The 70,929-nt window shown below is 33.9% G+C and overlaps 8 protein-coding genes across 9 annotated transcripts in view; 4 read left to right on the top strand and 4 right to left on the bottom strand.

Moving 5' to 3' along the window:
- Positions 1-531, top strand: part of LOC110726491 (pentatricopeptide repeat-containing protein At1g08070, chloroplastic-like) — a 2,155-nt gene extending 1,624 nt beyond the window's left edge. Inside the window, exon 1 of the mRNA XM_021905969.1 lies at positions 1-531. This exon is cut by the window's left edge and continues 1,624 nt beyond it. Within this exon, the coding sequence (XP_021761661.1) occupies positions 1-467 (467 nt within the window). The 3' untranslated portion in view covers positions 468-531.
- A 921-nt stretch (positions 532-1,452) lies between these two features.
- Positions 1,453-19,831, top strand: LOC110726490 (ABC transporter A family member 7-like). Of its 2 annotated transcripts, XM_021905967.1 has the most exons (19): positions 1,453-1,539; positions 11,949-12,123; positions 12,580-12,877; positions 13,182-13,249; positions 13,339-13,471; positions 13,582-13,701; positions 14,020-14,138; positions 14,530-14,694; positions 15,050-15,212; positions 15,301-15,426; positions 15,525-15,608; positions 16,660-17,021; positions 17,153-17,353; positions 17,504-17,613; positions 17,752-17,836; positions 17,967-18,095; positions 18,312-18,417; positions 18,974-19,062; positions 19,292-19,831. In XM_021905967.1, the coding sequence occupies exons 2-19, from the start codon at positions 12,046-12,048 to the stop codon at positions 19,589-19,591; spliced, it is 2,736 nt and encodes a 911-aa protein (XP_021761659.1). In that variant the 5' UTR covers positions 1,453-1,539; positions 11,949-12,045; the 3' UTR covers positions 19,592-19,831. The 2 variants fall into 2 exon arrangements, with proteins under 2 accessions (XP_021761659.1, XP_021761660.1); XM_021905968.1 differs by lacking the exons at positions 1,453-1,539; positions 11,949-12,123 and having other exon boundaries at positions 12,629-12,705.
- Positions 2,076-11,497, bottom strand: LOC110726573 (ABC transporter A family member 9-like). The gene is made up of 19 exons (XM_021906054.1): positions 11,255-11,497; positions 10,250-10,478; positions 9,897-10,072; positions 9,511-9,696; positions 8,398-8,692; positions 8,117-8,349; positions 7,639-8,005; positions 7,026-7,213; positions 6,741-6,932; positions 6,461-6,620; positions 6,136-6,353; positions 5,177-5,294; positions 4,999-5,075; positions 4,758-4,847; positions 3,493-3,636; positions 3,063-3,344; positions 2,881-2,961; positions 2,556-2,732; positions 2,076-2,443 (listed from the first exon to the last, which is right to left on the bottom strand). The coding sequence occupies exons 1-19, from the start codon at positions 11,495-11,497 to the stop codon at positions 2,204-2,206; spliced, it is 3,696 nt and encodes a 1,231-aa protein (XP_021761746.1). The 3' UTR covers positions 2,076-2,203.
- Positions 19,832-19,906: 75 nt separating the features above from the next.
- On the bottom strand, positions 19,907-24,199 carry LOC110726572 (ABC transporter A family member 2-like; the record flags this gene model as incomplete). The annotated part of the gene is made up of 13 exons (XM_021906053.1): positions 19,907-20,630; positions 20,889-20,969; positions 21,072-21,353; positions 21,478-21,621; positions 21,713-21,802; positions 21,888-21,964; positions 22,061-22,178; positions 22,382-22,608; positions 22,710-22,869; positions 23,208-23,390; positions 23,478-23,573; positions 23,677-23,862; positions 23,984-24,199. Coding segments are annotated over 13 exons (2,121 nt in total), but the record flags the coding sequence as incomplete, so codon positions are not given.
- On the bottom strand, positions 24,200-25,649 carry LOC110726570 (ABC transporter A family member 9-like). Its single transcript, XM_021906052.1, has 2 exons — positions 25,209-25,649; positions 24,200-24,487 (listed from the first exon to the last, which is right to left on the bottom strand). Exons 1-2 carry the CDS (start codon positions 25,647-25,649, stop codon positions 24,200-24,202), a joined length of 729 nt encoding a protein of 242 aa, XP_021761744.1.
- A 2,963-nt stretch (positions 25,650-28,612) lies between these two features.
- Positions 28,613-34,414, top strand: LOC110726489 (ABC transporter A family member 7-like). Its single transcript, XM_021905966.1, has 17 exons — positions 28,613-28,901; positions 29,257-29,327; positions 29,439-29,559; positions 29,747-29,863; positions 30,017-30,105; positions 30,340-30,498; positions 30,841-31,003; positions 31,094-31,219; positions 31,330-31,410; positions 31,553-31,884; positions 32,108-32,308; positions 32,497-32,606; positions 32,696-32,780; positions 32,978-33,106; positions 33,245-33,350; positions 33,458-33,546; positions 33,846-34,414. Exons 2-17 carry the CDS (start codon positions 29,271-29,273, stop codon positions 34,155-34,157), a joined length of 2,277 nt encoding a protein of 758 aa, XP_021761658.1. The 5' UTR covers positions 28,613-28,901; positions 29,257-29,270; the 3' UTR covers positions 34,158-34,414.
- A 3,319-nt stretch (positions 34,415-37,733) lies between these two features.
- On the bottom strand, positions 37,734-39,548 carry LOC110726242 (transcription factor PRE4-like). The gene is made up of 2 exons (XM_021905701.1): positions 38,891-39,548; positions 37,734-37,992 (listed from the first exon to the last, which is right to left on the bottom strand). The coding sequence occupies exons 1-2, from the start codon at positions 39,017-39,019 to the stop codon at positions 37,843-37,845; spliced, it is 279 nt and encodes a 92-aa protein (XP_021761393.1). The 5' UTR covers positions 39,020-39,548; the 3' UTR covers positions 37,734-37,842.
- A 26,463-nt stretch (positions 39,549-66,011) lies between these two features.
- LOC110726488 (tubulin alpha-2 chain-like) lies at positions 66,012-69,384 on the top strand. Its single transcript, XM_021905964.1, has 4 exons — positions 66,012-66,211; positions 66,615-66,849; positions 67,971-68,341; positions 68,425-69,384. The coding sequence occupies exons 1-4, from the start codon at positions 66,119-66,121 to the stop codon at positions 69,079-69,081; spliced, it is 1,356 nt and encodes a 451-aa protein (XP_021761656.1). The 5' UTR covers positions 66,012-66,118; the 3' UTR covers positions 69,082-69,384.
- Positions 69,385-70,929: the final 1,545 nt, after the last annotated feature.

Below are 70,929 nucleotides of genomic sequence, written 5' to 3'. Positions count from 1 at the left end.
ATGATATTGTCCCTGAAGTGGAGCATTATGCATGCATTGTTGACCTATTTTGTAGATGTGGAAGACTTAACGAGGCTTATGAATTCATATGTCAGATGAAAAAGCCAAATGTTGTAATTTGGGGCACGTTACTAAGTGCTTGCAGAACTCATTCATATACTGATCTTGCGGAGATAGCATTGACAAAGTTGGTAGAGTTGGAACCTGAGAATTCAGGCAATTATATCCTTCTTTCAAACATATATGCCTATACAGGAAGATGGCAAGACAATCTAAGAATAAGAAACTTGCTGAGAGAGAAAAAAGTACAGAAAATTGCAGCATATAGTTGGATCGAACTAGAGGATGGGATGCATAGATTTCTAGTTGCTGACTCATTGCACCCTAGATGTAGCGAGATCTATGATGTGGTTGTTGGATTGGCTATGGTTTCATCGGATGAGACGGAGAATTATTTTGGATATTAGCTTATATCAATTTTGGAAATTGGAGCACCCATCAGCAAAGCTTGATTGGAGATTGTACAGCTTTGATATTGTAAGTTTTGATTACACTTTTGTTAAGCAGCCTTTATAATGAAATAAAGTACTTGTAGCCTTTTATTTTCTGAAGTATTGTTGTTTCTTATGGTTTCTATTTTTTGCCGTGGTGGTGAGGGTGGGACATGGTAGGCTCCTAGGTGTTTCTCCACTTTGATTAATTAGTTCAGTTGGTGGAACCTTGGCTTAAGTTTTCTAAAGTTTAACAGTACCTATATGCCTATACGGCATTGGTATATTACCACTGCTCCAATCAAATATATGTATAAAGTTTTGTAGCTGTAACATTTTATTACTGGAACAGTTCTGGGTTCCGAGAAGCATGAGTGCAATTGTGTACAATTTGCAAGTAATTAAATAGGATGGACAAATAATCAGCGATAGACTTCAAGATATCTTTGTTTGTTCCACATAATTTGCACGATTTTTACAACATAGTCAAGGAGAACAACGGTTAAGTATTGACTTGTAATGTATGAGATATTGTGCACACATACCTTGAAAATTAACTTGCTTTCTATGTCTCTACCCCTTTCTATTAAGTAATGTATCACGGCACTTATAATTCTTTCTCTTTCCATTTGTCTCTTCTTATGAAGCGGTAAAACATCAGATAAGTGAATCAGCAATCAGATGTTTTGCATTAATTTATTTTCTATTAATCTCCTTCTACCCAGGTTGCTTTTAAAGTTACTTTACAAAAAAATATGGTTGCTTTTGAAGTTATATATAGTAGATCCAATTTTTTTGAGCCCAAAGTCTCTTGTTAGGAAAAAGTAGAATTCAAATTTCTGGGAAGAGATGATACCAAGTAATTTAGACAGGGGATATGAGATGAGGTTTTCTGTCAGCCTCCATTCATTTAAACTTGATTGTGGCATTTTTATGTGACTTCCTTGCTACAGGTTTTGACATATTGAATTAGTTCCTGAAGAAAGCTGTCTAAGCAAAATTTTGGAGATGATATAAGAGATTATGGTCTACTCTTTACTCTGATGAGGTCAGTTTCATTTAGCTTGAAAACTTGTTCTTCTGCTGCATGTTAATTTGCAAGTTTACTTGAATGAATGGTGCCGTGATCTGTTTTGAGTTTTTGTTTAGTTGTACTTTTCACCCAAATTAAGTAGAGATCTTATTTCATCATATATGTTGTTGGTTTAGTTACCCATTGCATATTAACCTGAAACATTGATTGAACTATCGAGGTGAGTGATAAACAAATCTCTTATCTAGAAGGTCAAAATTTGAGGGAGGATAATTTAGTAATTCTAAGGCGATGAATATCCCTTAATTTGTCATAGATTGGTGGCTTTAGGTATATAAGTATATTTTCCTGATCTAAGGTTCTTACCATGGAATCAACTAAATGTTGTACCATTATGTGAAGACCATCCTGTAACAAATCACCTATTATAGTTCCTTTTTGAAGAATGGGGTTTTATCTTTTATGTGAATATGGTGGGCTTGGGAGGAGTACCGAATAAATGGGAAAATCAAAGTCCTCTCCATTAAAAATCAAGTATTTACAAGGAAAAAAAGATACTATCTTCTAACCCTCTTATCTATTTTCTGTTTTCAAACATATGACAAAATTGCATACAAATGTTCTTGTTTGATAAGATTGAGTTAATTTTCAAAGCTAAATAGGAAATCTGACTACATAACTAGGTAAAAGATACATCAGAAACTTGGCTAGGATGAATGACAATTCCTTGAAGTTCTGTAGCTGTTGACTTGGGGATATTTAAATTTAGGCCAGAAGGTATAGGCTTCTCGGGTGAGTGGCCCAATATTTCAGGAGCACCTGAATCATCTTCTCCCCAGTACACTTCCACCATAGCTCCCTGTGGATTCTCAGCAGACTCTGTTCCTGGGATTCCAACAAACCTTGCTCCCATGGGTATCTGCATGTACATTATTAGTTGAAATAGGGAACAGTTCATTAGTAAAGACTGCCTGGTGTTTCTCCCTGAAAGTATAGTATTCTAAAGGTTTATGTTAGCAGAATTGGCTTACCTGTATCGAGGCACCAGATGTCAGACTCAGAGTTACGAATCTTTCCTCTGATGCAGCACTTTCCATCTCTTCCTGTTTAGCAATATTAAGAAAAACTTCTTCTAGAGTTGCAAGTCCAAGCTGGATATCTGTTATACCAAATTCACTTTGTCTATCTTGGACCTCACCAAAAGCTTTCTGATTTAATCAAAATCAGATTAGAATTAGAATAGGCATATGAATTCATTGTCCGTACTTTAGAATTCTTCTTGCTAAACATGTATGTAGGGTAGATGTCAGCATTTTATGTTCTATGATTGACTATTCGGGCTTGCTGAGTGTTTACCTTTAATAGTGGCTCTTTTTCATGGGGAATTACGTAGGTAGTATATAATTTATTCTCCTCCATGGGCTCAACATCCAATTGCTGCCATGGTAGCATCACATAATATGTTAGAGTGCAAAGTGCAAAACTATGGGTGGGTTAAGAACATTTTGGATCTGAAAAGCTACTCTTGTCCAACTTACCCTTTTAAACAACTGCTTCAACTCCTCTCGACTTCTGTTACCTGTTTCGCCTACATTTTTGTCAAAGTTCATATTAGCAACAAAGCCTGTCCCAAATCGCATTTTTAATCGAATTGGTGTTCCTATACAACGTAGTCTTCCTTTTGCCATGATCCCTATACGATCACTTAGAACATCTGCTTCTTCCATTGAGTGAGTTGTTAGAACAATGGCTCGCCCTCTTTTTGAACTTTCTATGATGTCCCAGACATGTCTTCTAGTTAGTGGATCCATACCAGTAGTCTAAAAACTCAAATATTAGCCCACTATACTGACTGGTAGTTACTTGTTCTTGTGAAATTTGAACAAGCAGGAAATATAGGCTAGGCCAGAGAAAAAAAAAAAAAAAAAAAAAAAAAAAAAAAAAAAAAAAAAAAAATCACTCCTGTACCGGTTCATCAAGAATCACCAACTTTGGGTCACCAATAAGGGCTGCTGCAACACTGAGACGTCTTCTCATCCCTCCACTATAACTACCAGACCGGACTTTAGCTGATTTAGCCAGCTGCACATCTTCTAGTAATTTGTGAACAATCTGGTTGTGATCAAAGCTTTAGACATAGGTTCTTAATAAAAAATGAGAAGGGGGGGAGGGTGAGTTAGGTGAGATGTCTAGTAAATTTAATTTCAGTACATGGAGGTTTGTTCAATTTCATGATACATATAAACTAGCTTATAATAATAAATTACTTAGCAAAAAACAAAAGAAATATTAGAGAAATGATGGCAGCCATAAAGTGATTATAATTTAATACAACATAGTCAACATTCAATAGGCAGGGGCAAAGCCAGGAATTTAGGTTTAGGGAGGCCGATACCTCATTGAAAATATTATAGAAAAAAGTACTCTATAATATAATTATGAAAAAATAAATATATTGTTCACTCTTAATACCTTTTAAGAAGAAATTAAATTAAATAGTTTTCCTTCTGAGTCATCACCTTCTTATTTTATAAGGAATTTTCTCTTTAATTGTGGTGAAGCCACCTAAAATATTTTGCTAGAAGATTAATATGTATCATGACATTCATTAGACAAACTTTGTTATATTATAATATAACTTTCAAAAGAAAAATGGAAGGAAAAAAAAATAAAATAGCAGAGAAACAAAAGAAAAACGGCAGACGAAAATCTAGAACAAAAGATTAAAAGAGTGAAAAAGAATTTTTAATGTTATGCTTGTACAAGGAATCGATCCCATAACCTTTGATTTTAAAAAAGAACAAATGTTACCATAAATGCTTGACCACCAGAGCAAAGCAAAGTACATGTAATATTGTAGAAACAACTTTATATATACTTGAACTATGGGGCCAACTTAGAGCTTATAACAGGCCACGAATTTGGGCCATGGGGCCGGGCCTCCACCAGCCCCCCGTGGCTCTGCCCCTGTCAATAGGGAAATTTGTAAGAGATTTTACATATTAGGCTTGAGTTATTGAAGCATTTACATGAACTTGGATACTGCTGTGGATGTTAAAAAGTCTTTACTTTTTTTTTTGGAAAAAAAAAAAAAAAACTTTTTTACTTAAAGCTTTTAAATCTTTGGCTAATTGATATCAGTTTGCATATGAATGCTTATGATTTTTTTTGTACACAAAGATGAGATATATGTCACAAAAACTTTGATCTATATTGCCATATTGGGTACTTACTGTTGGGATGGAATCAGGATTTAGGCCTTTTATGTTGCAAAAAAGATCAAGGTGCTCTTCACCACTTAATACACTCCAGAGGATATCAAACTGCAGGATTTTATTGGATGTAAAAATGTCAGTTTATTTATCCTCAAGACTGTAGCAGTAGAAACTAGAAAGTGAAAGAGTTTAAACATTTACTAGGATTGTCGTATTGATAAACATAAAATACAAAGGAGAAGAAGATTTAGAAAAATACCTGAGGACATACTCCTATAATTTTTCGGATATTGGACATTCCAACAGAACTTCGAACGGAATGATCATAGATTAATGCTGTCAGCCAAATGATGTTAGTCTAGTGATTATTGGTGTATATGAATAAGGAACTGGAAGAAGCAAGGTTATGGAATTAATAAAGATAGAAGCTATATTACCGTCCCCTCCACTCACTGGTGTTATACCAGTCAAGCAGCTGATAGTTGTGGTCTTTCCAGCCCCATTATGCCCCAGGAGGCAAAAGAGCTGATCTTTAGGGAAGTTGACCCATAAGCCCTACAGAATATGAGACATGAAGCAAAAAAAAAAAAGTTAAAATGGTAGCTACTTTTACATTTCCACAGGATTTAATATTTTGTTTTTGGAAAATAATATAATGTTATTAGGCAGTCCCCCCCCACCCCCCCCCCCCTCCTTCCCTTCTTTTTCCTCTCTCCTCCCAGGCCTTGGCATAGCTACATCAGTAAAAGAAAAAGACATGAAAGATAGAAGCTCAATAGGAATGTGCATGCTTCTTTATGACTAAGGAACGTAATTGTTTTGGATGGGAAACTGAAGGATCCATCTCTCATGTTCAGATGTGAAAACGGGGAGGGAAGAAGAGACTGGGAGGAACCATATCTCTCTAGTTAGGAGTATTTGGAAGAAAATTGCAGTCCCACTCCTCTCCCCTCTTTCTTTCTGTCATTTAATTTATCATCCATGATTGATGATATGTGTTATTTAGATGAATGCTACAAGAAGAGGGGGGAGGGGGGGGGGGTGTTTGAATTTTTAGTATGAAACTTGCTAGTCACTTTTTTTTAGAATTTAAAGGAACTTAACACAAGTAAAGAAACAATGCAAGAGAGATTTTACGACAAAAACTTCCTTTAGGCCTAAAAGGATGTGAAAAACCTTGACCCCAAGGAATTTAGACTCAAACTTCCCACTTAATTAGGCCAACGATTCTGTTACAACCTATAAGGAACTTGAGCCTCTAACGAGTTCCTCAACAAACTCATGCTCCCAACAACTATTCCCTTTAATAGTTGCAGCTCTAGAACTTCCCTCAAAACTCTGTCTTGACTCAAGACTTCACTCAAAATTTTACAACAGTATACTTCCCTGAAAGTACCTTGACAGAATGGAATGGAGGAGATATCTCTAACTTCTTATCCAGTTTTCCTGGGTAAGTCTTGACAAGACCGCGTATCTGAACAGCTACATCTGGATCCACCTTACCATCATCCATAAATTTTTTTATCTTGTTTTCTTCTTTAAGGACATCTTCATCATCTGGCATGATCATCTCAGGTTTTGGAAGCCAACTTGTACGGCCAAAAATGCCACTTTCTGAAACATTAAAAATTAAGTTGATGGATGAAGTATTATAAGTAACAATTACTCTAAGAATTCCTACATAGGTGCTGTTTACTTTTTTGAATGGGAGGGAATTATACCGAGTGCCTCAAACCCTCCTCTTCCTGTCCAATATCCTGGGTTCAGAAAGTAAAATGGTGACTTGGGTATACCGTTCTCACTTGGAAGTATGTTGTCAAGATATAATGCCACGAGAAGCCACAAAAAGAAGGCTCCTATGAGCCTAATGTATATGCCATCCTGTTTGGACCATTAAGGTTAGTGAAATTGAAAACCTTCCAGTAGTTCCTCTCTTTTTTGGTATTGTATTTTTCCGGACCTACTAATTTACTCATTTAACTCTGGCATATGGACACATACCATTGTGAAGTCACATTCTTGTTGTACTTCATCTGGATCTTGAGGACAATTATTCCGTCCCTTCCAGCTCATCCCTGGATCACTGCTTGAAGCTGTCGTAAGCATATCAACTGCTCTGCCAAAGGGAATAAATGGCAATATATGCTTGATGATTTTGAATATCTTCTCATCTTGCATGTATTTTGCCAGGAACTGGAAGAATATTGGCGAACATGTAAGTTATCAAAATTTTGTGACTGACTGACGTACTGACAATGATTTTTACCTTTCCTAGTTGTCGCCAACAAAAACAGAAATGGGAAGTGACTTGCCTGTAGGGTGAAACCACCAAAAAAGATAAACACCGTTGCCTGGTTTGCTGAGCGTGACTGGCTGATAGTTGTAGACACCAAAAAGGCAATGCTCGTCTAGTATAGGTGTATAACAAGGGGTGAGGTTAGCAGCGGATATGGAAAGAACTAATGAAAAACCCCCTAAAAGCCAAAGAGACAAACAGATAAGTAAAAATGGACTTAAAACGCAATGGAAGCATACTACTAAAGTGTGTTTGGCAACCAAATTAATGTGGAATTATGAGGTAAAGTATATACATATGGAAATCCGTTAATAATTAATCACATAATTCAAGGAAATATATAATGTTTACTTATTTGGTTTATTATTATGGAGTTCTATGCTTATTATTTATGGTAATTGGGTATAGTTTGGTTATTAATTATAGCTTTCAAGTCATTAGTTAAAATTTTCGAGTTATAGTTAGAGTTTTGAATATGTAGATGTAGTATTATGCTTTTGGCTTAATAGCTATGGTATTTTAGACAAATAGTTATGACTTTCATTATTATTAATGGGGAGCCGAGATACTATCTAGACCCCCACCCCTCTAGCTATAGCAAACCCGATCCAGCACCTGCACGAGCACCAATATCCCGAGTCCTAGTGAACGCCTGAATTCGCTTCAGAAACGCAACAACATCCTTATCTAATTCCCCCAACGAAGTAAAGGAGAAAGGAAGAAAACCATAGCCAATTGCCATGCAACGCGCCCTATACTTGTCCCGCTTCCGCTGAGCTGTAGCCGACACAGCACGACCAGGAACAAAGTCAGACAACCCAGACTGTGTTAAAGGAGAAGACCCCATCAAGTCAACACATATATCAAGGCATCTGTCCCACGAATAAAGCAACACATCTGCAGGTCGAAGAGTCCCATCGTTCCCTCCACTCAACCCAACATTAACCTCCTTTCTTGCAGAAATCCCAGACTGAAAACAAATATCAACAAGGATATCACGAACAACGTTATGTCGATGTTTAATACCCACCATCCCAGCACAAGACACTGCATGATCCCCATAAATATCCCCATCAAAAACCCTTGAGCAAGCAGAACACGACGTCGAAACGGAGAACAAAGGAACACCCAACCGGTAGCAAAGAACAGAACGGTAAGCCTTACCATTCATAGTCTGACCCAACCCCGATATTGGGACCGCCCGTAACCAGGCAGAAGAGTGATCCCCCTGCTGGGACTTCCATAAGGCAACTTGACGCGGAGATAAGGAGAAAGTGGATGTTGCAGATGCAGTATCCTTCGTGAAATATATATCTGCCAATTTCTTCATGAGTTTGGGGGCAGCGATCTCACTAGGGTTACTCATAAGGTCAGTCTCCACAGTCCTCTGAAAAAGACTAAAAGCATCATCGAAGGCCGGTCCCGGACCAACAATACCTGAATTGCGAAGAAGCGTAGCCTGAAGACCAGTAGACTGCAAACGCGACGCAAGGAAAGCATAGTGCCGAATATTACCTGCTGAATAAACACCCAATCCACCATAAGCAAAAGGTAAGGTGGCAAGTCGCCATTGCCAATCACCAAAACCAGGCCCCGAAGCAGTGACAATGCACTCCAAAGAAGCCCGAAGGGGCCACATCAAAAGAAATCTTGGCCGCTTCAAAAAGATGAGGGGGACAAGTGCGCATAGCAAAGTAGAGTTTTGAAACCCCGGTACACGCACGAAGTAGTAACAACTCACATTGGGGATCATCAAGCTTATTGTTATTGTTATTGTAAAAAATAATATTGTAATACATATCCAGTGTTATTGCTGTTTTCTAGGTTATATCAGTCAAGGTTCATCTTCTTCCTTTAATTTTTATATTTCACTTAAATAGTTGAATCGTTCCCAAAATCCCATGCTATGTCAATTCACAACAAATTACTACCTCCATCCTATAAAAATGTGCTCACTTTCCTGTTTAGTTGGTCTGAAATTAGTTTGCTCCTTTCTATAAAAGACATTAATACACTATTGTATTACCATTCTCCTTCCACAACTAAAAGCCAGGGTGTTACATCCTCTCTCTTCAGTTATAATTTCTACTCTCCTTCCACACTTTTTATTAGAATAATTATTGATAATCATGCTACAACTTATTACCTAAAACTTTGTAACAAAAGAAAAGGGCATACTGTTATGTGGAGGGGTTATCCCAAAAAAAAACTGGTTTAACTTGTCCTATCAAAGTAACCATTGATACAAGAAGAAAGGAATATCTATGTACACATGTGCTAGTGATTAAATTTGGCAAGGAAAAGGGTGCAAGGTCAAATTGTGATCGTTATCCTATTTATAAAAAAACATTCATCCTTTCTTCAGGCTTTTCCTAATACTGATTGAACTCTAACAAAAAGAATTTGTAATTCCCATTCATAGCGTTTTTTGAAAAATATATATGAATATATGATTCCTTGAATAAATGAACTTACCATACTAAGTAGGTTAAGGTACATTGCAAGAAAGAGAACTAGAAAATTATTGCGCGTGAAGAATCTAAATCGAAAACGCAACCCTATGAGCATTGTGAATAATGAAACAAGGAACGTCATTATAATCTCCCATGCGAGCCAGGAAAGCCAGTAGGCAGTATCATAAAGCCCCATGATATTCATTGCCTGTCAAATAAGAACAGCGTTATTATGTGAAAAATGTGTTTTTGCCTCTCAATCTTAAACTATGGTCATAGGGCAACTCTTGTAATGTCTTTTTATTTATTTATTTATTTATTTATTTTATTATTATTATCATTTCAGGATAGGTGACTATTCTTTTTGGAAAACTATTTAGTAACTAAGGGAGTAGTTTGAAAACTTACTTGACGTAGTTTTTGTTCTTTCTCTATGATCAAGTTGCTCAATTGATTTTGGAAAACTTGCATGCTGATCAGCAGCAAACATAATTTTCCAAGATACAAAAATATCTCACCCTGAGAATTCTTGGCGGCAGGGTGAGCAAATGGCTTCAAGCCAACAGTCCAGTTGAAATTCTGATCTAAACCAGATTATTATTTCCGAAGACACAAAGAGGGAGAAAAGAAAGAGGGGATAAGATAGAACAGAAAAACTAGTTAGGGAATTGATATTCATATCTGGTATGTGAAAGGAAATGTATAATTGTAACAGAAGTGAAATCACGAAGCTGAGGAAAGAAAGGTGTGGATTGATGTACCTCCAACAAGGGTTCGAGCAATTTCTCGTTCTGCTGCAATCTGAAGGGGAATTTGGAATTTAAGAAAGGTTTCTTGAGATGGAATTATATATACCACTGAGGAGTTGGGCTGAATTCCATAGCTGATGACTGTAGTGTTTCTGTCAACCAGATGCAGTGCTCCTGGGCTAACTGCAGGGTTGTTAAGGAACCATGCATCTGTTTCATTTTGATTTTTGAACGATTTAACCTGCATTCCCAATATTCTTGATCATCATCAAATCAGTCAGAAATATCAACAGATCAATAATCAAAAACGACAATACACACATGCCTTAGTTCTACTACATTTTCTGGCGTAAACCGAAACTCCTAGCAAATATTTTTTTACAGAACACTAAATCTCAAACCCAAAATGATACTACTATAGATACATGAATAATCGATTGTTAGTTTGTGTAGGCTAAAGTTAGGTACTCCCTTCTAACACGTGCTGCAAGGCCTGCAAGAGGTGTATGTATACATGATTGTTTGAGCCTTTATGAATCAGTATGAAAGTTACTTGGATTAATTGTTCTAAATGCTGATATCATTTGAAGTACATGCGCCCCATTCCCTTGTCTTTCTATATTATTATGTGTGAAGTCTCTCATTAACTCATAATTGAATTACATCGAATTCAAGAATTTAAGGGGAGGATTGAGCATTTCGTAATAAGTTTGTAAATGGGCATGTGTCATGTGCATTATGGAGGGAGGCTACAAATCGTAGAGAGCAAAATTGAAAATCTACCCCAAAGCTATCAAACAATAAACGCAATTATTCTTCAATGGCAACTCTATTTGAATTTGGGACTCATGTATGCAGGGTATACATGTTTAGGTAACATAGGTGTTAGGTTCCATATGCTCCAAAAGCTTGATTTTGCTCATCATTCACATTTCAAGCACAATAGACGATCACATGTGGGTGTATAATACAGATTAAAATAACGGGCTTCCTCATGCAGTCATGCATGAAACATACCTTGGAGGGTGGAATGGGTCGACCTGGATTATTAGCCATAATAGCGTCAATAATGCGTTGAATCCTACGTTTGGAGTCCGATGACTCGCCACTCCAAACAAAGTCATAGCAGGGCTTCCTTACACTAAACTCCTCGCAAGGAGGAATTGGCTGCAAGAGGTTTTTGTACGCTGGGTCAGGCATGTCACGGTTCTCTGGGTTTGCCCTGTTTATGGCGTGATTCATCGTGTTTATGACAGCCATTAGGGAGATATAGAAGAAAGTCATGAAGAATAGTTGGAACAAGGTGTTATTTTTCCTCCTTGCCAACCACATATTTTTCTTTAATAGGGCCTTCATTTGCTGCATTAGCAGAGGGATCCCGCTTTGTAACTTCATTTTCTCGATTTAAAACTATAATCCAAAAACAAGCTCAAATATAACAAAAAGAAAACAAAGAGATTAAAAAACCTTGTTAATCAAACATATGAAATATATATACGTGTGCAGAGGACTAGCTACATTATAGTTTATCTAAATGGTTAAAATTATAGCTATTTCCTTAGCCACTGATTTTCTGTTTTTTTTTTTTTTTTTTTTTTTTTTTTTAAAAAAGTGAATAATTTCTTGTCCGCAAAAGAAGTCCAACAAATCATAAACAAACAATTTGTTAACCATATATAAACTGTTGATCTTTGTAAGTTTTTTATTTTAGGAAGTTGATCGTACGTATCTAAGAGAGGAGGAAATATAGAGGCAGCAACAATTTTAACAATCAGAGATTTGCTGGGCTGGTTTAAGATCTAGAGGTCATGGAGGTTTCAACACACGGACGTGCCGGCTTTGCTACACAGGCTAATGCTTTGTTTAGAAAGAGTCTTACTTATCAGGTATGTGCTCTCTCTTATTCCATCCATAAATGCGTCTGCATTATCAGCAACATCATTAGAACTTCCATGATAAATTGATAATGAATGCATGTGACTAGTTTCAAGATAATATGCGCGCCATTTTTATTTATTATTATAAATGATTCTCACGTTATTCTAAATAATAAGCGTGCCTTTTTTTTTTGGAACGCTTATTAGGAAGAGTATAAAAGTTACATGTTATGAATTCAAATGGGAGAAAAATGTTATATCAGGATAATCAGATATCTTCCAATTAGTATAGAATATCTCAGATGTAAAGATAAGGCAGAGAATCAGAGATAATAATAAGTTAATTAAGTCATTAAGGTTTTTGAATACACAACTAATCATATTAATGATGAAGGTTGAAAGCAAATATTTTTCCCCTCTGTATTGATATACTTTTGGTTTTGGGCATGTGATTTTCTAATGCAGAAACGAAATAGGACACAAAACCTCTGCCTTTTGATAACTCCGCTGGTAATAGTAGGATTCTTTGCAACTGTGGAGCATTATATGAGGACATTGACTGAGTCTAGCGAGAGTCTAAGGTCGATGGAGGTAAGGAACCCTGTCCCTTGGCCACCAGCTCTGAAAATTCCACCCGATGCCAAACGTGCTGTCCGATCCAAATATATGCCTTTTTCTGACTTGCCGCCTCCTTCTTGTCGAGTATATGGCAATTGCCCTGTCACTTTTCTTCTCACCGGCACCAATCAATCCTTTGTCATGAGTACACTCTCTCCCTCTATCTCTTTCTCTATCTAATTTGGTAGGGAGTAGATACAAAAAACATATTTATGGACGTAGAGAGCATGTCATACTATATTGTTGGATTAAATAAATCAATAATTTAATCCATTCATCATCACTATGAGGCCCACTTTTAAGAAAAAGTTATTGATTTATGAGAATGTCATGTGATAAACAATAAAGTAGTTATGTATCTCGGAGATGAATTTGCATTTTCTCATTAAATACTACTCCGTAATATACTATATCATGCATGACAATAGCTTATAAAATGTTAATGACAGGTATGGCAGAAAAAATGTTTCCACCAGTGTCTATTGAAAACCCTTCTGACATGGATCGTTTAGTCTTGGTAAATATGCATACTTGATTTTTTGTTAATTAAGTTGGATACAAATTACAAAGAGCATTTCATAATAGCTTTGATAAAACGTGTACCAGGCAACTCCAGCTCCCTTATTTCAATCAAACTATCTGGTTGATGTTGCCTTCCAACCTGATTCGCCTTCACCCCTCTATTATCTGCAAACCAAGTGCAAGGCCAATTCTTCATTCCCTTATCCGACTGGGAAAGGTATCACAAACTTATTTTCTTCTGACCCTTCAATTTCTCCTAGTAATAGTATGTTTAGATCTTGTATACTCCTTAATTATTGCTTATATTACAATTTGTTATGTTTTCAGAAGTAAAATGCGTGGAAGGATTAAAATTGTGGCGGAACAGCTCATCTGAAATAAACAAGGAAGTATACAAAGGCAACGGAGCAAACAAACAAAACAAGATTGATAACAATTTCGGTGCAGGTAGTATAATAAATTGATATAACACATTTTGCTGCTATAATAGACCTTACTCTAACTCAATATTTTTTTATAAAAGTTAAGACTCCTTAGATTTTAAAAATTATGAATCAGTTTAATTTTGTTCATAAAATGTATACTTACATAAAGAAAAAGTAAGATCATCAATTCTTGTATGAGGATAGAAGTCATATAAGATATAACAAGCAAACAACTATACCCAAGAGTATTCTTTGTTTTTTAGATGAAAAGTCTAAGTAGCAGAATGTGGCAAATACTTTAATGATAAGAATCTCTTTTTGCTGGTTTACTTTGTGACAGCACTTGATTTCTCGAACACCAACAAAGCCAACTTCAATGTGATTCTTTGGAGCGAACCAAGTAGAGCTGAATCCGCGTTTTCTTTTAATTTTTCTCGTTTGCCAAGGTTAGTGAATATGGTAAGGTTCCACACATTATGTTTCCAAAAATTTACCCTTTGTGTTTAACATCAAGATTGATTGGGTTATCAAGCTTTTCATGCTAACAAACCATGAAAGATCTAAGTATTTTGATTTATTGGCGCTTTTAGGACTATAAACTATCACTAGCATAGGGTTGTCATGATAATTAATAATAATAAAAAAAATTATAACAGCAATTTATGGTTTGAACTACAAACCACATTGAGCTGTGGTTTGGTTTCATAAATTATGGAAACTGCACCTTAACTACAAACCGCTCCAAAAAAAAAAGGTTTGTTTTGTGGTTTGGTGCATTCTGAATACTCCAAACATCCCTAATTTCTTCTCAAACGCTAAATCTAATTGGTAAGATAATATGCATGTGCAGGCATCCAATGTGTATCTGCAGGCTTTGCAAGGATCTGGTACCCAGATACTGTTTGAGTTCATGAAAGAAGTACCAACCACACTTAGAATAAGTGCTTCGTTATCAGAAATTGTGGATTTATTTTTGCGTATGACAACTTTTGGACTACTTCTATTTCCAGTAACTGTAAGAATGCTAGTATTTAAAGAATTACCGAGTGGTTATGCTTGAATGCTCCATATACATTTTGTAGACAATGCTACTATGAAGAGTTGTTTCCGGAAGTAGTATATTTTAATAAGAAAAGAGGGCTGGTACACCGCACACAAACAGAAGAAAGAAAATTTGCATGATTTCAGTAATTACACTGTATTACAGTTTAAAGATGTGATCCAGTACAATTATATCATGAACATTTACTTCTTTGCAGGTGCATCAGCCCTCCTGAAATACTGTATTTTGTGTATGTGGTCTGAACAAACTGACTATACTGCTTTATCAGATTTCTACATGCTAACTCAAAGCATGTCTTTGTAATCAGGTCTTAGTAACCTTGATTGTGTATGAAAAGGAAAAAAATTTGCGAATCATGATGAAAATGCATGGGCTTCGTGACACAGCATATTGGTCGATTACTTATATATACTGCCTTTTTGTTTCTCTTCTTTTTGTACAATTCTTTCTCATTGCTGGCAAGTTATCAGGTAAGCATATTATCACTTTTAGTTTCGACATCTCACCCCATTCTATGTCTTATTAGTCACAGCAGTAAACGCGCTTAAAATTTTACAGGTTTATATTTCTTCACCAAGAATGACTACATCGTACAATCTATGTTCTATTTCGTCCATGTAAACTGGCAGATTTCATTTGCATTTGTGATTGCTGCTCTTGTGCCTACAGTGAAGACTGCTCAAGGTTTGATTATCACAATTCCATGTGCCAATTTGTTTGAATTATTAATTTCTTCTACTCTATAAGTTATTTATGATCATGCTTGTGTTATCACTTTTCAGTGGTTTGCTCGACGTTCATGATGCTATGTTGTGTCATTGCATTTTATGTTGTCACAAAATTTTTTGAATCTTCTGATTTTTCAAGTAAGTAAACTCTACTGGACCTCCATATCTCTCAGGTATATATGTGCTCCTTTTATGTTAGTACAAGTATAATACATGTTCATCCCATTCCTGCCTCTAGGAGTGAAACGAAATTCCTAAAAATCAGCTAAGAATGGAATTTCCTTACTTTTGTCATTTAAGTGTTTCAAATAATATGCCTAGAAATAGTTGTCACTAGCTTAAATCCCATACCACGCACGATTATTAAATTTTTAACAAGTCATGTCATACCAGAGACATCAAGGTTATTGATACATTGGATTTTATAAAGAAAATGAAAGAAATTTAAGGACTACGAGATTTTATATGCAAATAAAAATTTTAGGTTAGTACCCGTGCTATATACTTAACACACTTTAACTGGCAACACACACATAATAACATTCGTTTAATTTTGTATAGGTTATTGCAAACATATATTATATTGAAGTTGGGAAGGAAAATCATATTCTTTAAAAATTATCTATTTTTTTATTGATTAGTTAAGATTACATACTTTATTATCGTAGATTTTTCCACATGCTATTATTGATATGACTTTTAAGAATAGAAAATTGCAATAGATACATTTATATGTTACCAAATTGATATTTTAAAATTGAAATAAATTTTATTGTCAAAATTGCGAAAATGTAAAAACAATATTATATAGGTTATAAAATAGATGTCATAAAGAAGTGGGAAAAAAAAAAAAAGAGGTAAGATGAAAAAGGCCGGAAAATTTTTAACCAAGAGATTACATTTGTCATTTCTGCAGTCGTCTTTAGTTATTGATTATTGATGCTGTCCTAACCCATAGAATTCTAAGATTTGAGTGATTTAACCCAAATCACCTTTGTAATAGTGGCGTTTTATTCACCAGTAAATTTATATGCAACAAGAACAATGATGATCTGTATTGGTTTCAAATTTGTTTACTCAAACTGTGCCTTTTACTTTACCATGTTAGTTACAGCTGCTAATATAAAACTCAATTTTGAAGCATTATTTTAATGTTGTACTAAGTTTTTGTATAATTCTGATTGTCCAGGTAAAACCATAGTCCTAGTTGAGATGTTTCCTGGGTTTGCGCTGTACCGAGGAGTGTACGAATTCCAAAAATATGCTTCATTTGCTAGGAGTGGTGCTGGTGTTGGAATGCAGTGGAAGAACTTAAATGACCCAGGAAATGGGTTGAAAACAGCTATGGCCATCATGATGGTTGAGTGGAAGGTTATGCTTTTGTTAGCTTATTATCTTGACCAGGTTGTATCCACTGGGAGTGGCAGGACTAAAAGTCCATTATACTTCTTACACTGCTTGAGAAGGAAACCTAAATTCCAGCAGCAAAATATGCAGAGATATACTTCTCAACTATCCTCTTCAAATGATCATAGTGATGTGGCCCAAGAGGTATTAATTTTAATTCATATTGATAAGCTTCTTTATCCATGCCATCAGCTGTCAATGATCCGGATTCATGCGCCTTTGTTTTAGAACGAAAAATTGCCTTGTTTAACAATTGCATTTCTGTCTTCTGGCAGAGACAAAAGGTAGAACAATTGATGCAAGAAGGAAGCACAAGCCACACGGCTATCTGTGATAATATCAAGAAGATTTACCCAGGAAGAGATGGAAATCCAGCAAAGGCTGCAGTTAGAGGGTTGTCTCTTGCTTTAGCAAAGTCAGAATGCTTTGGCATGCTTGGTCCTAATGGTGCAGGAAAAACTTCATTCATCAGTATGGTCAGTACAAATCTACTGTAATACTGTTTATCTATGTTGTGCGTGTAGTATTATCCTTTCAAATGGATGTAATGATAGAATAATGTGTCAGATTATACTCTCGAGCCATGATTTTTTTTATGGGGCTTAACTTCTAATACATCTCAACAGATGATTGGTCTCACGGATCCAACTTCAGGCACTGCATACATTGAAGGTTTAGACATAACAACTTCCATGGATGATGTATACACTTGCATGGGAGTTTGCCCTCAGTTTGAGTAAGTTTGAATATTGCCTTTTTGCTTTAAAAGTTTGGTCAGTTGCTCATTTTTCTTTGATAATGGCATTTCACTACCTTTTGTCTCTCACGTTCTGTAGTTAAAGTCTTGAAATTTCAATATATTTTGCACCTGCAGCCTGCTGTGGGAGACACTTACTGGAAGGGAGCATCTATACTTTTACGGTAGACTTAAGAATCTTAAAGGTTCTGTATTGACACGGGTACTTCGCTTGTTCTCTTGGGAAAAAAATATATGGCATGTCATTGAATGCATACCGTAAGTAGTTAATAATGTTTTACGTTGCCTTCTTTACAGCAAATAACATTTTCCTACTCCATTCTATTGTTTAGGCAGTTGAAGAGGCTCTCAAAGATGTTAACTTATTCCATGGTGGTATTGCTGACAAACATTCTGGCAAATATAGTGGAGGCATGAAGAGAAGGCTCAGTGTTGCAATTTCACTAATCGGCGATCCTAAGGTTTCCTTTAAGAATTTTTCATTCCTGGCCTCTTTTGTTTATATTGCCGATTGTTCAATTTTATCATGATTTACCTCGTCTAAGATAAATTTTCCTCCCAATTATGGATTTCTGTCCTTACAATTTTTTTTATGTCACCGATCCTATCCACTGTAATATGCTTGTGTCTTGGTCCAAAGGTTTTATCCTAATACCACTATTTTGGATCTTTCGAAGATTGTTTACCTGGATGAACCAAGTACTGGATTAGACCCAGCTTCCAGAAATAGTCTATGGAATGTTGTGAAGCATGCAAAGAAAAATCGTACAATTCTTCTCACAAGTGAGTAATCTAGTGCTACTTTACAACCATTAATTTCTTAGGACTTAGTCTTATTAATATACATAAAAAAAAAATATTATATATCTAGTCTAAAGATAATCACTTGTCTCAGAAGCAGTTAGAACCATTGATTTCTTAGGACTAAGTCTCATTATTATACAACCACTGATTTCTTAGTACTTAAGTCTGTTAAGCAGTCAGAAGCTTCAAGAAATACTATAGCTACTGGTTTCTCTTCATTGTGGAATATGATAATAATCTTGACATAATAGTAGACCAGGGCACATCATCTTTGTATTGAGTTACTCAAATCTATTAGGAAATGGAAAGTGACAATTGAAGCTATGTACGTCATATTATATTGTTGATGCAATGTTTTTTCATTGGCTGCATCTGTTGAACTCTCTTAAGGCCACTGTAATTAGTACTATGTGATATGGTAACAAAAGTGATCAATATCGCCGTACTGCCCTTTCTTCTTGGAAAGGGATATCTCAAAGTAAACTAGTCAATTTAGGATGTGGCTAATTCTGACAGTTTTTGTAATATTTGTCAGCTCATTCAATGGAAGAGGCTGAGGCTCTTTGTGATAGACTAGGAGTCTTTGTTGATGGCGCTCTGCGTTGTGTAGGAAATCCAAAAGAGGCAAGTTTCATAGTATCATATAGTGTTTTCATTGCAACTTAATTTTATTATTTCAATATGTTTTAGTTGAGTTGGATTTCATTTCAGTACAGTTCAATTTTCTTAAGTTTTGCAACTTGAATTTAGTTCAACTATTCCTGTTCTAATCCTGTCATTACAATATTATTAAATCGTTGGTTCCTTTGGTGTGTACCTGAAAAACATTGGTTGCATTGATGGTATATGACAGCTGAAGGCTAGATATGGAGGTTACTTCATCTTTACAATGACTACAGTGCAAGGGAATGATACAGAAGTGGAGGATATGGTACTAAAACTTTGCAACAATGCTAATAAAACCTACCATTTGGGCGGTACTCAAAAATTTGAGCTGCCCAAGCATGAAGTCCGCCTCGCTGATATTTTCCAGCTTGTTGAGGATGCAAAAAGCAGGTTTCCTGTTCAGGCTTGGGCTCTGGCTGACACCACCCTTGAGGATGTCTTCATCAAGGTCACTTGTCAGGCTCAAGCTGTTTCGTCTGATGAGTAATTCTTCTTACCATCTACGTTTTCAAGCTCTAATTTGACTTCTTTCTTTACGTCTTCAAAGATAAGTATTAGGTACAATGTTACCAGCTGGTAGTGCAACATGCTCCACAATTTTCCCCTTTTAGGTGTAGTATTTTTTGTAATGGTGTTGTGCCTAAGTTGTAGTAAAAACAGTTCATTGGATGTGACTGACAGTTTTGAGCTGCTCCACATTTATCGTAACATTAAACCAATGTTTTTATGTATTGATCTAATGAAGTGATTTTAACCAACAGTGAATGACAGTGTCTGCGTTATTGACTAGTCCGGGACAAAATGTTCTCATTTCACTTTCCTACCAGTTTTGGTGCAAAATAGCCGCAGTCAATCAATGACAATAATTTGCTCTAAGAATGATAGGTCCCTGTGATGATCAATTGACAATAGCCTTACAGAAAATCTACCAATTTACACGTTTACTAAGGATCGTAATTTGCCTATAAATCAAAGCAATTTTCTGACAAATGACTAGGATCAATCACCCTTCCAACAACTCCCTTTGGCTGCCCCGAGGACCTTGGATGAGCCACAGGGAGGCTCGGCTGTACATTTGAAGGAACTGGCCTCTCAGCTGAATGTCCTGAAATGCAGAGTGCGCCTGAATCATTTTGTTCCCAATGTACTTCGACCATAATGCCTCGAGGATTATCTGCAGTCTCTGATCCTGGAACCGCCACGTACTTGGATCCCACAGGTATCTGCATTTCTAGGAAATTATTTAGTGCCTATAAATATAATTTCTAGAATAAATAATAATCTTCAATTGGATCACTGATAAAAGTTCTCAGATTTGGAAGAATAGTCTTGACTGTAATTGTACTTGCCTGAACAAGTGCCCCAGATGATAGAGTAAGAGTCTCCATTCGTCCCTCAGCCGCAGCAGTTTCCAACTCTGCCTGCCTTGCAATATTCAGAAAAACTTCTTCCAAAGTTGTCAAACCAAGTTGAATGTCTGCTACACCAAATTCTTGCTGTTTATCTTGGAGCTCTCCAAGAGTTCCCTGAAAAAAAAAAAAAAAAAACCCTTGAAAATTGCTTGCTATTTGAGGGCAAGTTATGGCCATGGCGTATCATATAGTTATAGTACACAGGTACATCATATATGCTTCATGACTTCATGTGATGCGGCAACCTTCTAGGGATGCAATTTAGGATGGACATATTTCCTTTTTAAATTGTTGTCACATCACTTGAAAGCATGTGTTATAAGGTCTCTTTGTAACGATGTATCTTTACTCATTGAATCAAAGGGTGCTTACCACCAAAAGGGGCTCTTTCTCACGGGGGATTACAAATGTAAGAAATGCATTGCTCTCCTCCTTCGGGAAGACTCCCAAATGCTGTCAAAACCATACATGAAACAAGTTACTTCTGCAAAGATAGAAAAACAAGCCCTTTATAAAAAAAAAAATAGCAAGTAGTACACTAGTACTGTAACTTACATGGCTAAAGAATCTCTTCACTGTCTCCTTGTGAGATGAATTTGCTGCTGAGTTTCCATTTACAAAGCTCAAGTTAGCAACAAAACCAGATCCAAATTGCGACTTCAATCTGATTGAACTTCCAATACAGCGGAGCCTCCCCTTGGCCATGATACCTATGCGATCCCCTAATATATCAGCTTCTTCCATTGAATGTGTTGTTAGAATGACAACCCGTCCCCTCTTTGCATTTTCTATTATGTCCCATACATGCCTCCTGCTTATTGGATCCATACCTGTAGTCTGCAATTCGAACAAAATATCTTTTGTAAATGCTTCAGAACTTTCATGGAAATCCTTAAAAATGAAATTAGTTGACTAGCAATACTACAGTACTATATTTCACTGCTGTAATATTGTATTTTACCGGTTCATCCAAAATCACTAATTTTGGGTCGCCAAGGAGAGCAGATGCAACACTAAGGCGGCGCCTCATTCCTCCACTGTAACTACCAGTTCTCACTTTGGCTGAATTTGTTAGTCTCACTTCCTCCAGAGATTTCTTTACAGCCTTATTTAACATGCAAAAATATATAAGCTCTTCACACAATGTAACATATCAGGCATGTAGAAAAGTTCTGCATTAAAGTCTACGGAAAAACCTCTTTAATTGATGCAGGCAGTAGGCCTTTTATTCTAGCTAACAGCTGAAGATGCTCTTCACCAGTCAGTTCATTCCAAAGAACGTCAAACTAAGAGAAATAGCAGAAAATGCATGAGAGTCGAACTTCTTTTTATACTTTACAGCATTCTGATAGGGCCATAAAAAAGTATTACCTGAGGACAGAGACCTATAATTTTTCGAATATTTGACATTCCAGCTGAGTTTCTGATGGAATTTCCATATATTAAAGCTGTGAATTCAATCAGTTACAGTAGAGATAGTCGATCAATAATCCTTCTTAAACAAGAAAGTCTAAACAAGTAAAGAGTAATCAGACAGCTTATACCATCTCCTGCTGTCACTGAGGTTATGCCAGTCAAACAATTGATTGTAGTCGTCTTTCCAGCTCCATTTGATCCCAAGAGACAAAAGAGTTGATCTGTAGGCAAGTTTACATATAAACCCTGATAAAAACAAGCTGAAAGTCTGGTCAGAAAATTTATGTGACAGAAGAAATACATTCTGTAAATTAAAGTTTCCTCTTCAATCCCTTTCTGTAAGCCAAAACTCAAGGAATACATTCTTTTCATTTAGTTATCATATAACTAAGGGTGGAAATCGGCTAAAAGTTTCTTGGAGTAGAATGTCTTGGAGATAAAAATGATACCTTGATGGCATGGAAAGGATCAGTTTTTTGGCACTTACAGCAGCAACCAAAGTTCAATTTTCCAGGATATATCTTCACTAGACCACGGATCTGAACAGCAATGTTAGAATCAATTTCATTTGATTTCATTTGCTGCTTCACAACAATTTCCTCCTCAAGCACATCTGTGTCATCTGGAGTAATATCGACATATGCAGAATCTGAATCGCAGCAGCCACATAAAACACCTAATCAAAGACACATAATCATGGGAAAGAGGTCAGAAGTTTTCTTTACCAACTATACTATGAGATACATACATATCAAAAGGAAGCTCAAGTTTTTGTACCTTGAGGCTTATTTTCCCCTTTCCCTATCCAGTATCTTGGGTTCAGAAAGTAGAGTAATGATTTCCTCGTACCATTGGGGCTAGGCATTACATTATCCAAGTACAACGCCAAAAGAAACCAGAACACGAAAGTATATAGGAGCCGAATGTAGATATCATTCTGCATAAGGATGCAAATGATAAAGGGAAAAGATTCAGAGAACATTTAGTCTGTACATGCATAAAGCTGAACAAAAGCACAGCGATCCAGCCTATCTCTTACAAAGTACATGTCATATATAATATATAATTTTTGGAACAATATTGCTTTTAACATACTTAGGAGAGTAAAGTTTCAACCGATACAGAGTTTATGTTAAGAGAAAACTAGAACTTGTTAAAGTATATGAGATTATGAATGTATGAGGTTACGCATCATAGACACCAATCTATCATGTAGTAAAAACATATAATTATATTGAAAGTTGGAAATTATACTTTATGGCAAATAAAACATACCATTGTAAAGTAACAATTAGAATGACCAGTGGGACACTTCATTCGTTTACTCCAGCTAATCACAGGAATATCATGTGATTCAGTTGCATCGTGGAGCATTTCGAGGGCATGGGATAGCAGAGCTGGTGGGAGAAAATATAATTTGCGAGATTTTTTAGAGGGCTCAGCTGCAAGAGCTGCAAACTGCAACATCAAATTTGTGCATTAAAAACACATAGGGTAATTAGAGTACTACAAATTTCTGCTCCAGAACTTAGAACACTGAAGTACCTGTGAAATGATTCCAATCAGAAAAATCCAGAATCCGGCTCTATAAGCAGAAGAAGTCTTGCCAAGAAAAGCAGATAGCAGGAAGGCAAAACCGGTCTAGTATAAAAACATATCCGAAGAAAATGAGAGAAAAATCAGAGGAAAAAACAACAAAGGATGAATCGAAAGTCATTTTATGTATAAGAGATACGAAATGTACCATATTCAACTGAAAAAGGAAGAAAAGAAAAAACAATACTGCAAAACTGTTATGCAAGAAGAATTGGAACTGTAATATCATCCCAGAGAGGATAATCCAGAGCGATGAAATTAGTATGACAAAGGTCTCCCAAACAAGCCACGAGAGCCAATAAGCAGAATCGTAGAGCCCCATTATATTCATGGCCTGAGAAACCAGATAGTAGGATAAGAATCAATGCATTGTCAGATTATCAGAAGTTAAATATCTGGAGTTTCAGACTTTTACAATCGAGTTCTTTCCTTCCTCTATGAGTTTAGAGTGTTACCTGCCGTAGTTTCAGTTCCTTCTCCAGGACAATAGAGCTTATTTGAAACACAAAAGGAAACATGGAAACCGTGAACAAGAACAACGGCGCAATAAGTCCATAGGCAGTAAAGGATCTATCTAGAAGAGTTGCTGCAGGATGTGGAAATTCCTTCAATCCGACAGTCCAGCTAAAACTTTGATCTAAGGCAAAGATGTTCAGAATGTAAGACACATTTCAGAGATCATAAAATGTCACACTTGTCAATGATACAGAACTACTGCAAATGATACCTGCCAAAACTGATCTAGCGAGTTCACGTTCAACAGCAATTTGAAGTGGTATTTGAAACTTCATTATAGGAGTTTCAATCTTGCCACTTTTTTCTGTAGTTTTATAATTAGTTTGGATTCCATAGCCCATAACACTAGCACTTTTCTCAACAAAATGCAGGGCTGCAGGGCAACGTGAGGGATCGCGAAAAAGCCAGGCATCAACATCAGCCGGTGTTCTAAATGATAAAACCTGAATGTTCATACATATACACAATGAACCATTTTAAGAAAATGTCTAGTGTAATTTCATAGTCACCTTCAAAATTCAGTTACATAAGCCCTCCCTTTATAATTTCTCATCTTTAATGTGATACAAAAATAATATTGATTTTAAGCATTGCTATCTCTATTTGAACTGAAATTATTTTAACTGATTTAAAGACGAGCACCATGTGACAAACATAATGTACTATAGTATACTCTTTTGAGGTGGTAACATACTACATGAGGGTTAAAAAAAATAAAAATAAATACATTAATCAAAGCAAGCTCCTTACTTTAACTTTCATTCCATTAATCCATTCCTTTCTTTTCCTATATAATCCTTAAAAAATCAAAGCAAGCTCCAAATTTCAAGAACTAAGGTACAAAAAACCAAACAATAATTTCAACTCAAATTCCCCAAAAACTTATATAAGCACCCTTTCAAAACTATATGGTACTCTGTATTTCATTTTTTTCACAACTGAAACAGTTCAATTTCACACTTGTGAATACATATAACTTCAACCATACCATCTCATTATTAAAAAGAAAAAATCATTAAAAAAAACATATGAAATACAGATTTAAACAAATCGAATAAGATCCCACAAGTACATTTTTTTTTACTCAAGTATAAAGTATAATTCAGCAAACATACATAGATTAAAACAAATGAATAGTTTAAAAATTGAAGTGTATCGTCTAACATTACCGTACATCATGCATGTAAAATTGTAAAAACAAAACAAAGAGACGGTAAAAAAATAAGTGTAGGACAGTAATTTAACCTTGTGGGAAGGAATAGGACGTCCAGGATTATTAGCCATGATACGAGACACAATAAGTTGTGCCTTGTCACTTGAATCGCCACTCCACACGAAGTCATAACACGGCCGTCGAATGTGGAACTTGGTTTCACACGGCGGAATAGACGGCGAGACCACCGCCTTTGGGTCCCTAACCTCCGGCTCAAAAGGTGAATAACGGCTAACCTTGTCGACGGCGAAAAGGAAAAAAAGGAAGATGAATGGTGCAACAAGTTGTAGCAATGAGGAGCGCTTGCTCCTCATTGCTAGCCATAAGTTCTTCCTAACAAGAGCATTAACTTGTTGGATCATCAATGGGAACCCTCCTCTTAGTGTCCCCATTTTTTGTGTGTGAAAAGGGAGCTTATGTTGGGATGTTGAGGAGTTTTTATTATACTCTATTAAGTCATGAGTACTTGTACTTGTATATAGTAATCGTTCCGTCCACACATAATCTTCTTGTTTGAAAATTTTTGACGGTAATTCGCGTCAATGTAAATGTGTGATAAGGTGAAGAATTAATGGATTAAGAGTAATGCTATATGTATCTCTAAGGGCTATATATAATTATTAAATACATTCTTAAAATGGTATAAAATTAGGAATTAATGACAAAAATACGCGTAAATCAGTGAAATTAGTGTTTATATTTTTATGATTTCTAAATTTTTACGATTTTCTAGTGTGTATTTAATGCTTATATGTAGCCCTAAGGGCTATGCATAGTATTTTCCATAAATTAATGTGTACATTACTAATAAGAAAATATATGAATAAATGATGGGTTACTAATACAATGAACTAAAATCACAAACAAGAGTGGGGGATAGCTCAAGTGGTTAGAGTTTCCCTTCCGATTCCAGGAGATTTTGGGATCGATTTTCACCCCGGACTTGTGGCTTTCTTAAATCACAAAACAAAACTTGTGAGGGTATGTAATTTGTATAGGTGATTCTGGAAAGCATTCCTTGTTTGGGAATTTCTAAAATTGAACCTATTCATTTCTAGAGAGTACTGACTAATCACTTAGGCCTTGTTTAGTTCACCTTATTTTTGCTTATCTGAACTTATCTGATCTGATCTGGTCTTATCTGATCTGATTTCTGATTTGACCAAACTTTAACCTTAAATGTACGATGATCTGTAAGGAAAAATTATATCTGAACTTATCTGATCTGATCTGGTTTGATCTGATTTGATCTTATTATCTAATTTGGCCAAACTTTGACCTTAAGTGTACGATAATCTGTAAAGAAAAAATATATCAAGTGGGATCTTGTTAGATTCGTAATAATGTGTATTTTATTAATATGTAATTTTCATAATTTTTTTCATTACAAAATTAAAAATATTTAGTGATAAAAAATTGCACATAAAATGATGATCTAATCTGAACTTATTTTTTCTGATATGATCTTAACTTATTTTTTTTGAAATAAGTAAAAATAAGTTGAATTAAATCAGGCCTTACTCAGTCTATTGCCAGCAATCGATTGCTACATATAACTGATTTTAGCTTTACTTATTTTTATCGGTTCACTAGGAGTTACTTCTATTTACTAAGTGAACCAGTTTCATTTTATTGATTAAAATTGATTTGTATTTTCCCATAGTTGACTTTCTCAAATTGCAGTTAAATTTACCACAATTTAAGGTACTTATCAATTTGCCACTTTTTAAGGAAAATTTGGAACACTAAGAAAATATTGATATCAGATCTTTGTTGATAGTCTTAACTCTTAAGATATAGTCTTATGATGTTTGAATTTTTATTTATTTTTGTTCATATGGGGGCATATACTTGTACTTTGTATATTCTAACTTATTGGAGCTATAAGTACTTTACATGTGAATAGTCAATAAGTATCAAATTTGGGCTTGATTGGTACATGTCAATTGACAATTGTCATGGCCACATACACATTTCATGTGTACGTACTAGTTTTCGTATGTATGTTACAACTGATTCAATGTGCCTCGAATGTAAGTATGTAACAAACACATTTGGTTTTATTGACACATATTGAGGTACATATCAAACTTTGTATGTATGTCATGTGTCATGCCTCAAGGTTTAAACACTTATGACAATTTAAGCATCATAAAAATTCTTTTAAAATTTATATAAATTGATACTCAATATTGCTCTGATATTTTCTTTTTGCATGTCACAAATCTTTTGAGAAATTGCTTAGATTTTTAAAGAATTAGGAATTATGCATACCACATTCATCCTATATTAATTTAATAACTTTTAAATTATGAAATAGTGACGATTTTTCTCCATGCAATATAAAAGGAAGCTACACTTTTAGAATATTAGAGGCACATATTAATTACTTAATAATTACCATGTTTCTAACAAAAAAAAAAAACTTAACTACCATAAATAGTTTTGAAAATATAAAAATGGAAACATAAATAATTTTCCACTGAAGTGAGACGAGCTATTCGTACAGTCGTAATTATTTAACAACCGTACATACGTACGTTACATGAGGTTGTTTAAGTTAGCGACTACAAGAGACTTGAAAGAGAAGAGAGAAAGTCACGAGGTAGTGGAAGTTTAGAGAAAACAAGTCTGATCTCAGACGACAAAAAGGGCATGCGTTACAAGAGGCTACAAAATCGTACGTAAGACATTGTTGAGATTTTTAATCACTAGAAAGCGACTACTGAAAACCTTAATCAAACCCCTGAAATTCTCCTGCTTCTTCTGCAGAAATTCTCCTTCTTTCTGTTTTTTTCTACTTTTGAATTTTATGAGTTCTTGTTTTGAAGATAAAAATGGCAAATGCATCCCCTTCAAAAGCGAGTTATTGGGCTCAGTCTAATGCCCTTCTAAGGAAGAACTTGACTTATCAGGTTCACCCTTCTTCTCCATTACAAAAGAGTGTTTTGATTTATTATTTTTTTTGATTGATTTTAATCAATTTGATTATCAGTGTATGAATTGTGTGATTGATATGTATGATCAAGTGAAAAGGAAATTTTGGTCTTTGGAATTCAATTCCCATGTTTTTATTCAATGTAAAAATGAATTCTTGATTAAAATGAACTTGGGTTAATGAGCAGAATATGACAACATTGCATAAAATTGGTAATTGGGTTTTTACTTGGTGTATAAATATCATGTAATTGTATAGATATAGGTTGGCCATGAATAATTTTGTATTATATGGGGAATTATTGAATAATAATCTCTATTTGCTTAATGTATATGGTGATTAATTTAATTGGATTACTTTGTAGAATTACAGAAGAATACATTTCTAAGTTTTTGAATGATAATGTGATTGCAGAAAAGGAACAAATGTCAGAATTGCTGTCTGTTTGTTTTCCCAGTGCTGATATTAGTATTACTTGTGGTGGTACAATACGAAATAGAGAAACAATCACTAATAGAAAAACCGAAGCCACCAGTTCCTAATCCACCGGAGAGGTTACCGGTTTTACAAATTCCGTCGCAGTATTCTTTGGCCGTGAGATCCAAATTGCTTCCGTTCCAAGACTTACCAAACCCTTCCTGCAGGAATGACTCTTCCTGTCCTGCTACATTTCTTTACACTGCTTCCAATCAGTCTTTTGCCAAGGGTACTACATCCCAGTTATTTGCTAAAGTTCTAAGGGCTAACTTATTCTTTCTTTAAAGGGAAACATCGTGTTATACTCATGTTCTTAGGCAAAATTCATGTAATTTGTTCACATTTAACATCGTGCACATTCAACTACTAACTTTTAAATTACGCACAGGGTAAGCTAAAAAAATGTATGGGGCTATTTTTTCGTAGAAAAGTATGTTCAATGTTTTACGTACAGGGGGTATCACGTCTGGTTTGATTTATGACAACAATTGATTAGGCAGGATGTTGAAATGATGTTATACTTAACAATGTTTATGTTAAAATGATGTTGTGTTCATTGAGATATCTTGTATTATGCTTGTTAGGTTTGGTAGGCGACATGTTTCCAACTGCCACCTCTGTGAATTCGTCTGACCTCCTCGAGCTCCTAGTCTTGGTGAGCCTATCTTAATTGAAGAAATGTTTTCGAGTTATTGGCAAGGTCGTTTATTTTTATTTTTTGTTAATGTTGCAATCGTTGTTTGATTGTTTGGTTGAATTGGTACAGGGAACTGATACCTTTTCTGTTGAGGATGATCTTTCTTATGAGTACTCAAAACTCTATTACCTACAACACAAATGCAATAAGAGTTTATCAATTTCTTTTCCCTTGACAGAAAAAAAAATTGGTATGATTTTGACTGCATAGTACATATGAAAACATTTTGTTTCCTTACTCCTCTAGCAAAGCATATATCAAGTACTAGTCTCATTGATTAAACCATGTTCAGAACGAGACTCGTGCATCCTTGATTTCACTGTTAGTTTTTGTAGTTGAATATATGTTTTTAATACAATGAATAATCCTTTATTCAGAGTTAAAATGCATGGAAGGGCTGACATTGTGGAGGAATAGCTACTCTGATATCAATGATGAAATGTATAAGGGTGATTTTCGTGTCAATACTAAGGAGGAGGAGGAATTTGCTGGAGGTTGGTTGATTTAAGGCCATTTGAATTTGCTGGAGGAATAAGCTATCTATTTATAGTTACCCTAGTTGATATAGTTATATGACTTATATCTACTCATTTACTATCTCTACATGCTCGAGTAGGAGTAATTTCTTTTTCCTTCTCACTTGACAGCTTTTGATCTTCAGAACTCTGAAAGCAGCCAATTCAATGTTGTAGTATGGTACAAAACCCCTGAGGAGGTTGTGCGATTGCTGAATATGGTAATAAGCTAAGAGCTCCTGTTAATCTTGGTTTTGAATTGTTTAAAACTTAATATATAACTAAAACTATTTGTCCTAGGCCTATTTTGTATCATGTCCGTATATTGTTGTAAGCATTTTGAGTTTTTGACCCTCATTTTCGAGGTTCTGTGGAGTTGTTTGTATTCAATGTCAGGCACTAATATTGTCTCTAGCATTATAACAATGAGCTTAACGAAGATTTGCAATCTGTAGGTATCCAATGCCTATCTTCAATTTTTACAAGGGAAAAGTGCAGGAATACCATTAGAGTTTATGAAAGATATGCCCACGCATAACTATGAGAACTCACCAAAATTTGTGACTCTCTTGAGTACACTATTGTTCATATGGATTATTGTCTGGTTATTCCCTGTAAGTCCCTTGCTATTATCAGGAATTTATTCTTTATCTGGCAAAGTATGCATTGCTCTAGTTATGCATTCAAGGTTTTGGCCACTAAATTCATATTGTTTCCTTCTTATTATGCGAAGTAACTTTTATCTTGAATCACTATAGAAAATTTTCCAATTACTAACAAGGCAAGTAATTGATCGAAAAGTCTAATGAAAACAGCTTAAATTAAATAATACTAAGTACTTGTTTAATGCTGCTAAGGAACACTGAGAGTGACATTATCTTGTAAATAATTAATGCTGCTAAGGAAAATTTCAGTAAGTTTCCAATTCACATGAAGATTATTTTTTTGCTTTTCAGGTGATTTTGCAAGCTCTGGTTTATGAAAAGCAACATAAACTCCGGATGATGATGAAAATGAATGGGCTTGGTGACAGAGCATATTGGACTATTTCATATGGATATTTTGTCATTGTCTCTTTAATCTATATGCTATGTTTTGTAGCTGTTGGTTCGCTTTTAGGTAATAATGCATGCTGCATGCATCACCATCTTCACTCACAAAGTCACCAACTTATTCAAGTTTATTCATGCTTAAATTTTTTGGTTGCAGGACTAAGTTTCTTTAAACTGAATGACTACAGCATCCAATTTGTGTTCTATTTTGTTTATGTAAACTTGCAAGTTTCTGTGGCCTTCCTAGCCACAGGGTTATTCTCCAATGTCAAGACGGCTTCAGGTGTGAATGTTTTATTTTAATATACATTGTATCACCCCATAATACTATAGATTGCTGCAGTAAACTATAACTTTCTTGTTCATGATACTCATTAAGACTATTTTATGTAGTTGTGGGGTATTTACTTGTGTTTTTGACTGGTCTATTGGGGAACTTCCTATTCAAGAGCTTGCTTGTAAAACCGTTTCCAAGTAAGTTTCATTATCAAAGTATGCTTTTGATAGAAATTTGTCAGATTTAATGTTTAATGCGTTTTATCAATATAAAATATGCAAGTAACAAGATTGAAAGATCTTTTTGTATGTCTTATTTTAATATATCTTCATATTTCAGAAATCTGGGTGGTTATTCTTGAGTTGTATCCTGGATTTTCATTATTTCGCGGGTTATATGAGCTACAACAATATGCATTTGATGGAAGTATGGTGGGTGATAGTGGCATGGAGTGGCGAGACTTGAATAACCCTGATAATGGAATGAGGGAGGTCATCATCATCATGTTAGTTGAGTGGGTGGTCACTGTAATTTTAGCATATTTTTTCGACCAAATGTCATCGTCTGGAAGTTGGTGGAAGAAGCTTTCATCATCTGCAAGGCTACCTAATTTCCGGAGTAATGAATCTCAAGATTCCTTAGATGCAGAGAAAATTGATGTAGTCCAAGAGGTAAGACTTTTGCTCCATGTGTATGCATGCAGTATCTCATTGCCATTGCTAAAAGAACTAAACTTAATCGGTTCCTTTTCTTGTTGCCTAAAACTTTTTACTTTTAACTGAAGGTGCAAATAGATGGTCAAAGTCAATCAGCTTCAATTTTCATAGCTCAATTATAGGAAAAATTTCTCTTGCAAACTACTTACTCCCCATTTACCCCCTTCCTCTTTAATAGAGGGAAACAGTGAAACAATCGATACTCGAGTCAGCTGAAAGTCATCCCTTTCTCTGTGACAACATCAGGAAGGTGTATCCAGCAAGAGATGGAAACCCTCCAAAAATTGCTGTCAAAGGAATGTATCTTGCTTTGCCTCAATCAGGTTGCTTTGGGATGCTTGGCCCGAATGGTGCAGGAAAAACTTCATTCATTAGCATGGTTAGTCCAAAGTTGTTCACTTGTCATCTGTGAAGTTCAGTAGATCTCTACAAGGCTATGAATACTTTATCCGAGCTTCTTTCACCATTTCATCATCCTGGTAACAAGGGTGCAGAAGTAGATATAAAATGAAATTTAAAACTTACTATTAAACTTAGTGTTTTTTTTTTCTCCTTTTGCTCATATAGATGATTGGTCTTACAAAGCCAACCTCTGGCACAGCATTCATAAATGGTTTGGACATAAGAACAAACATGGATGAGGTATACTCTATGATCGGTGTTTGTCCTCAGGACAAGTAAGTTTTTCAATCACTGTCCTACTTCCTCTACTTGAGGATCTTTTGAAGCCATAGTTTACAATTTCTTTATCTCTTGATAAGTGCAGCCTTCTCTGGGAAACTCTAACAGGACGGGAGCATCTAATGTTTTATGGTAGACTAAAGGGCCTTAGAGATACTGTCTTAAAAGAGGTACTTGTATATCTCTCTTAGTGAATTGTCTGTTGAATAATTTCTTCATATCAATAATATTGCTAGATATATATATTTAATACAGCCCCTCTTCTAATTCTTGCGTGATATATACTTCGTAGTTGATAAAGTTAAGGGTGTATAATGGTGGGTGGGATCAATAACTAATTTTGGTATTTACTTCTTACATGAATTAGGCAGTGGAGGAATCTCTTAAAAATGTCAATTTATATTATGGTGGTTTTGCTGACAAACAAACTGGGAAGTACAGCGGTGGTATGAAGAGGAGACTAAGTGTTGCTATTTCCCTGATTGGAGATCCCAAGGTTTGTTCTTAGCATCATATAACCTTTTTGTCCATTTAAGTATTTTTTTTATTTCTTTTTCTTTTTCTGATTCATTTTGATGTAGTCATGCAAGTATGATCAATATCATAGTGATATATAATGATTCTTTTTTCAAAGGTTGTATTCATGGATGAACCTAGCACTGGACTAGATCCGGCTTCCAGAAACAATCTGTGGAATGTTGTAAAGCGTGCAAAGCAAGATCGAGCCATTGTTCTTACTAGTAATCTTTTCTTACCTGTCCTTTTTCTATATATGCCTATGCATTGGCACATAGCTCTTAGTCTCTTGCATTGCCACTGACAATTTATGCTTCAAACAATTTCACAGCACACTCTATGGAAGAAGCTGAAGCTCTTTGTGACCGATTAGGTATTTTTGTCAATGGTGACATGCAGTGCATAGCAGATGCGAAAGAGGTTAATCTCTTTAAAACTCTTTTTTTCCATACGCACCTCCTAGATCGGGTTATTGTCTGAAGTCATGCATAAAATATCTTAGGTTGTTTTTGTTTGGTCGGGAATCAACATGTCTAATTTGCTGACAGTATTAAACACAAATATATATGATGAAGATTATATGATCAAGTAGATGAGCTTAAGGTTATGTCATGTTTTATTTGTATGTTTGATGTTATTTTATGTATGGCTATATGTGGACTCTTATTCTTCATCATGGACTCTCAATTATCAATGTTCTTTACCCTTTCTATTGACAGTTGAAGGCTCGATATGGGGGATTGTTGGTGTTCACCATGACGACCACAGTAGACTACAACGCGGAGGTGGAAAATATGATGAAGTTGATCTGCCCTAATGCCCACAAGATATACCACCTTGCAGGCACCCAAAAGTTTGAGCTCCCAAAAAATGAGGTGAGGATTGCAGATATATTCCAGGCTGTGGAGATTGCGAAGGTTAGGTTCCCGGTTCATGCGTGGGGCTTGGCAGACACCACCTTGGAAGATGTCTTCATCAAGGTTGCTAAGCTTGGTAATTTAACTTTGGATGAAAATTTTGTTGGAGTTTGACCAAGGGTTTGATGATTAGCATAAGGTTTACTTAGTGGAGCGGTGTCAATATCCAAATCATAAAATATAAAGTACTATGTAGGAGAGATGTACTTAATTCTAATCTTCCTAAAGCCTTAAATATTGGGAAATATGTTTATAGTTTAACCAATCCAAAAGGTAGAGTGTAAACTGATCTATTAACTTATTAAGTTATTGGTTCACTTCTACTTGAAAGTAGGCAAGCTAAATTTATTTGTGTATTATACATTTGTACTTGTAGAATAGTGAGCAAAAACTGCATGCTACACTGCAAAACACTTGATGCAACAAAGTGATGCCTGCTTATAAAGTTGAGTTTGGGCTAGGCCTCGCGTGCCTCGGCAAGCCAAGGGTACATGTACAGCTGGGCTTACTGCTTATGTCCTTATGGCTAATCTAAGCTGTGCTTGTTGATTTCCTCTAAGTGGACCAATCTCTCATGCTCGTGCCAATATTTGAAAATGATATCAATACACAGCCCACCGATGTATCATACCGGATGAACAGTGGGCTGAATACGTCCCATGCCAACCGAGCTCAATCCATGCCCTAACCTTCCTAACCAATCCTTATAAACATCACATTGTTATATTTGTAAGCACAGCCACCCAACAAGTTCTGGCCTATACTATAGGTTATTGCCCAAATATTGTCCATCAACCCAAGTCACCCAACCCTTCAATCTCAACTACTATGTTTGCCACAACTCACATGTAGGTGAAAGTGGCAATTTGATTATTTATTTCACGTTTGAATTTCATATGAAGCAATTTAATTGGTTCAAATACGAGTTAGTTCAAGTCAACTAAATTTTAGGGCTATAGTCAATTACGTAGCTCATTATGGAAATTAAATTACGTAGTAATTTTATCTCATATGTAAGTTCATGTGGATCAAATACAAATACAATTTGAGTATGTATCGGATTATTTGAATTAGTTTTGTCGGTTCTATATGTATTCATCTCTACCAATCTACCTATATACTACAATAATTCTAGGGTTGCATCTTTCTATATTATCTATGGGGTGGTGAGGTGGGGCATGGCCATACGTGACTTAACCACCTCCTATGGCTTGGGCCATGTAGTTTAAAATGGCCCCATAGGTAATAACCAATTGGGTAAGGCCTAGTTGGTTGGTACTTGGTACCTGTCCCAAACATTAAAGTTACCACTATTCAGTATACCGCCCCTTGTTAGACTTGTATGAGTTGCAAGCTGCATGCCCTAGGTGCCACTCTTTATATTCTACGTGCCGTGACTAATTACCTTTCGATCAAATTATAGAAAATAGTAATACATTTAGTGGTGAAGGGGATTACATACCATTAACTCAATCAACGCAATCATTATATAAGAAACATTATTTTATCAGTAAATCTAGATGAATATCTCGAAAGAGACTCTTCTGAAAGTACTCACACCCTGACACACATATATCTAACATTACATGCTAGCCTCTTATTGAACATGATGTTACACTACACATTTATGCAATAAAGGAAACGACACGCTATTTATCAAACACGTAAATCACAAAACTATATATTTTCTTCAAATTGGGACAAAATATTCATATTCAATAGTAAAGAGATGACCTCAAGACAGCCTTTATTTCATGCAGCTTTATTGTGTGCGTATAGTAAAACAGTAAGTGAATGATAAAATTGTATAGATAAGGATACATGCTTCATAAGGGCCAACAGTTTGGTGGCCAAATATATTAAAAACTTTAAATTGAGCTAGTCAAATTTCATCAAAATTTCAGAAAGTGATTAAAGTTGCTTTATACACACAACAAAATTTCTGCATAATAGTTCGCATATGATTGATGCATTATAAAGAAAGAAGTGGAGGCATATAAGTCAATGTTGGCTATCTCTTGCAGCTTTAATTTCATAATTTTTTTTATTTTTTTTTATTTTTTTTTTGAGTGCATTACAACTGCCCATAAGACTATGCTCCCACAAATGGTATGGGTCTCGTCTTAGAAGATTGTGAGTTTTTCTCTCTTCTTTTTTTATTTTCCTAATATGAAGCCATTGTATGTACGTAAATTAAACGGTCTTACACTAATTTGCTGTGATTCGTAATACATACAATAATAACTTCGGAAATAAGTAAAGCCCGTGATTCAGTGAGGTCATATAAAATGTTATTTTGATGAGTCTGCCTTATATAAGTGCAATATATAAGACCGTCTCTTGTCTTATAGTGGAGAATGCTCGTGGACCATACCCTTAAAAGACTAGTATTGCCTTCTAAAGTTCGGTGTTTCCTTGTGATTTGAATTGGTCATCTGTGTTGCATGTCCTCCCCTATAGCGACTTTTAAACTTCAAATCATAATTCGACGAGTGATCGTAACGCGTCTCATTAAAAAGTTTACTGATATCTAAAACTATTTTTTATATTATTATATTTTTATTGTTTTTGGTGGTGAGACAACTAATTGATAATTACACGGAATAATCAAATTTGGTTCATGTAGCCGACCCTATTTATAGGATTAAGGCTTTGATTAATTGATTGTGGTGAGGTAATAATTATTTGGTTAATAAGTTTGAGAAGTAATATTGGAGACTAAAGGTCAAATATAGGAAGTATGCGCATATGGCTTGTTCTTAGCTCTTATTTAGATGTACTATACGTACCAAGGAACAATTTGATGGAGAGAACCGTACCCCTATGATTGTTGCGATAATTAGCTAATTGTATTCCAAGGTGCACAAAATCACCGTACCAGTGACTTGTGAGTTCTTAACTTGATCTAGCTAGCTAGCATGTACTTTTGTACTAAGTATATAATAGTTAAAAATAATACGGAATATAAATAATTAACTAATCAATCTAAGTCATACCATGTATATATATTAATTTTAAAATGATTTATTAGTTTCTTCAAAAAAAAATTATTTATACGAGTTGTGAAATTGACACCTTGTTTATTGTAACTTAAAAATTAATGTAAAATTTCATTTTGATCTTAAAGACCATTTTATATGTAATATAGTAAAAATCACTTTTGATTGCTAAAATACAAGTTTCAAGAATAAATATACGTTTAATCACGAAAATTAGTTTTAATTAATAAACCTAGTTTTGCTCAGCGACAAAGAGACGTGCATGTTGATGAATTTCAGGCAAGAATCATAGCTAACTAGAACCTCCCAAAACTTATCACTCACATCAGTTGCATGTATAGTTAATTAACATTTGTAACCAGATAAACAAATTTTGTTAAGACTAAAATTAGCAACTAATTCATCGAGTACAATAAGATAATGCGAATGATCGAAAACAACAATTATATTTCGTATTACACACAATGAAGCTCCATTTTATTGTAGCTTAGTATGCTTCTTTGCTCAACGGAGCTTGGAAAAAAAAAAAAAAAATCTAATCAACTGCCCTACTACAGCTTAATCCATTAGCATCTAGCTAGTGACACAACCCTAGGGGGGAAAAAATTAAACTCAATAAAAAAAATAAAAAAAAAAAACAAATTTTATTACTATTTTTATTGTAATTATTTCAAATTAAATTAAAGTGCTTGACTTGACTACCCAAAAATTAAAACAAGAAGAAAAAAGAAAAAAGAAAAGGAAAAAAAAAAAAGTAGAGAGAAAATACACACAAATCACTAAGTAGTAACCTTAATTAACTATTGCATTAATAAACTTCTAATTAGTGCTGCTTGAGTAGTATCTGTTGTTTCTAACAGTTGAGACAATCTCTCACTCAATCCATCTACTTCTCTATGCAATGTTTTGATGTAATTGCAAGTCTCTTGCAATACTCTTGATGCCGATACCTGCAACATTATTAACCAACAAATTAATTATCATTATTATTATTGCTCGAAATATGTTTTTGATGGGTGTTGATTACCTTAATTGAGAATTTAATCTTGGAAATGAAACCCGAGACTTAGAATCAAATACTGCATTTATCAATCACTACCATTTGTGACTCTCTATGTATAAGCGAAAAAACTTTTATTTTGCTTTTGTGGATACATGCAGACGGGATAACGAATACTTTAAAACCATTTTAGAATTTGTTATGACAACTTAGCTAAAATTGAACTTGTTCACATTCTAGTGTAAATCGTTGACAATGCCGACACCAACTATCAACTCAAGGTATCAAGTCATCATTTTTTTTACATGAATTATTCCGGACTAGTAGGGGAAAAAAAATTAAAAAAAAAAAAAAAAAAAAGTCAAAAAGTCAAAAAGTCAATTTACTAGATGCTTTGTGAATTTTCAAATTTTGGAACTTTCTCGTAATCAAGACTTGATTTAAAATAAAAGGTAGAGAGGGAATAATCAAGTCCAAATACAAAATGGTGGTCGTAATTATTTTTGTAGCAAGTACGGAGTAATTTTGTATCAATATTTTTTATTTATTATAGTGGTAAATCCACTAATTAAATATATAAGTGATCACAAAATATATATTAAAAAAATAAAATTACATCAATAATTTCTCAAGGGTAGATCTACAATGAAGATGAAAATATTTTTTTTGTTATATTTTATTTGTGAGGCCTAGAGAGAAAGAACCGAATGATGAATAATGTAAACAGGATTCGATCCCTTCTCAAGGCTTACATAATTTAAACAGCTAAGTTAGTTGAAATATAATTAAAGAAAGATGACCCAGAAAAATGAAATGTAATGTAATGATACATGCAGTATCGGATTTACCTTATCGGGGCGTCGAGTGTTATGGAGCTCAGGGAGAAGTTGCTGCAACTTAGAGACAAGATCTTGAATTTGATCATCTGTTATTCTGGAACCTCCAGTTTGCCTAGACCGTGACCTTCTGCTAGACATAATGTTATAAATATAAATATAAATATAAATTTCTATTTATAGAATATATTCACTATGATGATCACTTGGATTCTAAGCTTGAACTATACTGATATGTCAGAAATATAATGTGGTGTGTTACTAAAGAGAGCGAGGCGCATACAAAGTGTGTATATATATATATCTCTATTATATAAAGCGAGGAAAATAAACACGAGTCGAAAAGTTTGGAGGGACAATGCCTAGGAGACAAGGTATGGGAGGGATGAAGAGATAAGTGGTGGTGGTGGAAAAATAATAAGGAGATGAAGATGAAGAGAAGAGTTTAGTGAGGTAAGGTAAGGTATCATATATATAAGTAGGAATTATAAAACTAAGTGGGGAGAATTGAAGGAGTGTGAAGAAGACAATTGCATGGGAGAAATAAGTGGGTGGGAGTTTGGGGGTATTTAAATAGGGTTATTAGGGTTAGACTGATCGAGGAGAGAGAATATCAAAGATACGCCAAACTGGCATGGCAACCCTTCTCGCTGTGTTCCCAATTCCCAAACTTGGGGGCTAGCTTTCTTCTATGGACAGTAGAGATTTATTATATTGCGCGTTTTGCACAAAATATCCAATGCAACTGTTGTATATCGTATATATTCTATACAATATATATATATATATATATGTGGTGTAATCGACTACTCATTGACTAGTCAATAAAATATAAAGTTACTTTTTATTTAATTAAATTTTTAATATTCTTACTTTTGTCGAGGTTGTAAGAAGGTTGTATAATCACGTGATGTAACTGTTATATAGGAAATTGTCTAATAAGAAAGTTGATTATTTTGTGGGGAGAGGGGAGGGGGGAGAAAGATCTTCATTATCTGAAGTGTTTTTGTTAGTCCCTACTTCTCACTCAATACCATGCTAGGCTGTTAGAGCGTGCTAGCTAGATTAAAATAAGTCAAGTTTAGATGGCGTTATCTTAGAATTGAAACTGAATCACTTTAATGCCATTGTTTTTTGTGATCATCTTTCATAACATATACGAAGTATATACAAATAATAAACTTTCCTACTCTCTCATTGTCATTGTCTTTAATTTGAATTGTTGAGTTTGTTTAAAATTAAAGGGTATAACTGATTTTTAACAAATGGTATAGAGTTAAGCCCCAACTTTTCTTATTTGTTGCCAATTAGTGATGTAATAGTTTGCCGCCTAAGTTTCAATTAAGAAAAATAATTCTTTCAATTAATTAGTATGTTGGTTGTCTTTATTGTGGTAGAGCTTGTTTATTACCTTTATGGCTTGTTTGATTGGTGATTATAATACGCTAATTTGATGGAAATGAATTTGCATGTGAATTTGAATCAAAATCCTATGGATTGGAGATGCTTGGTGATGCTAATGCACTCTAAAGTATCATCACTTTTTATTTCTACATAAAAATTTCATTACTATTCGTTCCCCCTTGAAGGGAGATTTTGGATGGTAACAATAGGTTATGAAAAAATATACTAGTTTCATGGCAGGGTTACGTTGTATCACAATGAACAGTTAATATAATATTATTCAAGTTGCATATCAATGCATTAATGTGTTAATTATTGTTCTTTTATCTACAACCAGTATCAATTTTACAAAAGTGGAACGAAATATGCATTTGTAAAGCAATTGTATAAAAATTTCTGATATGTCTCAAACTCATTCACATAATATTTGTGAATTGTGACAATATTATATCCCTTTTGAAAACAATTATATTAAAATAGAACGAGGATTGCATTTACAAACGAAAAAAGACAACGAAACAATAAAAGGTATGTCAAAGTGATGTCCAATATACAATAAGCTAGATCAATAATACAAGGTTTTTTTTTTTTTTTTTTTTTTTTTGAATTGATATCTATTTTATAGTCAACCATCAGCTTATTTATATTGGACAAATTTATATTGATCCTCTAACACTCAATTATCACTAAATCAAGTACTAGCTATACTTGATAGATCATAGATGTAACGAAAAAATGAAAACACAACGTTCAGTACTCCACAGGGATGGGTTGTTCACGTACACGGTATTATGGTACTCCGATTAATAGCATAACTATTAATTAAAATGTCATTCATCTTTCTTTAAAAAAATAAAATTCATTTCAAAATGAAAAATAACTATGGCAGAGTACATACACACTAGCAGCTACTATAGTTCGTACGAATTATAGTTTGTTTTGTTTCAATAATTATGATTAGTATCTGTGAAATGTACCTGAGATTCCCTTCACACGTTACGTCGCTTATTGTGTTACATTTTAGTTACCTATAAATGGAAGTTAATTATAACTAAACCATTTATAGTAAGCTTGGCTGTTAGACAACCATATATGATTCACTTCCTAATCTTTTCAAAAAATAAAAAACAGCAATTTGTAGACTGTAGTACACTTTAAATAGAAAAATATCATTCGTAGTTTAATGAATTATGTGCATCATATATTCATATTTGTGAGATTGGATCCTTTGATTTGACTCTTTTTTTTTTTTTTTTTTTTTTCAGAAACAGAACATAGAATAAATACTAAAACAAAAAAGTTGACTAGAACTCACTCTAAGTTAGTACCAAAATAGTAGTTACAGTTATTACAGACCGAAGTTTGAGCCACATAAGGCTTTAGAATAATTCCAAAATAGCTCCTGGATTGCAAAAATGGCTAGAAGTTCGTTGCAAAGATTTGACTCATTTCTTACTTCATGGGGATCAGTTTTTAAATGAAACGCTGTATGTGTAACAATATTCCATGATAAGATAATACGGAGTACTATTACTTTGTATAAGATTAGCCTAGTATTTTCAATCAATTTCAAATCAAGATTTTTTTTATAATTATGTAATTTAAGTAGGTGTTGTACGTAGTTACATCCAAAATTGTAAAATTAAGGGATTCTTTTTTTTTTGAAGGGTTGTAAAGTTAAGGTTAATACAGATTCATTAGTATCAATATGTAATTTTATATGTGGGAATTTCATCTCTATGCCTTATTTATTGAGAATGAAGAATCAAATATTTTGTCTTACATACCCTAAATAGTAAAGAAGTTATGAATTTATTTTGATTCAAAATCGAATCACCAATCATCCAAGACGAAAAAAGAATATCAACTAGCTAGGAATTGTTATGTTTTGATAAATTTATATACAAGTAGGATCTAATAAATTTATGTGCTTTTAGACCCATTATTCTATGATTGTTTGGTAAAAAGAACATCAACTTTAACTCCTCAAGTAACCCACCACATGTTTCAATTGATGATCCAAAATATTATTACATGCATGATGACTATTATTCTAGTTTTTGTCTTTGAAAGAAACCTAATAGTACAATAATTTTATTAAAAGAGGTAATTATTTGGTGGGTCCCCCCTTCTTATTAGCCTATCAATATGCCAAATAGGTGTGTTTGGGTTCAATAGCATGTGAGGAGATGGAAAGGGTAAAGGGGGAAGGGGTCATCCCTCACATGATGTATTAGTGAGAAGTTCAACTTGAAACCTCAAAATTAAATTATCAAGTGACAACTTTTACTACTAAAGTATAGGTTAACTTGGTACTATATATCATATATATGTATGATTGATCTTATAATTAGCTTAGTTTTCATTATTGCAAACAATATTCTACAATCATATACTATTATTCTTTGTATGGCTCATATATAGTATAGTTTCAAGAGATTAAATTAGTTATTTAATATTCTAGTTTGTCCTTGATCTTTTTTTAATAACATAATTTATATATATGAAAAATATATTATATCTAATGGAAATCAATTCAAGTCAACTATTTATATATAATAATAATAAGAAGGTTGATAATACACTACCCTTTAGACTTTAACATAACTCAACTAATAAACAAATTAATGAAAATCTTTGACTAGGGAAAAGTCTATCAAATAATAGAATTTCATATCAATTTATTAGCTAATACATAAATAATCAGCTAATAATAGTAAAAGTCTTATGTGGGTTACTCAGATCACTTGCATGTAAGTTAATTATTTAGTCAATAAGACTAAGAACATTTATCGTTCTCTTCTAATGGACCTTATTTCATAAACTTAATATTTGTTCTTGTTAGAATCAAGTGAGACAAATAATGATTCGCATATATCAAATCAGACAGTGATGCATCATTATGAAAATTAACATTTTAAAAATTATACACACTGAGATAAATTTAACAATTTTACTTAATGATGTTTTTTTGTCATATATCATCTAAAAATTTTAATTAAGAAGATTCCATCATAAACCAGCCTAATTAATCAAACAAGTCACTTGTACTTAAGTTAGCTCAATTATAAAGTATTAGAATAAAAATCAATTCATTTTAGGAATGTAGGGTAATGATACAAATGGGGTTATGGACAACCTAATTAAACCAAACTAGCTTATTACACAATATGCTTATCAACTAATAATGAAGTGCTTAATCATTTAATTTCCCTATTATTGACATGCATATGATCAAGATCAACCTTTCAAAATGAGTCCAAGTGACTTCTGAGTATAAATCAAAACTTTAGTATATAGTAGTGTAGTATAAATATAGTACATCAAAAGCTATATATAATAATGTATTTTTATTTTAATTGGACAAGAAGTATGAAGGCGGTTGAGAGATGTAAATAGACAACAAGGATTGACCGGTCAAAATTAAAACGGTGGAAAACTGTAAACACCATTTTTTGTGGTTGTCGAGAGCTACAACATGAAACGTGGTGCATCCATATTTTAGATACAATCTTAATACTCCCTTGATTTCGTTTTAGATACATTGCTTTTTAAATAAGGATGTTTTATTATTTCTCTTTTAGCTGATAAATTCTCTTTATATCTCTCATATTATAGGAATTTCTTTTCCTCTATTTCTCTCATCTTCCAAAATTGCCTAAATCTCCATATTTTTAAAAGTGATATATCAAAAACGAAATAGATGAATAGTATGACTTATAATACTTCATATTAGTATGAGAATTAAAACAATATATGTTAGCGTTACACCGACCTCTTTCCTCGGTAAATATTAAACTTTGCACATCATATTATTGGAAATATAAGTGTATATAGTACAGTTTAAAAATAAACAGTTGTAAGATATTGTGATGGTTATATGCTTGGCTCCAAAATCCTCTTTCAATTACTATGTCATTGATCAACCGCTTCTCTCAAATTACGTGGCCGTAAATTTCCAAATTTTGGCACTAAATTTTGCGATAGATACTATTAATTACTTGTACTCCCTTTATTTCTAAAAGTTTGACTTACATTGTATTTGCACAGTTTTCAATGTACATCTTTAATCATTAATAACTTCGACTATGTATAAGTAAAAATTTTAAAAAGTTGATATTTGAAAATTTTATCATAAAGGGGAATCTAATAAGATCAAATTTGTTAAATTATTTTGATTGTATTAATCATAAAATATGGTTAAAGTTAATTTTATTTTAACCACATGAATAATAAGTGAGTCGAACTTTAAGAATGGAGGTAGTTTGTAGTAGTTAGCTAAGCTATAAAATGCTCATTTCTATGCATGTTTCTTGTATCTTGGAATGTGATCCAAAAACGTTAAGGTCATGTTTGTGATGTTGCATGGATCTTGTGATAAACTCGCTAATACTTATCGGATTGGGAAAGGTTGTATCGTACGTATGTTTTTGTAGGTTGCTTTTAGATACGGAGAAAGCAAGGGAGAATATATAGGAACAAACAACTTAAAAGTTAAAAGGGATAGTTTGTACCATTAGGTCATGTTTCACTATTTTAATAAATTGTTAAGTTAAGATGAATTCTATTAAGTGGACTCATAAACTATACTTTTTATTTTAAATCACTCTTAAAGATTACAAAGGGACTATTTACTTGCTACATGCCATCCAGAACACAATTTCTTAAAACACAGATTAAGTAACATTAGTGGGTAAGGGTTAATCCGTCCAGAGTTATCGGGTTAGGCAATTTTAGTGAGTGGGGAATAGGTAAGGAAATCTCCTTTCATCCCTCAAAATGTTTCTTGTGAATTGAACCTCCAACCTCATGCTTTTTCATTTGGACATTTGATGTTAGATTGGGAATTAATTTGCCTTTTTTTTTTTTCCTATTTGGTCGAATGTGTGCCACGCCATCTCATTATCTCAAACTTCCTATTATTGGAATAATAATGAAGTCATGTGTGAGCTACTATACATATACAGAAAGTTGACTATAATTAGATAATTGCTATTTTTTGGGATTGTTCATCATCACATGTTGATGAGCAATGAGAACTACAATCTAACTATTATGAAGGGAATCCAGAAGGCTTGTCATACATATAACAACAAATCGTTTGACAGAATTCAACATGCTTAATTAGTTCCTGACCTCTACTTGGGGTGTAATAACCAAACTTTTTTGTATTCGTATTTCTTTTCTTTTTTTGACAAGAACTTTTAAGTATTTCTTGCTTGAAAATAGTTTCTAAAACCCATGAATTATTCATATAATAACTATCTTTACAAAAAAAAAAAAAAAAATGTGAATGTAGTCATGTAGGTGGCAGTGTGGCACCATTATTATATTACATGTATAACTAAATTTGAACAATATTCACATCATTATTTCTATCATCATACTAGAATAAATCGATCGAAATATGAAAGTTTGAAGTTTATAAAGATCATGGGGTGCAGAGTGTACATGTAGTTTATGTGCAAATAAAATTTAATTTTCACCCACGCCGCACAATGCTCACCGTGCATCCAAATTAAAAGATTTATCATTGTGAAGCCATAAATTAATAAGGACATAAGAACTCTAAATTTTAATGAAGGAACATTGTAGAAAAAGGTTGTATATTGTTGAGCCTTTTGGTTTTGATGGACAAATTGACAAACTCGACTAATGAATGTTTTGAGTCTTTGGTGAATAAAGGGTTCAAGCAAAGTTCGTTCCGGAGTAGGAACTTGGATGCGGAGTAGCATTCTCTAAAAAGCCTCATGCAAATCTCACGTTCTAGTTTTAATTGTGAGCACTCAATAATATGAAGTCGGAAAGGAACTCAATGACTTATGTTATTAAAAAGACTACTGGAATAAAAGTTAGTTTTAAAAGATAATTTGTAAAAGTTTTATCTAGTCATCTAATTTCGAATAAAGATAATTATCGAAGATAATTATCTAGTTGTTTTAATATAAATAATTAATTTATCTTTTCAAATAAAATCCTTTTTAAAAATAAAATCTTTTTAAAACAAACTTTTGATAAAGTTAGCAAGCAGTTTTCTTTGTGAAAATCTCTGATTATACGGTTTATCATAGCTAATGTTTATCAAGTTGTTGAGATAGTGGATTAGTGAGATAAGGCTAGGAAACCTCCTTCATGATCACCATCTGTCAAGATAACTCCACAAGTTGTTAGTGGGGTGTTGGCATGTGGACGTGATTATAGTGGAGGTTAATGACTAAGCCTTCTCTATAAATACTCATGCAAACTATCTCAGAAAAACATAACTCTTGAGCATAAAAATTCCAGTAGCCATCTAATAACATAAAGAGTGTTATTATCCTTCTTATATGCTTGAGTGCAATAGGTATTTGTAATCACAGATTGTATTCAAGTACTTTGGGGTTGGGATTGTGAGTTTGTAAAGTGAGGTCTAGGAAGCTTCGTTGATGAAGGCTTCTGTGAGAGTTGGGAACAAGTTCCTAATTTGTGGAACTTGTTAACGGGTTTGAATCTTCACTTGTAAAGAGTTTGATTACATAGTGGAAATTTAGAAAGCCTATATCTTCTCTCGTCATTATTTCATTTAGTTAAATTCCGCAAAAGTTTTTAGATTTCACCTCAAATACAATTCACCCCCCCCCCCCTCTTGTATTAGCCAGTTAGACTTTCAGTTGGTATCAGAGCAGGAACTCAGAGTACGCAGGCAACCCTGTTGAGTAAGTTCCTGGGAAAATGGCTTACACAGAGGAAAAGGAATTCGGGAGTACATCCATTCAAAGGCCTCCATACTTCAACGACAAATATTATCCTTATTGGAAGGATAAGATGGAAATCTTTATCCAAGCAGAGAACTATCAGGTATGGCGGATTATACAAGTAGGAGTTTACAAAATTACGAAAACGAATGCTAACAATGAGGTAATCCCTAAACCTATGGATGAATATGAAAAAACTGATTTCGAAAAACTAGAAATGAATGCTACTGCCAAAAAGTTTTTAATTTGGGGACTTGGACCCGATGAACATACTCGTGTCAAAGGGTGCAAGTCCGCAAAGGAAATTTGGGATCTTCTGGAAGTTACACATGAAGGAACGTCAGATGTTAAACGTTCCAAAATAGACATTCTTTTATCTCAGTATGAGCGCTTTGAAATGGGAAACAAAGAATCCATTAAAGAGATGTTTACTCGATTTAAAAGTATTATTAACGAACTAACGTGTCTTGGTAAGATAATTCCTATAGATGAGAAGGTCAGAAAGGTCTTAAGAAGTCTTCCAGACAATGACAGATGGAGATCAAAGGTTGCAGCTGTGCAGGAATCAAAAGACTTCACCAAGTTCAATCTGGAACAGCTTGCGGGTTCCCTCATTACCCACGAGATCCAGTCGAACAATCGGACTCAAGAGACTGTCAAAAGTCAAGGGCTAGCACTAAGAGCTAATGAAGAATCCGAAGAGAAGTCTGACATTGATGAAGAAGAAGCTGCAATGTTGGTGAGAAGGCTGAAAAAATTCTACCGTAACAACAAGTTTTTAGACAAAAAGAAAGGATACAGTAAAAGAAATCAGGAATCCAAAGCCAAGTCTTCTTGTCACAAATGTGGAAGCACCAACCACTTCATCAAAGAGTGTCCATTATGGGAATCTGAGAAAGGCAAGGGAAAAGAAGCTGATCAAAACAGAAACTCCAAGCCTAACTTTTCTAAAATAAATTTCAGGAAAGCAATGATTTCCACGTGGGGAGAATCAAGTTCCGAAGAAGAGGAACAGGAACACACAGACGATGAAGTAGCCAATCTCTGTCTAATGGCAAAGCATGATGATGAGGTAGTCATTCAACCTAGTTATTTAAAATCTCTCTCAAAGGATAAGTTAATCTCTTTATTGTTAGAAACCTTAGATGAATATAAAGAATTATGTGCAAAACTAAGGCAAGCCGAAAAGGCAACTGGAATTTGTAAAGATCATGTTAAGTATCTGAATAGCTTAAGAAATGATGTTCAAGGCAGATTCTTTGAATTGTTAGATAAAAATATTATGTTAAAAGAATCCCTTGAAAGAGTCAAGAGTGAGAATATCATGCTGAATATTGAATTAACTCAATATAAAATGCTGTGTACTAACATTGATTCTTGCAGGTCTACTGAAATTCCTTTAATCTTGTTTAATAATGAACTAGAGCATGTTAAGAAAGAGATAAAGGAAACCAATGATAAAAATGAGAAACTAGAAAAGGACCTAGAAATTGCAAGAAAAAGTAAAAATACAGCAAGCACGGGTGTTCCCAAGTGGGTAAAGGAAGCTCAGACAAAAAGAACAGAAGGTCTAGGCTATGTTCATAAGAAGAAGTCCACTGGAAAGAAAAAGAAATATGTGAACTTACCTAGTGAGACCGTTTGTTCTTTTTGTGGTAAAAAGGAACATCGCAGTGAAGAATGTACTAAGAAAGCAAATCTGTACAATAAGAATGTGAACTATGTTTGGCAGAAGAAATCTGATTCAAATGTGTCAACACAGGAACCCATGAATGAAAGGGTTCCTGCTACTAACCCTTAATTTCTTTTGCAGGTCGCAGTGAGGGGGAACAACCAGTGGTACCTCGATAGCGGTTGTTCTAAGCATATGTCAGGAGATGAATCCAGATTTCTCTCACTAACGGCCTATATAGGGGGAACAGTGACCTTTGGAGACAATAAGAAAGGCAACATTGTTGCTGTTGGCAAAGTAGGAAGGTCAAGTTCCCATGCAATTGACAATGTATTTTTAGTCGAGGGTTTGAAGCATAATCTACTCAGTATTTCTCAGTTTTGTGATAAAGGAAACTCTGTAAGCTTTTCTTCTGAAAAATGCAAAATCATCAACAATAACACTGGAAAAATCGTTTTGGAAGGAACTCGTAAAGGGAACACGTATACCGTGGACCTTAACAAAGTTCCAAAATACAATCTATCTTGTTTAAGTGTTATTGAGGATGATCCACTTCTATGGCATAAACGTTTTGGACATGCTAGTCTTTCATTTCTTGACAAATTAAGGTCAAAGGACTTGGTAATCGGACTACCTTCTATCAAGTTCCTAAATGACAAAATTTGTGATGCCTGCATCAAAGGAAAGCATGTTCGATCATCGTTTAAATCAAAGAAAATGGTAAGCACCACAAAACCATTGGAACTCATTCATATGGATTTGTGTGGCCCCGTTAGAATTCAAAGTAGAAGTGGAAAAAGATATGTCTTAGTTCTTGTGGATGATTATTCTAGATTTACATGGGTCATATTCTTACATAGTAAAGATGAAACTTTTGATATGTTTATGACTTTCTTGAAAAAGACACAAAAATCAATAGGTAATCAACTTATTCATATGAGAACTAACCATGGTACGGAATTCGAAAATTCCAAGTTTGATGAATTTTGCAGAGAACAGGGAATAAGTCACAATTTCTCAGCGCCAAGAACACCACAACAAAATGGTGTGGTTGAGAGGAAGAACCGAACATTGGAAGACATGGCAAGAACAATGCTAATAGCAAGTGGGCTTCCAAGGAATTTTTGGGCAGAAGCCGTCAACACAGCATGCTATATCATCAACCGAGCCATGCTCAGCCCAATGTTGGACAAGACACCTTATGAACTGTTAAAAGGGAGAAAACCTAATATTGCTCATTTAAGAGCCTTTGGATGCAAATGCTTTGTTCACAATAATGATAAAAGAAATCTTGGAAAATTTGATGAAAGGAGTGATGAAACAGTCTTTTTAGGATATGCATCTAATAGTAAAGCTTATAGAGTTTACAATAAGAGGACTATGTGTGTAGAAGAAAGTATACATGTGATTTTTGATGAAACTAATAATTATGATTGTATACAGGAATATGAAGATGGAGATTTTGAAATTGGTCTCACTCGTTCAACAGACCAAGATGAAGAATTAATTCCCAGAAAGCAGCCTGTTCGAATTACTGAAAATACTGATAAGGAACCTACTAAAGTTCCAAATAATACTGAAGCCTCTGTTCAAAATACAGAAGAAATAGAAAACACAGAAGGCGAAGCAAATGCAGAAGCAGAACACCATGAAGAAATGGAAGAAAGAGCAACTCAAAATAACATTTTTATACCAGCTCAATCATTCCATCCAAAGCCATGGAAACATCAAAGGTCACACCCCCTGGATAAAATTATAAGTGACCTAAGCAAGGGAACTCAGACGAGATCCCAACTGAGAAACTTCTGTGCATTCAACGCCTTCCTATCAACACTGGAACCTCGAAATCACAAAGAAGCCTTGGAAGATGCTGATTGGATTGTTGCCATGCAAGAGGAATTAAATGAATTCGAAAGAAACAAAGTGTGGCACCTTGAACCTAAACCAAAGAATCAAAAGGTTATTGGTCTCAAATGGGTATACAGGAATAAGCTAGATGAACATGGCACAATTGTAAGGAACAAGGCAAGATTGGTTGTTAAAGGCTACAATCAGCAGGAAGGTATCGATTTTGAGGAGACTTTTGCTCCTGTAGCTAGATTAGAAGCAATTCGTATTTTAATTGCATTTGCTGCATTTATGGGTTTTAAACTTTATCAAATGGACGTCAAATGTGCTTTTTTAAATGGTTTTTTAAAGGAAGACGTCTATGTTGAACAACCACCTGGATTTGAGGATCCAAACTTTCCTAACCATGTTTTTAAGCTCGATAAAGCACTGTATGGATTAAAACAAGCTCCAAGAGCATGGTATGAAAGACTTTCTAAATTCCTTTTACAAAATGATTTCAAAAGAGGAAAAGTTGATAAAACTTTGTTCTTAAAATCAAAAGGAACTCATTTATTAATTGTACAAATTTATGTTGATGATATTATTTTTGGTGCAACTAATGAATCCTTGTGCAAGTACTTTGCCGATTTAATGAGCAGTGAGTTTGAGATGAGCATGATGGGGGAACTCAACTTCTTCCTTGGGCTCCAAATTAAGCAAACTAACGAAGGAATAATGATCCATCAGCAGAAATATGTGAAGGAGTTATTGGAAAAATACAGTATGGAAAGCACAAAGATAAACCACACTCCCATGGGAACAACCACAAGGTTGGACCAAGACCCCAAGGGAACTCGTGTGGACCAAACAAAATACAGAGGTATGATAGGTTCCTTGTTATATTTAACTGCTAGCAGACCTGACATTTCGTTTAGTGTAGGTCTTTGTGCAAGATTTCAATCGGATCCAAAGGAATCGCATCTAACAGCCGTCAAAAGGATTCTACGATACTTAAAAGGGACGGAAGACTTGTGCCTGTTCTATCCAAAAAGTGACTCATTTGACCTAAGAGGATATGCTGATGCTGACTATGCAGAAGATTTGGTAAATCGTAAAAGCACGTCAGGTATGGTCCAATTCTTAGGCTCTTGCATGGTTTCTTGGAGTTCCAAGAAACAAAACACTGTTGCTCTATCCACTGCCGAAGCAGAATATGTGGCTGCTACTGCATGTTGCTCTCAATTGCTATGGATAAAACAACAGTTGCGTGACTATGGCATTATTTTAGAGTGCGTTCCTATTCATTGTGATAACACAAGTGCCATTTGCATCTCTAAAGATCCAGTACAACACTCTAAAGTTAAGCATATACATGTAAGGCATCACTTTTTGAAAGATAATGTTGAAAAGGGCTTAATTAAGCTAGATTTTATTTCTACTGAATGTCAAATTGCTGATATATTAACTAAGCCTTTAAGAAGAGACAAGTTTGAAAAGATGCGTGTGGAATTGGGGATGCTACGACTCAAGTGATTTCTGTTTGGAACCCCTAAGGTAAAATCGGATGTAACTAACAATGCTATGCTCAATCTTGTGTGCATAACACAGCTGAAATTACCCAGGGGAAAGATTTGTGAAGTATTGAAAAGTCAATTATACATACTTTTAATATGTTAAAAATATTGAGCCATGTTGTTTCAAGTTCCCTTTTCATCATTATTTATTCTCTGTATTATGATCACGTAAATTATCATCATAATTTACGATCAATTTGCACTTATCTATCTTTTTAATTTTTTTTTATCTGTTTTCCTTCTTGTTATTATCTTTTTTCCTTCCTTATTTTTTATTCTTATCTTTTTCCTTCCTTATTTTTTATGTTCAATTTTTTCTATTCCTCATACAATTCAAAAATACAAAAAGATTTTTTTTTCACGTAAGATAAGGAGCTAATATATTCACTACTCCTTACTTTCCGTATTTTTTTACATATTTATCTTTTATTGTAATAAGTTTGAAAGTTGCAATTGATTCACCCTATTAAACTCCTACTACCCCTAAAACTACTCTACTACCTCACCATATAAACCGTCACTTTTTCTCACCCTTCCCAATTAAACTCTTTTTTCCTTTAACACTCCACCCTCATCAATCACATCAAATTAACTTCTCCATATACCCTCATAAAAACCGGCCTCACTCTCTCTCCTTCCTATTCACACTATTCATCTTCTCTTTCCTTTCAACTCACCTTCATAACCATGAAAACCAATCTAAACTCAACGCCGAAACCACCAAAAACCCGGAAGCCTTCGTCTGCTGGCGGCTCCCCTGAACCAGTCCCACTTGTCGTCGTTCACCCTCAAGCTCCGACAAAGAGAAAGGCTACAACCGTGAAAGGAGGTGACAGAAAGAGGCGAAGCTCTCAAAAGCTTCCATCTTGGAACTACACTCACGGCTATCACATCAATTATGACTGGTGTACGGCAAGTAAGTTCTCCGAATTCATCTCCTTAATTGATTATCAAGAATGGGTGCATTTGTTCCAAAATTGTTCTCACTATCCAATTTACCCCAAGCTTTTGTTTGAATTCAAAAATACTTTCAAACACAACAATGGTGTATGCACGGCTACAGTCAAAGATACTCACATTCATTTTGATGTTGCATATTTAGGGAACTTGTTTCAAGTCCCCACCTCTGGCTATAGTTCGTACCTAAAACACAAACAAATTGTGCAAATTGGGCATTATGATGAGAATAGAATAATCAAATTTATAGGTGGAAACCCGAAAAGCAAGACTTCACATCATAACATACTCACTCCTCTTCACAAATTATTGTTCAATTTCACATGGAGAGGCATTGTTCCTCGTTTGCAAAAACGAAGCACAGTATCCTTACTAGATGCAACCATCATCTTTTGTCTTGCTCGGAAAATAAAAATAAACTTTCCAAAATTGATGATTGAACATTTGGTTTTCTATGCTACTAAAACTACTATTCCATATGGATCTCTCCTCACTATGTTGTTTAAGTCTTTTGGGATTGATGTTGAAAGTGAGTCACCCACTTATATTAAACCTGAGAACATTCTCTCGGAGCAATCTTTGCTTCGCCTGAGCCTTAAACTTGAGAGTGGGATAATTACTTTCTTGACTAGAGGAGGAGAGGAGAAAAATCGTGGAAAAGGGAAAACACAGGTTGTAGAGGGAGATACAAGTGAGTCAGGAGAGGAGGAAAGTGAATCTGAAAAAGAAGAAAGTAAAGAAAAACGAGAGGAAGACAAAGAGGAGGAAGAAATTTCTGAGGGGGAACCACATGAGGCAGATTCTGAGAAAGAAGAGGAGACTCAGAGTGAGGGGGAATCTAGCTCAGAAAGTGAGAGTCTTGACCTCCCTTATACAGGGGGACTAAGGAGGAGTAAGAGGAAAATTGTCAAACCTGCTACTTCTACTCTAAAGCCTGTGATTCTTGAAGACATTAGTTCTTCAGATCACTCTGACCCTGATTTTACCCCTACACAAGTTCCTTTTGCTTCCGAGCCATCTTCTGTTCATGACTCTCCCCCAAAACAAGCTAAACCCTCTTCCACTCCTGTTTCACCTCCAAAACAGACTTCTCCCTCTCCCACCCCAGTTTTTCCTACATCACAGCCTACAGGCTTTGCTGCCTTCTCTGGAACAAATGCTTCTATTTTTGATATTCAACAGGTGAAAGCAGAAATGGAGCAGCTGATAAAGATGGTCTGCACAAAGCTGGAGGACGTGGCAAAGCAGCTGGCTTCTCTTCAACGCCAAGTGCAGGCTGTGGCAGATGCTCAGGCAACCAGTTTTACTGGGATGGAGAACAAAGTTGATGCTGCTGAGAAGAACATACTGCACAGCACTCAGGAGATATTGGAGACGATTAACAGGGTGGCTTTTGAAGAAGTGGAGGAAGCTTCTAATGACCCCATAACCCCAGCTGATGAACCTACCTATTCCCCATAATTGCAATTTCGAACTTGTCACTTTTAATTTCTTTTGCTTTTGCTTGTTTCATTTGGATTTCAGTTTGTAATTCTTAACTCTTGCTACTCTTTCCTGCTTTTGGTTTTCGTCTATGGGAACTTGGCTCGTATTTTTCATATGATTGTGTGTGTTTGCTGATAATTTGGTACCTAACTTATTTTTGCCTTGCATTATTTGAGCTCACTATTCCCTACGTAGTCTAGTGGGAGTATAGCAAAATGTTTTTTTCAATCTTTTGATAATGCCAAAAGGGGGAAAAGACAAACTTCATGGCGGCTAAGGTGTTTACCAAGGAACTCACACATCGAAGGTACAAACTTTTGCTAAGTTCAGTTAACTCAATAAAGTCCTAGTAATCTAAGTTTTTAAAGTCTTTGTTAATTTTTCTTTTGCTCAGTCTTTTTAAAATAAATACTTTTTAGTATTTTTCTAAGTTCTTTAATTACTCTTTTTGTTTTCATGTCTTGCTTTAAATTTTTGTTGCATGTCTGGATGATTTTATTTACCTAAGTTTGTCAATGTTTGTCATCATCAAAAAGGGGGAATTTGTTGAGCCTTTTGGTTTTGATGGACAAATTGACAAACTCGACTAATGAATGTTTTGAGTCTTTGGTGAATAAAGGGTTCAAGCAAAGTTCGTTCCGGAGTAGGAACTTGGATGCGGAGTAGCATTCTCTAAAAAGCCTCATGCAAATCTCACATTCTAGTTTTAATTGTGAGCACTCAATAATATGAAGTCGGAAAGGAACTCAATGACTTATGTTATTAAAAAGACTACTGGAATAAAAGTTAGTTTTAAAAGATAATTTGTAAAAGTTTTATCTAGTCATCTAATTTCGAATAAAGATAATTATCTAGTTGTTTTAATATAAATAATTAATTTATCTTTTCAAATAAAATCCTTTTTAAAAATAAAATCTTTTTAAAACAAACTTTTGATAAAGTTAGCAAGCAGTTTTCTTTGTGAAAATCTCTGATTATATGGTTTATCATAGCTAATGTTTATCAAGTTGTTGAGATAGTGGATTAGTGAGATAAGGCTAGGAAACCTCCTTCATGATCACCATCTGTCAAGATAACTCCACAAGTTGTTAGTGGGGTGTTGGCATGTGGACGTGATTATAGTGGAGGTTAATGACTAAGCCTTCTCTATAAATACTCATGCAAACTATCTCAGAAAAACATAACTCTTGAGCATAAAAATTCCAGTAGCCATCTAATAACATAAAGAGTGTTATTATCCTTCTTATATGCTTGAGTGCAATAGGTATTTGTAATCACAGATTGTATTCAAGTACTTTGGGGTTGGGATTGTGAGTTTGTAAAGTGAGGTCTAGGAAGCTTCGTTGATGAAGGCTTCTGTGAGAGTTGGGAACAAGTTCCTAATTTGTGGAACTTGTTAACGGGTTTGAATCTTCACTTGTAAAGAGTTTGATTACATAGTGGAAATTTAGAAAGCCTATATCTTCTCTCGTCATTATTTCATTTAGTTAAATTCCGCAAAAGTTTTTAGATTTCACCTCAAATACAATTCACCCCCCCTCTTGTATTAGCCAGTTAGACTTTCATATATAAACATACATTAACTTATAATCTAAAGTAAAGGTACATACCTCTCAAATAAAAAGAGCTCATGATTGCATGGTTCAAGCCCAAAGAACATGCATGTCTTATCTCTATTCATAAAAGAAAATATTTTAAATTAAAGAACATTAAAAAACGCATACTTCTTTTAATTTTGTGCATTGAGAATTGAAGGAGACATCGTGTATTCTTTGTTGGAGTTGTTATGGATTGCGTGCACAACGAGCAATGCATGTGTATGTACTTGCCTGCACTATCTAATTTGCGCTACAATGTAGGACAAAGATGAAACTTGCGTCTTTGTTTTCCTTTCATAAAAATTGTTAAAATGCCTTCACATTACTGGCCTAGAATTATGTACATGTTTTATTTATTAGTGCACTACTCCATACTAATAATTGAATTATCGAATATAATAGATTTAGATTGGCTCGAATGAATATTCGTGTGCTCCATCATAAATGTCATCTTAAATTTAGGCTTTTTTTTTTTTTTTTTTTTTTTTTTTTTTTCTTCTTCTTCTTCTTCTTTTTCTTATATGCTATATATATATATTATTAAATTAGCATAGCAACATATACTTATTTATATAGTATATAGCTTATTGAAACACCTAGCTAGCAAATTAATTCAAATACTACATAAGAAAGAAGAATATAAGTCTTAAAATTAAGTAATAGATTGATTTATAATTTAGGAAAGTATCCAAAATTCCCATTTTTTAGGTTAGTATTTTGTGTTGCTAGATCATTATTAAAAATTATTAATCTTACCTCTGACCCTCATTAGATGTGAGTTTATATCCTTTTAATTAACTTATGGTTCGATCAGATTTATGTATAAATTATTAGACAAGGATATGAATTTTTAACAATACAACTATACAAGGATTAAATAAACATATCTCGAAAAAACATAAGTCGGTAGGATGTAATTTGTTAAAGTAGAGGATTGTTCTTGTTGCATGCAGATCACACGCAGAATACTGGCTGAACACGTGCTTATTCACCGTCCAATAGGTGATCAGACATTTAAGATTTGGTCATTTAGGAGAAAAGATTGCATTTGTACTACTTCTATGGATTTTTAATCATTTTCTCATCATACTACCTGACTAAATCTTGTATTATCGTCTCTCTATTATGGAACGGTCAGCTTAGGTCATAACCCTATCATTACACGTAAGGTTCAATCCACGTAATTGATCTATATCTGGAGTCAGGACGCGTGTCATAACAAAGAATTGGACAAAATGCAAATGAAATTCGATTTCAAGTTTTGAATACTACTCTGTATTCTTTAAGAATTTAACCAACTATTTCGTAATAAAGTAGTTGGTATCCATGAAAGAGGTAAGGTAATTAATAAATTTGTTATTCTAGTATCAGTCTTATACATTGGTGTCATGGTGTGGTTTGGGGAGTTTCAAAAGTTGAGTGTGAGCTTTATAATGAAATAATAGAAAAGATAGATCTCATAATAAGATGATTTACATAGTTTTGGACCACTTTTATATAGTTTGAATATCTGGAAGAATCTATGGAAGTGTATAATGTCCTTTTAATTAATTTAAAACCAAGAGCAATTAGCAAATATTACATGAAATTATAAGGGTTATTTAATTACGCCTGATAAAATGGTCGGTTTTAAATTCTGGTCAAATTCGATATTATTGTGTTAAGTTATGAAGCGATTGGCCAAGTCAATAGCCCCGGCCCTTCACTATATGAATATTTAGCAAAATTATACGAGTAATGTTCATTTTCACTATATTTTTTTTTTTTTGTGTGTTTAGAGAGCCACAAGGGCAAATGATGAGAATCGATCCCAGGATTTCCTGGAATTGGGAGGGAAGTTCTAACCACTTGAGCTATCCCTCACTCTCATTTTCACTATATTTGAAAGGGTAAATATAATTTAATTACGAAAGTAAAAATTTCAATTCTCAAAATGAGTTCCTTACACTTTTTTTTTTTTTAAACAAAATGAGTTCCTTACTATCAAACTACTACTCAATTTGTCAAAATTTGAGTAAACAATAATTATGACTATCCAAAAACCTATGTAATTATTTATCCTAATCAATATCAAGGCACAAAAGCACTATAATCAAATCTCAACACGATAACCTACTTATTTCCACTCCTTTTGCATTTCAGTTCCAAATTTTGTGTTCAAGACCCATTACCTTTATAATCTACTCCATATATATTGTCTTCTGGATAATATATATGGAGTAGTATCATGTATTTTCTTAATTGTGTCTTTTGGATAATTACGCATTATAGTTTTGCTTAGCGAGTCATGTTATCATGTAATGATAGTAATTGACAGCTTTATATACAAGATTACAACCATATTGTCCATATATACATGGTATATATATGTTAGACCAATTTTGCTCTACTATACAAGTATATGATAAACGTAAATGAATATAGTATATATGATGTTCATAAACGTAAATGAATATAGTATGGTGCTCAATTTACTAGTACTGCATTTTGATAAAAGAGTTTAATTAATAAATTGATTAATTAGGGATCAGAGACTGGGTTTAATGCAGCGTGCATCGCGGAGCACATGATCTTGATCCAGTAGACAGCGTTTATTGTGCTCGACATCACGAGAATCATTACATTTTAATAAAATTTTGCAATGAGTAGTCCAAGAAATTCTTATGAATATACTATATGTTGGTCTTCTTAGGAAATTAAAATAAGGTTTCTGATATGATTACGCTTCTAATTATATTATTAGGACAATTAATCATGCAAGTTGAGTTTTCTTAATGATTTTATAAGTACATTGCTCACTTGTTTATAATTTACAAGGACTTAATCAATATTACAACTTTGTTTTTGCTTGATTACTATGTCGGTGAACCGGTGTTTTATTTCCTTAACCAAGAGTTAACTGTTTTTTCTTTTATCTGAATGAATCACAAAGACATTACAAATAGTAGAGGGAAGATTTGAATTTGTGTCATATCGTACAAAGGCTTTCAGTCTTTGCCATAGTGTCAAGAGTCAAGACCTCATTGTTAATTATCAAGGAACAAAAGTTTTATGATTTGTTACTTTTATTGGATAGTATGAATGTATGATCGATGTTATCTTTGCAAGCAATAGCAAAGTGGTACATTTAGTTTAAATAGCTCTCACTATAATTAAGTACTTGTCTCGTTCTTCGAAAATCTTCTCAAATATGAGCACTAGGTATGCATTATCACATTTATATACTTATATATAAGTAAAAACATTATTATGCTTAGCTTGATAAAATACTTATGTTCAATAATGCACGAGAGCACCTCTAGGGCTCTAGGCGCGACAAGAGAAGGGGATGAGGTATTCAATAAAAAGCCTTTAGAACAATTGACGAAATTATCCTTTCTTTGATTGCAAGAGTGGTTTTATCTTGAAGGTGTTTTGGAGATTTTTTTTTTTTTTTTTTTTTTAGAAAAATTTTGGCTATGTAATTTGTTACTTGACTTACATCTCGAGGTTATCATGGGAGGATCGGAAAGTCTAACCTAGTGTCATACGGAGTATTTAAACACTTCGAAACTCTTATAAGAATAATATGATAAAATGATTAGAATAAGGGATACTTTAAGTGGTTAGACCTCTTCTTTTGGTTTCAGGTAATCCTGGGATCAATTCTCATCACTCGCCCTTACCTTATGGCTCTCTAAACACTAAAAAATAATATCATAAATTTGAAATCGTAAAAGTATAATATTCCGTAAAAATTTCAATCTACTCATAGGCTCTTGCAATCATGCATTACACAATGACTAACCTAGGTTATTATCCTACTAGTACTTATAGATAAATATACTGCTAGTATTAATGAAGATATGGGAAATATACTCAATATTAATGAATAGGTATGTAGCTAGTAATTAATTAGTAGCTAGGTTAATTAAGAAGAGTATGAAATAGGGTTGTAAAATCTATGAATTAGGAAGAAGCTAGAGCATTGCACGTGTATAGCTTCATCTGAGCATCTACTGCTACTTTATACTACATGTCACCTCATGAAGTGTGGTTGACTTGCATAGTAATTAGTAAATGTAACGTACGTTATTATGTCATGAGAATTGAACCATACAATGATAATACGGTAGAATTTATACAAGTATTAGGTATAAATAAGTTTCGTCAAACGCCTAGTTATGGTATAGGTAGTGAATAAAATCTATTTTGTTAAGCTTGATGATTAGTGTACATGAAAACATCATAACATGTTACATATTAAGTATACAATAATAAAGACATAAAGTAGTTTTTTTTTTTTTTTTTTTTTTTTTTTTTTTTTTTTTTTTTTTTTTTTTAAAGAACATAAAGTAGTACTTGGTCTGGCCGGATCAATCACCATTAGAGCCTAGGGACACTATGGAGGTTTACCTTTTTTCTGAGTTTCTAATTAATTTTGATCTAATATTTAAAGCAAAATAATTTTTTTTTATTTTTTTTTATTTTCATTTTTTGGTTAGATTATATTATTTTATTTAGAAAGTAAGAGTAAGAGTTAGCTCGAGCAGCTACTATCTAACTCTTGTTATGGATCATAAGCCAATCAACTAATAAAATAATAATCACTAGTTTACTTAGTCTGATAAATGTATAATTAGCAGAGAATAATTGAGTATATGCACTTAATAGTCCTCCATTAATTAAATAATGCTCAAACGGCATTATTTACTTCCTTAATTAAGCATATTCTACGTACTTCCTTTGGCTATATGGCATCATAATACAACTATACAAGTTGCAAAATTTTTGCAAGTTGTAAGATTTTTTGATGCCTGATATAAGTATTTCATTGTTTCTCGGAAATCCAAGCTTTAAAATTAAGAGCCACAAAATTAAATAATTTAACCAATCAACCATGTTGTATAATATAATATAATCGCATAGTATATAGTATAATGTATAATCAAGCAAATAACTCAGACGTGGAAACATTCATGGCCTCGGATCTTTGTAACACGCCACCCTTAAGTTTGAGCTTTATGGAGCAATTTGCAAACGCAACCAAATTCACACAGAATATACTAATTCTCCACCACCCCACTATCCTTTTTAGGCATCTATCTTTAATTCTTTATGTTAGTAAATCAACTAGGATTAATATATGATGTAAGTCCAAAAGCTATAAACTTTGTTAGCAAACATGAATTATGAGTGTGAGATCAGTAACGTAACTTTTGCGTTTTGTTGATACTAGCTTGTATATTTGATAGGTGTAATTTTATTTTATTTTTTATACTTTTGGGTTATTTCTTTATAAAAAGGTAATGATATATACACCCTTCGCATTTTATTACTTGCTCCACTTTTATTTTGCGGCCGTATTTTATTATTTGCTCCATTTCGTTTTTAGAACATTTTTAACAATATATTACTAATTTCCTACCCACTAGTGATCCCCTCATATCGTAATTTAATATTTTCTTATTCTTTCTCCTCCTTATACTCACGTTTGTTTTATCATATTTTTTTTGTTTTTCAACCAACCCCACTTCCATTATAAAACAATGTTTTCTACTATTCCTCCTAAAACTCCATGTCTAGAGAAATAGAGCAAGTAATAAAATAAGGAGGGAGTATATATATTACCTCCATCCATTTCATATTTGTACAACATTTATAAAAAATAGTTGTTACACATTATATGCATGCAACAAATGTTTTCTTTCCTTTTTAAGTTGTCATTTTTTTTTATATCTTTCTCACTTCATCACATGTATCATTATATTCATCAATACTCATAAATAAATTTTGCCTAAGAGTCCGTGCAAGCTCATTTGTTGAACATAATATGAAACGGAGGCAATATGTAACTCGAACATACACCTATCTTTAGAGTTTGTTAGAGTATTAATCTAGAAATGTATGACAAAATCACATATTAACGGTGTAATCAATATTTTATTTCATTTGTATTCATAAGGATTAATTTAAGAAGAAGTCTTTTTGGAGATTTTTTTTATTGTTATTATTTTTTTTTTATTATTATTGATCTGGATGTATCTAGCTAGCTAAGCTAGTATCTAATTAAGTGGGTGCAATTTCAAGGTGTATTTTCAATTTTCTTCCCATGCAAGGTCGATAATGATGCTTTAATTACACTCTATTCATCTTATTTTCACTTATTATTTCAGATTTGATAAGTTCAGATTAGATAAGATAAGGGCTAATTAATTTAGTTCATCAAATAGTATAACATAAGGGTTGAATTGATAAGTTTAGATAAAATAGAATAAGATAAAGGTTAATAGGTTCTAATTTAATAAGGTCTATAACACCTTATATATAAGGGCCAATAAGGCTAAGAGCTAATTAATTCGGATAAGATAATAAGTTCATGACTGATAAGATAAGTGGAATTTAGGTTAATTGACCATTATCTATACATTAGAGTGGGAATGTGCATCAAATATAAATTCTTACATGTGTCCCTTAAATATATTCTTTGTAACTACCAACCTAACTATAACATTTGAACTTATATTATGGCTTGGTAGTTTATATTTTTTGACAAAATGACCAAATTGATTTTAAACAATTATTGAGACATCTTAATCATAGGTGCCTTGTTTGGCATGAATTTGAGGTAGAGTAAAGAGCTAGATGACATTTTTAATATATTGATTATTAAATATATATAGATCTTAAGGCAACCAATGACTATGCTCTATAACAATCATGTGTAACATACATACTATGTACGAAGTACAAGTGTATCATTGAGACAATTAGCTTTTGCAAGTCTATCATCCACCTAAATCAAAGGCCTAATAAAGATATGAATCTTATCTCATAAAATGATGCTTTTTGCTTCTTTTCTAGTTGACTTAATATGTTTAAGTGTATATTATTGTAAGAAAAAACAACTTAAACATGTAACTTTATTGTAGTAATAATGAACATATGTAAGAGCTAATTAAGCTAGTTAAATTCATTATCATCATGATGTCAAAAAGCTAAAAGAAATTGTAGGTTCCGAACAATTTGTGCTTAGCTTGTTGAATTCTATTGAAAAAACACGTGAAAACAAGAAGATTATTAGCAAATAAAGCTGTAAAAGCTAAAAATATATAATTATTCAAGTATAGCCAGAAAAGTTTGACAATTAAGTAATACAAACATGCATGCATGTTTTATTTGGCCAGATTATTAACAGATTACAGATGATTCTATTAATTTGTTCAATACAGATCATCAACTAAGAAGAATAATGTATATTCATCTAACAAGTAAAATCCAAAGTGTATGAATCTGATCTTCATCCACGAGCTAAATGCCAGTGATGTTGATACGCCATTTGCTGTTTTGGCTAAAGTACTTTGTTTGATATTGCATACTTATTTAATTTAGCTACTACGATCTAATTATAGCTTACTGTATACATACGGAATAAAGACTAGATTAATGGCCCGTGTTTTGCTCATACTCACCGAGTTATTATTAGACGATTCCATTTAAAAAAAAAATTAAACTTATAATTTATACGACGTGAAATACTTTTTATTTAGGCCTTATTATGTTCATCTTACTTTAACTTAAATTAATTCATGTCTCATAAGTACAATTATGATATGTTATGAAAAATAAGTAGTTCTGACAAGGGTTATTCAATTTCAAATTCAAGTTAAAATAAGTTTTAATAAGATCTAAGAAATTCAAGTTTAGATAAGTGAAAATCAGGTGAATACAACAAATCCTATTTGATAACGCATAAATGATAATAATGTATATATAGTGCTATACATGAATTTTATATATGCTCAAGTATCAAGTATATATGTATATTTTTGTAAGAGACAATGTGAGAATTGACATTTCAAAGAGGCATTATATTTTGATAATTATTGGATGCATCATGCATGGCTGCATGCATTCCAAACCTTTTTACTACGGTGTGAGATCATTACCAAGTAAGACTTAATCAACTCAATTGGTGAAGTTTGTTCTAGCCTCAAATTAAAATTTGAAGGTGTGGGATTCAAATATTATCAAATGAGAATTTTAATATTTTAATACTCTATATAAAGATAGCAAATGAGCTCGCGCTTAATTATCAATCTATATACTCTTTGTTTCTTATTATTTGCAATAAAGGGATTTTTTATGTTTCACACATAGTATCCTTTTGTTGCAAATGATAGGAAAAGAAGATAGTATTATCTTTGAGATATACTCGTGTTGCATATCAAAGGGTCGGGCCAACTCGAGCCAGAATGGGCCATGATTTCAGGTCAAGTGATTGGGTTGGACTAGAATTTGTAGGGCTTTGAGCCAAATATGGACCAGTCTTTATTAGAAGTAGACCTTCCTCTAACAAGGTGTATAATTTTGATTAATGGACCTTGATAGTTAGTTTGGGCTTTTGCCTAAATACAATTGTAATACAAACAAACTAAGAAGGCAACTAACGGGCAATTATGAATAACATTCGAGCTCGCCTCAAGCTCTGCCTTCTTCGCCCACTTCTTCTTGGCTGTTAGTCTATATTGTTCACCATTGTAACTCGTCCTTGACAACGCTAGCAGAATTTACGCGATCAATAATGGAAATATTTATACGACATCTACAAATAATTAACTCTAGAAATGATAATCTTAAGCATCAATAGCTATATATTTAATCAATCTATACAAGAACACTTGATATTATTTTTCTTATTTCATTCTGTTAGCCTCTTGTGTTAATAAACTGTATTTGCTCAACTATATTGTAAATATGTGTATATGTCTCCTTACTTCCTTAGCATTAGAAGCCAATGGAGAGAAAATTATAGTTCCACTTAGTTTTTGTACGTCCTGCGTTTCAAAAATATCTCAACATGGGAAGAAACACATGATTAAGAAGTGGATAAAAGGTGAGAGAGGATCACAAAATCTATGTGAAATACCGACAAAAAACAAATGAGAAAGGAAAATACATACTTCGTATTATATTATTGTAGTATTTACAAAATGGAAAATGGAATATTAGATTTCCTTGTTGAAATTTTTGTAAAACTTCCTACATAGACAAAGCTAGCAATATTTTTGAAACAAAGGAAATACTCCCTTTCTTACTTTAATATTACAAATTGAAAAAAAAAAAAAAAAAAAATACCTATCATCTATGAAAACAAATATCTCATTTCTCATTACAAATGCCCAATATTACGTGTTAATATTTATTATTTTAGTTGATGCTTATAATCACATGGACTAGTTTGTAATTTTGTCTTTTTCTCTCTTCTTTTTTCCACTAATTATAATCTTATACATTTTCATTTCTCTCATTTTAAAGTACTAACGTAAATTAAAAGAAAAAAAAAAAGCGTATCTCATACATAGATTTTTTTTATTTTTTTTTTAATGGTAAGAAGAAGCTCCTCAAATGAGCCCATGAAATTTGATCCCTTAACCTCAGGGATACAAGATTACGAGGTGGAAGTGCATATAGAATCTACTTCGTATTATACACTTGGATACACTTCCACTCCACTCTATTCCAAGAATGATTTTCTACTCCACTCTTAAACACACAACCCAATAATATCTTGGGCTCCTTAGTCCTTACAAAAGTGCACCACTTTTTTTTTTTCTTAAATGGCTAAATTGACCTTAAAATTCACCTTTTTAAGCCCATAAAACACAACACGCTTTTCCAAATTGGGCCATTACCATAAAACACAACTCCAAAACACACAACCCAATAACAATAAAGCATAACGGTCCCAATTCAAATTTTTAAAATTCAAAAAACATAATTTCCACCGCCCCAAAATTGCCAAATCCCCATTTTTTCGAACTGTTTTTTCTTTTTTTTTTTTTTTTGTAACGCCAACGGCTACAATTCTTTACCATAAAAGTATAAAACTCACAATTTTCACTCCCCAAAATAAAAAATAAAAAAAACCCTACCTCATTTTCTCTCTCCTCCTTTTTCTCTGATATTTTTCTCTCTCCTAAATTTGAATCTCCAGAAAATCGAAAATGAGAGAGTGTATTTCGATCCACATTGGTCAAGCTGGAATTCAAGTTGGTAACAATTGCTGGGAACTCTACTGTCTTGAACATGGCATTCAGGTAAATCCTATTTTTTTTTTTTAATTTCATTTTTTCATGAACTGAATAAACCCTTAATTTGTTTTGTTTTAGAGAAATGAGCCCTTATTTTGTTTATATGTTGTCAGATTTTCTGAGAAATGAACCTTAGTTTTGTTTATTTGAAGTGAGAAATTCGAGAAATGAACCCTAAATCTGTTCATATGGTGTAAGAAATTCTGAGATTTGAACTAAAATTTGGTTTAAATGTAGTAAGATTTTCTTTGATTTGAACCTGAATTTGATTTATAAGTTGTAACGAAATCTGAGAAATGAACCCTAATTTTGGTTGTTGTAAGAATTTCTGAGATTTGGACCCAAATTTTGTTTATATGGTGTGAAAATTTCTGAAATAAACCCTAATTTTGTTTATATGATGTAACAGCCGGATGGGCAAATGCCAGCCGAGAATACAGGAGCAGGAGGAGATGATGCCTTCAATACTTTCTTCAGTGATACTGGGGCTGGAAAGTATGTTCCTCGAGCGATATTTGTTGATCTTGAACCAACTGTTATCGATGAGATTCGAACCGGGGCGTATCGTCAACTTTTCCACCCACAGCAGCTTATTAGTGGCAAAGAAGATGCTGCTAATAACTTTGCTCGTGGACATTATACTGGTATTGAATTTTTGCTATTATAATGATCTTGGTTATGGATTGATAATTGATTGCTCTTTGTTTTTGCTGTTGGTTATGGAATGATTGGTGTGTTGATTGAAGGTCTGTGTATTAGGGATTTATTGAGGCATTTTGTCAAACAGTTTGTGTGCAATTTATGTTGAGCTCTTTTGTTTCCTCTGCTTTAGTTCATTATTGGTTTTGTTGTTTAGTTTGTTGTTGGTTTGATCTAGGTTTGGGTTACTTGCTTTGCTTTGTCGTGGGGGCTTGGGTTGAGGGATTTGATGAACATATCATGAGCGTTGCGTTTGTTTTCTCTTTTCTGTTTACTTTGATTTTCTGTTTGGCAAAATTGGCATTAGTTTTCTATTATGGTTTTATGCTGGAATTTTCTTCTATTATGTTTTTTTTTATCTGAATTTGGATCAATTTTGTTAGCTACGGTTGGTTTTTGGAGGCCTATATTTTGAGGATTTTGCTTGAGCTATTTAGTAGAACAAGTGCTCTGCATCAGTTTTGCATTCTTGCCGCCCTTGAAGTCCTGAGTTCTATTAGTTTTTGTATACTGTTTGATATTGTTTTGGTTTGGTTTTCCACTTATTGTTTGATGGTGCTCTCTAGGAGATGATTGGTTTGTGTGAGTCGTTGTCTAACAGGTTTATGAAATTCCTGTCTTCAATTTAGATATTCTTCTCTTTTCACCACCCAATTGTGTTAAACCACTGCACAACTTCGCTTTGTTAGTTTCATTATTTGAAATGTTGTCTATGATTATGAGAATATGGAAATATGTGTTGTATTTTTTATGTAAACTCTCTTCATCAATACTTTAATGCTATTTTTTGATGAACGATATTGGGGGTAAAAACATTGTATCATGCAGGTTCCTTTCATTCTTTCTATCGGCATTTCTCTTTAAAGTCTGTAGTTTTTACATTTACTTTAATGGTTTGATGTAATTCATTACCATGATTGCTATAAATATTTTCTTCGCCTATACATCATACATTCGTGACACCTTTGAAAAAGCAATTTTTTAATATAGCAAACCCTTTAATGACGGCTTTTTCTTTTATTTCAATTATCTTATATTGAATGGAAACTTTTTTGTTTGAATGCAGTTGGGAAAGAGATTGTCGACTTGTGCTTGGATCGCATCAGGAAGCTAGCTGACAACTGTACTGGTCTTCAAGGCTTTCTTGTTTTCCATGCTGTTGGTGGTGGGACTGGTTCCGGTCTTGGTTCTCTACTCTTGGAGAGGTTATCAGTTGATTATGGGAAAAAATCAAAATTAGGCTTCACAATTTATCCATCTCCTCAAGTTTCAACCTCTGTTGTTGAACCATACAACAGTGTCTTGTCCACTCACTCCCTTCTGGAGCACACTGATGTTTCCATTCTCCTTGATAACGAGGCTATATATGATATCTGCCGCAAGTCACTTGATATTGAGAGGCCTAGTTATACCAATCTCAACAGACTTGTTTCTCAGGTATATAATTTACTTACATTTGAACATTAAAGATACTAATAATTGTGAGATTTTTTTGGCTGAAATGATAGTGTTTTGTGTAGGTTATCTCTTCCTTGACAACTTCACTTCGGTTTGATGGTGCATTGAATGTGGATGTCACTGAGTTTCAGACAAACTTGGTCCCTTACCCTCGTATTCATTTCATGCTTTCTTCTTATGCTCCTGTTATATCTGCTGAGAAAGCCTTCCATGAGCAACTGTCAGTTGCAGAGATCACTAACAGTGCATTTGAGCCCAGTGCTATGATGGCAAAATGTGATCCCCGCCATGGAAAGTACATGGCTTGCTGTTTGATGTACCGAGGAGATGTGGTCCCCAAGGATGTGAATGCCGCTGTTTCCACAATCAAAACAAAGAGAACCATTCAGTTTGTGGACTGGTGTCCTACCGGATTCAAGTGCGGTATTAACTACCAGCCTCCAACTGTGGTGCCAGGAGGAGACTTGGCCAAGGTTCAGAGGGCAGTGAGTATGATTTCTAACTCAACCAGTGTTGCTGAAGTGTTCTCAAGAATTGATCACAAATTCGACCTTATGTATGCCAAGCGAGCTTTTGTTCATTGGTATGTTGGTGAGGGAATGGAGGAAGGAGAGTTTTCAGAGGCAAGAGAAGATTTGGCAGCATTGGAGAAGGATTATGAAGAAGTTGGGGCTGAAGGTGTTGACGATGAGGAGGATGATGGTGATGATGAGTATTAAGAGTTTGTTAAAAAATAATGAACAATAGGATTGAGTATTACAAGTAACTAGGGTGATGAATATTCGGGAATACCAATGGGCTCATTGGTAAGTAGTAGTGTGCGTTAAGCAGTTGTGTTTCAGTAGTAAACAGTGATGTGTTTCTTTGATTTCATTGTGGTTCAACTTTTCAGCATATAACGATTTTTTCCCTGCGACTTCAGTCTCTGTTAATCTGTTTCTGGTGTGAATCTTATTGTTTCATTCATTGTACTTGAAGTCGTAGTAGAGGCAATGAAGCAATTAAAATCCCTGATACAGCTATGATACGCTTCGTACTGTCTTTGTTTGTGGCTTTTCTCACTTTTTCATACACTTGTATCGGCCTTTTGAGTACGCTGGATTGTATGCCAAATAACACTTTGCCTTTTTTAACAAATAACACTTTGCCTTTTTTAACAGTTTGTTAAAAAAAAAAATTGGCAAAGTGTTTTTTGGCTCATACAATATATTATCATACTCAAAACCCCAAATCATTTTTGCCTTGAGTCAATGGTTGGAGACGTGATAATTTACACATTAACAATTGAAAGGCAAAGTGTACATTTCCAACCATCCTTGCGGCCTCCCGTGGTCTCATAGAGTGAATAGAGTCCATGGAACCTTGACTCTTTTCCTTTGAAAATTTGAAATCAAATTATTTCTGGAGATTCTACGATCCGGTGTTGAAAATCAAGTGATGGTGTTGACTCTGTTGAGGTGTTTGAAATTTCTCCAAAATTGAAGGCATAATTATTACACAAAATTGTACAATTTTAGGAGATTTCAGGACACGGTGTTGAGAGGTCAAGTAATGGTGAGGTTGAATGCTAAAAGTCATATAATGTCGTTTGGAATCATATGCATCAATTGTCAATTACATTAGAATACATAATGGCGGCCTTAAGCCAATGATAGATTGATAGACTAGGTCACCACGTACACTTACTCTATTTGTCACCACATACACTTTTCCTTTTTTGAATATGATGCTAGTATGTATAAGCCAAATAACTTAAGCTGCATTGTTTACATTTTCGAGCAAGAATCACATTGTTATTAGTTTTACTCTATTCGTCCATTTTTGTTTGGTACATTTAGAATCTAAAGTAAAATAAATCCCTCTGTTCCTCAATGATCTTCCAATTTGGAATCATTTACGTAAATTAAGAAAAAGAAGATTCATTTAAAGCTGATCATGTTAGGCAGAAGCCCGATGGTTCCGTTCGATCCTCCCAAACCCGAATTGGGCAATCTTTGGGCAACAAATTTTTGCCGGTTGTTTTTTTTTTTGAAAAAAAAAAAGAAAAAAAAATTGCTCTGGGTCATGACATGCATTTCTTAACTTTTAAATTATTTTTAGTGCCCGGTCCAAAAAAACTCGAAAACCTGCTAGGCCTGATCCAATTTATGGGTTTTGAGCAAGCAATTTCACCCAACTTCACCAAGTGGGTTGAATTTTTTTACCCTCACCCCGACCCGTCCTTTGATCACCAATAGATTCAGCTTAGAAGCATTTATTAGGGAAACTGATTTTGTTTAGGTGGCGAAGACTAAGGTATGTGGTCTTTTTATTTTTTGTCCTTTTTTTGTTATGTTACTGGAAAAGTAATATGTGCTAAGCATGTGTTAGTTATTAACCAAAGGGAGAACCATTTCATTTCCATATAAGAAAATCAATTAGGGTTTTAAATTTCCGAACACCCTCAACAGTTGGATAAGTGGATACGAAACCATAATATACTCTCCATTTTCTTCTGTAAACCTCCATACTTTAAGAATGATTATCGTCACACAAATAACGTTTGTCACATTTTGGATATGAGCACA

Source organism: Chenopodium quinoa, unplaced genomic scaffold, assembly GCF_001683475.1.
Source record: "Chenopodium quinoa cultivar QQ74 unplaced genomic scaffold, ASM168347v1, whole genome shotgun sequence".
Lineage (NCBI taxonomy): Eukaryota > Viridiplantae > Streptophyta > Magnoliopsida > Caryophyllales > Amaranthaceae > Chenopodium > Chenopodium quinoa.
This window is presented reverse-complemented; position numbering and strand designations above follow the sequence as displayed.

Excerpts from the sequence above, each read along its gene's own strand:
- LOC110726570 (XM_021906052.1), bottom strand. The coding sequence starts at position 25,649 with ATGGGGACACTAAGAGGAGGGTTCCCATTGATGATCCAACAAGTTAAT. Across the intron at positions 24,488-25,208 it reads CATGCATGATGTACGGTAAT|GTTTTATCATTTAGAACACC; the intron begins GTTAGACGATAC and ends ATGAACATTCAG.
- LOC110726488 (XM_021905964.1), top strand. The coding sequence starts at position 66,119 with ATGAGAGAGTGTATTTCGATCCACATTGGTCAAGCTGGAATTCAAGTT. Across the intron at positions 66,212-66,614 it reads GTCTTGAACATGGCATTCAG|CCGGATGGGCAAATGCCAGC; the intron begins GTAAATCCTATT and ends ATGATGTAACAG. Across the intron at positions 66,850-67,970 it reads TGCTCGTGGACATTATACTG|TTGGGAAAGAGATTGTCGAC; the intron begins GTATTGAATTTT and ends GTTTGAATGCAG.
- LOC110726573 (XM_021906054.1), bottom strand. The coding sequence starts at position 11,497 with ATGGCTGTCATAAACACGATGAATCACGCCATAAACAGGGCAAACCCA. Across the intron at positions 3,345-3,492 it reads TGGTGATTCTTGATGAACCG|ACTACTGGTATGGATCCACT; the intron begins GTACAGGAGTGA and ends TTGAGTTTTTAG. Across the intron at positions 2,962-3,062 it reads TGAAGCAGTTGTTTAAAAGG|CAATTGGATGTTGAGCCCAT; the intron begins GTAAGTTGGACA and ends CTACCATGGCAG.
- LOC110726490 (XM_021905967.1), top strand. The coding sequence starts at position 12,046 with ATGGAGGTTTCAACACACGGACGTGCCGGCTTTGCTACACAGGCTAAT. Across the intron at positions 15,427-15,524 it reads TACAGTGAAGACTGCTCAAG|TGGTTTGCTCGACGTTCATG; the intron begins GTTTGATTATCA and ends ATCACTTTTCAG. Across the intron at positions 18,418-18,973 it reads TCGTACAATTCTTCTCACAA|CTCATTCAATGGAAGAGGCT; the intron begins GTGAGTAATCTA and ends AATATTTGTCAG.
- LOC110726242 (XM_021905701.1), bottom strand. The coding sequence starts at position 39,019 with ATGTCTAGCAGAAGGTCACGGTCTAGGCAAACTGGAGGTTCCAGAATA. Across the intron at positions 37,993-38,890 it reads ACACTCGACGCCCCGATAAG|GTATCGGCATCAAGAGTATT; the intron begins GTAAATCCGATA and ends ATAATGTTGCAG.
- LOC110726489 (XM_021905966.1), top strand. The coding sequence starts at position 29,271 with ATGTTTCCAACTGCCACCTCTGTGAATTCGTCTGACCTCCTCGAGCTC. Across the intron at positions 29,560-29,746 it reads CTTGACAGAAAAAAAAATTG|AGTTAAAATGCATGGAAGGG; the intron begins GTATGATTTTGA and ends TCCTTTATTCAG. Across the intron at positions 31,004-31,093 it reads AGCTGTTGGTTCGCTTTTAG|GACTAAGTTTCTTTAAACTG; the intron begins GTAATAATGCAT and ends TTTTGGTTGCAG.